The sequence below is a fragment of the Callorhinchus milii genome, unplaced genomic scaffold, assembly GCF_018977255.1.
Source record: "Callorhinchus milii isolate IMCB2004 unplaced genomic scaffold, IMCB_Cmil_1.0 Scaffold27, whole genome shotgun sequence".
Classification (NCBI taxonomy): domain Eukaryota; kingdom Metazoa; phylum Chordata; class Chondrichthyes; order Chimaeriformes; family Callorhinchidae; genus Callorhinchus; species Callorhinchus milii.
In genome coordinates, this window is record NW_024704768.1 from 1,892,054 (window position 1) to 1,962,138 (window position 70,085).

The 70,085-nt window shown below is 49.5% G+C and overlaps 4 protein-coding genes across 6 annotated transcripts in view; 3 read left to right on the forward strand and 1 right to left on the reverse strand.

The window, feature by feature from the left end:
* The first annotated feature begins 19,014 nt into the window (after positions 1–19,014).
* On the forward strand, positions 19,015–23,877 carry atp5mc3a (ATP synthase membrane subunit c locus 3a). 2 transcript variants are annotated; one of them, XM_007909649.2, is made up of 5 exons: positions 19,015–19,076; positions 19,343–19,477; positions 21,605–21,682; positions 22,419–22,600; positions 23,556–23,877. In XM_007909649.2, the coding sequence occupies exons 2-5, from the start codon at positions 19,439–19,441 to the stop codon at positions 23,668–23,670; spliced, it is 414 nt and encodes a 137-aa protein (XP_007907840.1). In that variant the 5' UTR covers positions 19,015–19,076; positions 19,343–19,438; the 3' UTR covers positions 23,671–23,877. The 2 variants fall into 2 exon arrangements, with proteins under 2 accessions (XP_007907840.1, XP_007907841.1); XM_007909650.2 differs by having other exon boundaries at positions 22,422–22,600.
* Positions 23,878–25,203: 1,326 nt separating this feature from the next.
* atf7a (activating transcription factor 7a) lies at positions 25,204–54,656 on the forward strand. Its single transcript, XM_007909647.2, has 12 exons — positions 25,204–25,255; positions 30,796–30,866; positions 31,670–31,763; positions 32,237–32,355; positions 36,069–36,223; positions 39,556–39,670; positions 41,980–42,093; positions 43,198–43,344; positions 44,799–44,882; positions 45,451–45,648; positions 50,402–50,510; positions 53,035–54,656. Exons 2-12 carry the CDS (start codon positions 30,819–30,821, stop codon positions 53,256–53,258), a joined length of 1,407 nt encoding a protein of 468 aa, XP_007907838.1. The 5' UTR covers positions 25,204–25,255; positions 30,796–30,818; the 3' UTR covers positions 53,259–54,656.
* An 8,225-nt stretch (positions 54,657–62,881) lies between these two features.
* On the reverse strand, positions 62,882–67,910 carry asb8 (ankyrin repeat and SOCS box containing 8). Of its 2 annotated transcripts, none has more exons than XM_042344300.1 (4): positions 67,875–67,910; positions 65,917–66,089; positions 64,428–64,532; positions 62,882–63,914 (listed from the first exon to the last, which is right to left on the reverse strand). In XM_042344300.1, the coding sequence occupies exons 2-4, from the start codon at positions 66,040–66,042 to the stop codon at positions 63,282–63,284; spliced, it is 864 nt and encodes a 287-aa protein (XP_042200234.1). In that variant the 5' UTR covers positions 66,043–66,089; positions 67,875–67,910; the 3' UTR covers positions 62,882–63,281. The 2 variants fall into 2 exon arrangements, with proteins under 2 accessions (XP_042200234.1, XP_042200233.1); XM_042344299.1 differs by lacking the exon at positions 67,875–67,910 and adding an exon at positions 67,601–67,621.
* A 1,829-nt stretch (positions 67,911–69,739) lies between these two features.
* Positions 69,740–70,085, forward strand: part of slc48a1b (solute carrier family 48 member 1b) — a 5,909-nt gene continuing 5,563 nt past the window's right edge. The window contains exon 1 of the mRNA XM_007884975.2: positions 69,740–69,959. Within this exon, the coding sequence (XP_007883166.1) occupies positions 69,830–69,959 (130 nt within the window). The 5' untranslated portion in view covers positions 69,740–69,829. The remainder of the gene's footprint in view (positions 69,960–70,085) is intronic.

The window sequence follows — 70,085 nt, forward strand, 5'->3', positions numbered from 1 at the left end:
CTCGAGCAGATTTTTAATGTCATTGCACAGCCTCTCACAGTCTCTCCTGGTACACTCAATCACTTCCTCTCCGTCTCTGACTAATAATAATAATTATAATCCTTATACTTGATATAGCGCCTTATCACGTCGTCAAGACGTCTCAAAGTGCTTCACAGAATAGACTGTAATGCGGATTGACCCTGTATTTTGCAGTCGAAACACAGCAGAGAATTGCACACGTAAGAACCATAACTTAAGCAACAACAACAACAACAACAACAAGATTCCATTTATAGAGCGCCTTTCACGTCAGGAGGACGTCCCAAGGCGCTGCACAGTTGGGTCATGACCCGAGCAGGGGGAAATGGTCAGGGTGAGGGGAGGGAAGGGAGGGAGCGAGGAGGAGGAAGAGAGTCGAGAGGGGAGCTGAAGGCACGGTCAAAGAGAAAGGTTTTGAGACCGGCCTTGAAGGAGGAAAGGGAGGAAGCAAGGCGATGCTGGACAAAAAAATTCAAGGTCCATCTAGTTCGCCTTCCACCTCCCTGGCGGTCGCAGGCACATATGTCCCAAACCACCCATGTGCTGTATCCCATAATGTTATTTCCTAAAAGAAAACTATCTAATCTGTGTTTGAAAGAATCAACACTTCCTGCTGCAACCGTCTCCCCGGGGAGCCTACTCCACAGGTTCACTGTTCGCTCACTGAAATAGCGTTCGCGTAGATTTGTTCTGAATTTAACCCCTTCAACCGCAGGCCGCGTGTCCTGTGGTTTTGCTATCCCGGACGAGTCGAAGCAGCCCGTCGTGATCTACCTTGTTGTTGTTGTTGTTGTTATATGGTTTTGCCCCTTTAGAATCTTAAAGACAGCGATCGTGTCACCTCTCAACCTTCTCCTTTCCAGCGTGAACATGCTCCAATTTACTTAGTCGCTCCTCATAACCAGTCCCTCCATTCCCTCAGTCATTTTGGTTGCCCTCCTCCGTATCCTCTCGATTTCTCAATATCCTTTTTGTACTGCGGCGATCAGAACTGCACACAGTCTCTAAGGGTGGTCTCACCAGTGATTTATACAGTGGCAGGATTACCCCACTATCTTGGCTACTTGATCTCCAGCAGCTAATGAAGGTGGAAGATTGCGAAGCTGAACAAGATAGGTTACAGGATTTGAACATACCTGGGAATTGTGCAGATTGGTGGCAGATGAAATTCAATGTGGAGAAGTGTAAAGAACTTCACACGGGGACAAAAAATCCTGGAAGGGACTATTATTTGAATGGAAGGAAAATAATATATATGGAAAATGAAAGGACCGGGGGTCCCTGATTGACAATGAAGGGAACCTCTCCCATCAATGCTCTGTGTCTGTGTGTGTGTGCGCGAGCGTATGTGCGGGTACGTGCACATGTGTATGTGTGAGCGTGTGTATGGGTGCTCGTGTGTGTGTGGTGCAGGGAGATGGACAGGGTTAGGGTTTGTTAGTGAAGCTGAACAGAGAGCTCAGTCACAGCTCGAATAGAACCGGAGAGTAAAAGAGGGTAACACTATTTGTCCTATTGTTGTTGATGATTTTCAAGCTTGTCATTCATTACACGGAGACAGTGATAGACCCCGGGAACACAAACCCGCTTTAAATTACCCACATAATTGCAGATTGTATAAATATAAAGCAGCTCGGAAACTCCTTTAAATTAAGATGATCTGACGGGAAAGTATTTCAGCCCAGAGAATCCATCATGGGCTTTGACATTCAATTACATTCCCGCGTTGCTCCTGTTCTGTTCCTTTTTATTATCCGACAGAAACAAACAATCGGAATACTTTGGGGGAAAGTAACTCTCTCTCTCTCTCTCCCTCCCCCCCTCCCCCTCCTCCTCCCCCCATGTTCCTCTTCCATTACTCCATTGAACTGTGTCTTTTCAAGGCATTTTCAAGACTGAGATAGATGGATGTTTGTTCGGTCGGGGTGTCGAGGGACACGGGGCAAAAGGTGGGTAATTGGAGTTGAGTTGTGATATTATAGAAGGGCGGAACGGGCTTGAGGGGCTGATTGTCCTCCTCCTGTTTCTATGCTTCCATGTCTCGGCCTCTCACGCTCTCACCTCGGAGTCAGAGGTTTGTGGGTTCGAGCCCCACAATCAGATTGTTGAGGCTGATGCCAAAACAGCACTGGGGGGGATGCACAGTGAGGACAGAGACACTATACTTCGAGTGAGACATTAAACCCATCTCCCTGACTGTGCCTATTTCAAGCGGGTGTTAAATATCCAGCGATGCTATCGGTGTTGGGGGGGGGGTGGGGGGGGGGGAAACAGTGAGGGAGTTACTCCCTCCTGGTGAGTTGCGTATTGGTCAGTGACCCTCGCCTCACAAGTAAGAGGACCAGGGTTTGTTTCCCGAGTGGGGCAAAACCTTAGGCAAGTTTCCTTACTCCACACGCCTCTGTTTACCCAGTAGTAAGTGCGAACCCGGCTGTTAGTCGCTTTACTGGGGGTAACAATCCTCAAAAGAAAACGTGGTCACTCAATCCACAATTGTTTGTGGGTCACTGCTGTGCGCAATGGGCTGCTGCCTTTTGCCCAGAAAATGCACGGTCACTACACTTTACAGTGTATCCTGTGAAGCGCTTTGAGACGTCTCAACGAGGTGATAAGGCGCTGGGTCAAATGCAAGGATTATTATTATTAATAATAATAATAATCCTTGCATTTGATATAGCGCTTTTCACGTCGGGAGGACGTCCCAAAGCGCTTAACAGAACATACTGCAAAGTGAATTGACTGTATATTTGTGGGCGAACGCGGCAGCCAATTGCGCACAGCAATGTCCCACAAACAGTCGTAGATTGAAAATGACCAATTTATTATTGTTTTGTTTTTTTGGAGGGATTATTATTAGGCTCTGTATGGAGTAAGGAAACTTGCCCAAGGTTTCGCCCTCTGCCTGGAATTGAACTCAGGTCTCTCACTTGCAAAGCGAGTGCTCTAACCACTGAGCTACAGGACTCCACATATTATTATCCTGTCTGTGTTTGGCTGTCTCAGAGTTTGGGGAGGGGGATAGAGGGACTGGCGGGCCGGGGGGGAGTGGGGGGGCGGGGGATGAGCAAGAGAAAGAGAGAGCGAGAGAGAGAGAGAGAGAGAGAGGGGCGGAGGAGAGAATTGAGGCCCAACTCTAACTCCCACCAAACGGGTTGCGTTGAGCGAATCGAGAGCGGGGAGGTAGGTGTCGGGAGCTGGTGTGAAGGACAAGAGAAGAGAGGAGTCGGATGCGAATTTGCATCCCGTCGGCTCCACAATCCTCATTACAGCGAGGAAGGCCGTAAAGGAAGGAGCCATAAAGAAGAGTGATGAGCCCAGTGAACAGGCAAATGTAACTTGAGGGAGCTCTAATCATTCTGAACTTTCTCCCTTCGCTTGTCATAATGTGATACAGACTTCAGTCATAAAAGGTATTCTCCAACACTTTAATTGTGAGTCCCAGCCTTCAACATGTCCTGAGATCGGAGAAGATAAATTCTCGCTGACAACTAGGAGATGAATTTCTATCAGCCTCTGTCACTTTCCTCACTTGACGTGTGATGGATGGAGATTATGCTAATGAGCGCCTGGGCAGGGCAAACACGCACATTTCCTGCCTCCCGCGCCCCCAGCACCCCCGCACCCCACCACCTTTCACCCCTCTTCTTCCCCCCCCCAAACCCAGTGGCGGTGGGTGGCGGGCGGGGGGAGAAGAGGGGAGAGGGAGAGTGGGAGATGTCCACATTTACCCATTCTTTCTCCTTCCCCTCACCTTCAACACACGGCCTTGGACACAAGTGAACACCCCACCCACACACGTACCAGGGCATCTAACCCAGTGTTATTGGAACTCTCTACTCTAACCCCATTCCCCTTTTCTCTCTCCCCATCGTGTCTGTGCTGGGGCTCACTCCCCCAATGGAGCCCTCTACTCTAACCCCATTCCCCTATTCTCTCCCCATCGTGTCTGTGCTGGGGCTCACTCCCCCAATGGAGCCCTCTACTCTAACCCCATTCCCCTATTCTCTCCTCATCATGTCTGTGCTGGGGCTCGCTCCCCCACTAGAGCTCACTACTGTAACCCCATTCCCTGGTCTTTCCCCTGGACTCAGCCTGGACTGTGAACACAAAGTCTCGTTGCCTATTCACTTCGTGTCTGTGTATGTGAAGGGATGGACTTTGTTGGGCGCAAATTAGCTGCTGCTTTTGTATGTAGACAGTCACTACACTTGACAGCGATTCCCTGTGAAATACTGATAGACGTGGTGACATTAGAGGCGTCGTATCGAGCATGACTTACTTTTATTGTAATTAATTATTATTATTATTATTCATAATAAATTCTGTCTTTTCCCAGCTCTGCGGCTGCGGACCGGGTGTATTTGTAAGTTGCCGTCCATCATTAGTTTCGACCCACGGAGGAGTTGAAAGATTTCCTTTAGGGGGTTTCGTCACAGTCACTACACTTGACACTACACACGCAAAGCACTATAATGCTTTGAGATGCGAAAGGCGTGATGTCAAATGTAAGGCTATTTATGGGGTGGGGGGGGGGGGTTTACAACAGTTTTTTGTTTAAGATAGAGAGGTAACGAGGGGGGACAATTTTGGGATAAGAGCCAGACTCTTGGGCGGTGAATAGAACTCATTGCGAACAGAAAAAGCGCTATATCAAATGCAAGGATTATTATTATTATTATTATTATTATTATTATTATTATTATTATCATAAGATGGAAGCTCAGTACAGGAGGCTGATGACTGACATGGCGGAAACCCTGTAAACGGGGCCTCTCACGAAACACTAAACCCTAAACACTCACTTTATAGCTGACTGTAAATCCCATCAACGGAGTTGGAGGGGGTGGTGGGCGTAGGGGAGGGGGCGGCAGGGCAGGTGCGGGTGGGGGAGCGCGGGTTAAATTCTGTTCAGTTATGCAATCGAAATTTGTTCCCCGTCTCCGGCGTCCGAACGCACGCCTCTCCCTCCCTCCTACCTCCCTCCTTCCCATCCTGTGATTCAGACTAAGATTTTGGCTATCGTACAAGGCCGAGTAATTAACTACCGACCAGTCCCAAACATAAACCTCTCTCTGTTCCCCGAATAAAGCTGTCAGCTCGCAAGAATGTGCTTTTCTCTCGCTTTCTCTCTGTCTCTATCGCTTTCTCTCTCTTTTCCTTCCTTCCTTCCTTCCTTCCTTCCTTCTCTCTCTCTCTCTCTCTCCTTCCCTCTCCCCTTCTCAACAAGAACAACAAGTCGCATTTGTAATAATAATAATCCTTGCATTTGATACAGCTCCTGATCACGTCTTCGAGACGTCTCAAAGAGTTTCACAGTTACACTGTATAGTGCAGCGACTGTGTATTTTGTGGGCGAAAGGATATATTTTGTGCAGAGCCTTTCACGTCAGCAGGACTTCCCAAATTGCTTCTCCTGCTCTCTCTTTCTCTCTCTCTCTTTCTCTCTCTCTCTTCACCGCTTTTTCTCCCCCACTCTCTCTCTCCCTCCCTCTCTCTCTGTCTCTCTCTCTCTCTCCCCTCCTTTGCTCTTTCCAATAGGCTTCCAACTACTGGAATCACAGACCAAAGTCTAGATTCTTACATTAAGTGGAGCCTTAGAGAGCCTTAGAGTGTATGGTTGGCCAATCAATGAGGGAAAGCCAGAAATTCTGCCTTGTCTCAGCCTTGAGCCCTTTTCGTGTGTGTCTGTGTGTGTGTGTGTGGTTAGGAGATCAACTGTGCCATGTAATAATAATCCCTGCATTTGATGTCGCGTCTTATCACATCGTTGAGACGTCTCAAAGCGCTTCACAGAACATACTATAAAGTGGAGTGACTGTATATTTGCGGGCGAAATGCGGCAGCCGATTGCGTCCCCACAAACAGTCGTGGATTGAGCGAACGAGTTGTTGTTATTTATTTAGATCGGATTTAGAAAGCGATCATTTGCCCAAGGTTTCATCCTGCCCTGGAATCGAACCCGGGTCCTCTCTCTCTTGCCCTAACACTCCGGGATCCCACAATTTCAGCCGGGGTACCCTCTCCACTAAAACTCCCCCCCCACCCCGCCCCCACCCTCGCACGGACACACTTTTGGGGGCGCGGGGAGCTGCTCATCGACCACACCGACAGACTCTGGGCTGGAACCTGCCCCAAAGGTAATTTACAATCAACTAGAAACTTGATCGAAATTCCCCAAGGTGTGGCGGACTGCAACCAATTACTGTGAGCTTTTGGCTCTCTGCAGCCACACACATAACCATAACTCTGTCCTTTATTAAATGCCTCTTTTCCCGTCCTGCTTCACGGTTGCCCAGTGAATGCCCTTCAAGGTTCGTCTTAGAACGACGAAGCCATTTTTATTTAATTTTCTGGCCAGAACAGCGGTAATGACATTCGGAGTTCTGTTCCCGAAGGCAGAGAGAGAGAGAGAGAGAGAGGGAAGGAGGGAGGGAGGGGGAGCGAGAGAGAGAGAGAGAGAGAAAATCTTATTCACTCGCATTCAGTTACACCTCTCTGTCCAGGTTGTCTCTATCAACAACAACAACTTATATTTACACATTGCCTCTCACATAGAGTAGAGTCCCAGAGCACTTGACAGCACGCTGGGGGGAGGGGGAGGGGAACCGTAGGCACTGTTGAAGAGGAAGGCCTTCAGGCCCGACCTGAAGATCATAGAATCATAGAATTACACAGCACAGAAGGAGGCCATTCGGCCCATTGTGTCCGTGTCGGCTCTTTGAAAAGAGCTTCCAAATCAACCCCACTCCCCCGCTCTCTCCCCATAGCCCTGATCAACCCCACTCCCCTTGGCTCTCCCCTTAGCCTTAATCAACCCCATTCCCCCCCACCGCTCTTTCCCCATAGCCCTGATCAACACCAGTCCTCTGCGCTCTCCCCATAGCCCTGATCAACCCCACTCCCCCACTCTCTCCCCATAGCCCTGATCAACCCCACTCCCCCACTCTCTCCCCATAGCCCTGATCAACCCCACTCCCCCGCTCTCTCCCCATAACCCTGATCAACCCCACTCCCCCGCTCCCTCCCCATTGCCCCGCACACTTGCCCTCCCCAAATAATTATCTAAGATGAGGAAGGAGGGGGCAAGGCGGAGGGATAGAAGGAGAGTGGTCCAGAGTTTCGGGGCTCAGTGGCTGATAGCGCGGCCACCGATGGTGGAACGGAGGGCACGAGGGATGAGCCGGAGGTCAGAGTCAGTCGAACGGAGGGTACGCGTGTGCATGTGTGTGTGCGCACGTGTGTGTGGCTCTCTCTCTCTGTCTCTGTCTCTGGATGCACATCGTTTACTGCCCAAGGCTTTGTGACGTCCTCCTGATGTAAAATGCTCTATAGAAATATAATTTCTTGTCTCTCTTGCTAGTCTGTGTGTGTGTGTGTCTGTCTTTGTCTCTCTCCGTCTCTAATCTGGTGTGAGTGTGTATATGTGTATGTGTGTGTGTGTGTCTCTCTCTCTCTCTTTGTCTCTAACCTGGTGTGAGTGTCCCTCAGTCTTTGTCTCTCTGCGCTCGCTTTCCCTCTCTCTAATTGTGTCCCTAAGTATCCTGATCTCAGGTAAACATGTCTTGCTTCCAGCTAAGCTAAGAAGTCAGGTCCCAGGGTATCCTGGGTGACAGTTCTGATTTAAAGGCTTGTAAAACCTTGATAGCCGCCTATTTGTGCGAGATCAGTGACATTTCATGTTTACAATCAGATTTATTTAACATTAACATAAACACTTGTCCCTGACAAGTCCGTACACACTATTGACCCTTTCGAAATGACCTCCATCTATCCTGGGGTCTCACGCTGGGGAGGGTGGGTGGTGGGGAGACTCTGTGACACTCCCCCCAGAGACGTGCCAGTTGTCCTTCAGGCAATCTGACCTCCTCACACAGCGCCGAGGCCCCAAAATACTAACCATTTAGCCACTCAACTCACCACTGTTTGTGGGGACGCTGCTGTGTGCAATTGGCTGCCGCGTTTTGCCCACAAATACACAGTCACTTCACTTTACAACGTATGCTGTGAAGCGCTTTGAGGCTTCTCAACGACGTGACAAGACGCTGTGTCAAACGAAAGGATTGCTATTGTCACAGATCAGAGACCCTGTCTCTGCAAACCTGTAACTCTCTAAAATCCTGTCTCTCTCCCTCTAATGCTGTGTGACTCTCCCCGTCTCCCTCTCACTCTCTCTTAATCCTCCCTCACTCTCTCTATCTCTATCTCTAATACCACGTGACCTTGTCTCTCTCTTTCTCTAATCATGTCTCTTTTTCTTTCTGCGTCTCTCTCTCTCTCTCTCTTTCTCCAGTCTGGTTGTGTGTATGTGAGTCTCTAAGCCTATTTCACTCTCCGATCCTGTCTCCATCTCTCTCTCTCTTTCCAGTCCTGTCCCTCTTTCTAATCCTGTTTCTCTCTCTCTCTAATCCTGTGCGTGTGTATGTGTCTGTCTCTCTCTCTCTCTATTTGTGTTCTGAGAGCTCTGAGATGCCGTCCGGTGTGGAGGTCGCTATATAAATCCAAGTTCATAGAACCATAGAATCGTACAGTACAAAAAGAGGCCATTCGGCCCATCGAGACTTTGCGGCTCTTTGAGAAGAGCAATGTAATGTCAATCCCACTCCCCAGCCCTTTCCCCATAACCCGCAAACCCGTCCTCCTCAAATACCCGTCCACCGCGTTTTTAAAAGTAGTTATCGAATCGGCCTCCACCGCCCTTTCAGGCAATGCGTTCCAGATTCCAACATCTCACTGCGTGAAAAAATGTCTTCTCACCCCTCCTCGGCTTCTTTTAGAGACTATTTTGAATCTGTGATCTCGAGTCACCGACACACCCACCAGTGGAAACAGTTTTTCCCTTTCTAACCTATCAAATCCCCTCATGATGTTGAAGACCTCTATTAGATCTCCTCGTAACCTTCTCTGCTCCAATGAGAATAATCCTAACCTTTCCAGCCTTTCCTCATCATCACGGCCCCTCATTCCTGGTACCATCCTCGTAAATCTCCTCTGTACCCTTTCCAATGCCTTAACATCCTCCCTATAGTGTGGGGCCCAGAACTGGGCGCAATATACTAACTGAGGCCTAACCAGTGTTTATATGGGTTAATCATAACCTCCTGACTCTTTTACTCTATGCCCCTATTCATAAAGCCCAGTATCCCATATGCCCTTTTTACAGCGTTATCTACCTGTCCTGCCACCTTCATTTACCTGAACCCCCAGGTCACTGTTCTTTTACCCCCCCATAAGATTGTATTACCAGCCTATATTGCCTCCCCTCTTTCTTTCGACCAAAATTCAGTTGTTGTTGTAATCCTGTCTCGCTCTAATCCTGTCTCGCTCTCTCTCTCTCTCTGACTCTCTCTGCTTTGCTGAGGAAACAAAATTAAATGAAACAAAAGAACCCAAAGGGCGATGCAGACCTTAAAATCTACTGAAAATAATGGCTCACCTCAGTGTCGCACAATGTGGAGGCTGTAGGACCCTGAGAGGAATGAAACACTCCCCTGGAGAGAGTGCCCCCTGCTGACCTTCCTTAAAGTGTTCCTTTAATAGGCTCAGACATGCTGCAAGGAACGCCGCAAATATCACCCTATATTACTAAAGTGGAGCCCTGTAGTGTAGTGGTTGGAGCCCTCGCCTCACAGGTGAGAGTTTAATTCCCGGGCCGAGCAAAACCTTAGGCAACTTTCTTTACTCCGCACACACGCCTCTGTTTTCCCAGCAGTAAGTAGGAGCCCGCTTGTTAGTCGATTGGCGGATCACTTTCCGGAGATAATAATCCCTTAAAATATAAATAATAATAATTTGGTCACTTAATCCACGACTGTTTGTGGGGACGCTCCTGGGCGCAATTGGCTGCCGCGTTTCGCCCACAAAATATACAGCCAATTCACTCTACAGTGTATTGTGTGAAGCGCTTTGAGACGTCTCAACTACGTGATAAGGCGCTGTATCAAATGAAAGGATTATTATTTTATCATTAAAGCTGGCTGCCCTCCACACAGCGATCCAACTTGACCTGAGGTGAGAAGGTGGACGGTTCAAATTTATTTGAATGCTCAGTGCCTGGAGGAGAGGATGAATGTTTAACCTGCAAGAAACTGAGCCAGACTAAAGGTAATGTGTACACACAAACATATATCCATATACACCTATATACATACACACACACGTACACTAATGCATATAAATATACACGCCATATACATACAGGCACACATATATACAACAATAATAATTGCATTTGATATAGCACCCCATCATCATCTCGTCAAGACATCTCAAAGGGTTTCACAGAATACATTGTAAAGTGTAGTGACTGGGTATTTCGTGGGCGAAATGCGGCAGCCAATTGCGCACAGTGACGTTCCACGAACAGTCATGGGTTGAGTGACCAAATTATTACTATTATTTTTGGGAAGGGTTATTACCCCTGGAATAAACCCCCTCACACACCTGCGGCATTAATTTACAGCAGAAACTGGCGTTTTATATAATAACTCTTTCATTTGATATCGTCCCTACACCAAATATACAGATGCATATACACACACGCATACATACACACACATATATACTCACACAGACATATACACACATACACAAGTGTGAAAATGTACACATGTACACACGTGTATATATATATATACACACACACATACATACACATATACACAGATGTACACACACTCAAATAGACAAACACTCACACACATACATACAAGTATATAAACACACACATACACACACACACACACACTAATGTACACACTCACGAGCAGACATACACACAAAGATAGTTTCTTTTGATGAAATATCCAATAGCCCACGAAGTCTCCTTCTGCAGTGAAGAGCTCTAACTGGGTGAAGTTTGTAGCATTTCAACCCTGTGGCAATAATGATCACCCACTCGGTGGCAGGAACTGGCTCATCTGAAGGACGACGCCTCTGACAATGCCACACAACCCCCAGCACTGAACTGGGGCATGAGAGTGTCAGCCTGGAATGTGAGTTTAACATCCCGGGTGGGGGTGGATGGGGATGGGTGGGATGGAATCAAGAACCCTCTGATCCCAGTGATGAGTGAGCGAGAGGCTGAGCCACAGCCATAGATTTAGGGAAAACCCTTTCCTTTTTTATAATATAAAAATCCTTGCATTTGATACAGCGCCTCATCACATCATTGAGACGTTCCAAAGCCCTTCACCGAATATACTGTAAAGTGAATTGACTGTATATTTTGTGGGCGAGACATGGCAGACAATTGCGCACAGCAGCGTCCCACAAACAGCCGTGGATTGAAGTGACCAAATTGTTATTTTTTTAAATATATATTTACGCCTGCATAGCAAAACACCATGTCTGCTGAGGAGGCGATGGAGAGTGGGGAAGACAGAGCTGCACAGTCTGTAATAATGATAATCCTTGCATTTCAAATAGCGCCTCATCACGTCCTCGAGACATCTCAAAGTGCTTCACGGAATATACTGTAAAGTGAATTGACTGTATGTTTTGTAGCTCTCAAAGAACACAAAGAAACACAGACACACACAAGGACACACATCCAGATCCAGGCGAGATTTTCACGGGAGGCAGAGAGAGAGAGTAAAACGCCTCTCCGACTCTCTGGACTGGGTATAAACTTTTCGTATGAGTGGGTAAGATGAATTGGCCGCATTGAGATTCTGTTGGGGTAATAATTACCATGAAGGTCATTCCATTCTGAATTATCTTTTATTTCTGCAGGAATTGTAAGTAAAGTCTACTTCAACTCTGAGCCCAGGGGCAGTCCTCTCTTTATCACCCATCTGGGTGTTCGTTGGGACAAATTGCCTCCAATCCACCCATAAAAGTGCAACTTGATTTATTCATTTCACCAGAATCCGATTACATGGGGCAGTGTACGTCTCACAAGCCTTTTCTGCCAGAGATATGTGGATCCCTATAGCTTACGAAAATTGCAATTAGGAATGAGGGATTGAGAAATACAATACTGCATGCTGGTTTCCGTGTCCCTGGGATTTACTGCAATGAGGCTGGGGCTCTGCTGCGAAAAAAAATAAATAGTTTTTCACTGAAATGTAGCCTGAGGTTGTCACATTTTAAAGAAACATTATTCCAATGCAAGGGATCTATTTTATAGTAATGAAAAATTTAGGACGCCTCAACGCTAGCTTTGCATACACTGCCCCAGCCCGCAGAAGAAAAAATCCTCCTCCGAGCCACCAAATTCCTCCCCCAGTCCCAGCCCGCGACGCCGGTTTAGCTTCCCGCTCGGAGACTCGGCGCTGGGTTTCACAACGGACAACGTTTCTCCCTCGCAGTTTCTTCGCCGAAAAGCGCCTTCCAAATGCTACGATTACTGGGCTAATGATAATAATAATCCTGGCATTTGACACAGCGCCTCATCACGTTGTTGAGACGTCTCAAAGCGCTTCACGGGATGCACTGTAAAGTGAATTGACTGTGTATTTTATGGGCGAAACGCGGCTGCCAATTGCGCACAGCAGCGTCCCCACAAGCATCGTGGATTGAGCGACCAATTTTATTTTGAGGGATTATTACCCCCAGAAAGTAATCTGCCAATCGACTAACAATCGGGCTCCTACTTACTGCCGGGTAAACAGAGGCTTGTGGAGTAAGGAAACCGGGCTTAGGTTTCGCCCTGACGCGCCCGGGAATCGAACCCGGGTCCTCTCGCTTGTGAGACAAGTGCTTTAACCGCTACACTGAGCATCCTCGCATCTGATGCAGCCAGAGGACGTCTCAAAGCGCTTCACAGGATTTACACGTGTTCATTTACCCTGTTTTGTGCAGCGCTTTACAAAGAATTTGGCAGATTTTTTTTAGTTGAGCCTTAATTTCCTTCAAAGAAACTTAAAAGACCTGCTACATAAACACGGATTTCTCTCCGGCAGAGAGACAGCACAGACACGATGGGCAAAACGACCTCCCGTGTTGTAAAATTCTACAATTCGGAGTTAATCATCGTCATTTCAACAGCAATCCCTGCGTTTGGTGTTGGGAGGACGTCTCAAAGCGCTTTGCAGGATTTGTAGTTAAAGAGTAGTGACTGGGTATTCTGCTGGCCACATCAGCCTGTCTCAGGGACAACCGGGGATTTGATTGGGCTCGGGGAGTCGAGACTTGTGTGTTTTTGTTTAAATTGAAGGCACGACCGAAGAGGAAGGTCTTGAGATGGGCCTTGAACGAGTCAAAGGAGGGGAAGAGGTGCAGGGGCTCCGGGAAGGAGTTCCAAAGGGTGGGGAGTGGGGGCAGGGAGGCTGAAAGCCTGACCCCCAATGGTGGGTTGGGACAGAGGCTGCTGCTGACACCCCCCCCACCCCACACACACACACAGAACTGATAGCGTATTGGTTAGAGCACTCGCCTCGCAAGCGAGAGGACCCGGGTTCGATTCCCGGTCGGGGCAAAACCGTAGGCAAGTTTCCTTACTCCACACACGCCTCTGTTTTCCTCGCAGTAAGTAGGAACCCGATTGATTGGAGCATCGCTTCCCGGGGGTAATGATCACTTCAAAAAAAATATCGATAATAACTTGGTCACTCAATCCACGGCTGATTGTGGGGACCCTGCCGGGCGCAATTGGCTGTCGCGTTTCGCCCACGAAATTTACAGTCATTTCACTTTACAATATATTCCGTGAAGCGCTTTGAGACGTGATAAGGCGCTATATCAAATATTAAATAGCAGCAAGGAAATCCGCAAATGGGGGTGTCCCAGTTTGTGCGGCGAGAGCAGGTATGTGGCTGGAACATAAGGTCCACCCAGTTCGCCTTCCACCATCCTGGCAGTCGCTTGACACGTCGTGTCTCAAACTATACACTGTATCCTCTGTATCTATCTAATTTGTTCTCGAAACAAATTATATTCCGTTAAGTGCTTAAGAGACGTCTCAAAGACTTGATAAGACGTATATATCAAACCCAAGGATTAGTATTGTTATTATTATCACGAACAGACAACAGTTGCCGCCTCCGCTGTTCTCTGCTGAACCACAGTGATACCCTCTGCGCTTGCGAACGTAACGTGTTAACACGTGTTGAAAAGAAGTGGGGTTTAGGAGGAAATCCATCCTTTGATGTGCCAACCGGTTGCTGTTCCAGCTTCATGTGACACTGGAACCAACAGAGAAATTGATCTTCAAAGGGCTTGAATTGCACCGCCACCTGCAGGTCACAAAACTCCCAACACTCTCCTGGTCCACAGAAATGTCTGTCTGTCTGTCTGTCTGTCTGTCTGTCTGTCTGTCTGTCTGTCTGTCTGTCTGTCTGTCTGTCTGTCTGTCTGTCTGTCTGTCTGTCTGTCTGTCTGTCTGTCTGTCTGTCTGTCTGTCTGTCTGTCTGTCCGCCAAGAACGCAATAACCGATTGGCAAAGAGACATGAATCATACCTCATCGGAAAGGTTGTGCGAGGGGGAGTGTCATGGGCATATTTATTTTCGGGGGTCTCCTATCATTGATGGGCTACATTAAAAAATGAATTAACAAATGCTTTAATTAAGCCCCCAAAAAGGTATGCATGGTATTCTGCAACCAAATACCGACAGAGGTCACACACCCTTCTAGAGAGATACATCTATACTAATAAAGACGAAATGTCTGTCTGTATGTGTGTCTAACAGATTGATGTAGAGACATGATTTATACCTCATCAGGAAGATCTTATATGGGGGAGTGTAATGGGCATATTGTTTTTTTTTCAAGGATCTCCTATCTTGACCTAAACAGGCTCATCACACATGTATGGACTCCAACAAGGGGTCCTCCCAACACGAGTTCTCCCAACAGGAGTCCTCCTCCCAACAGGAGTCCACCCACTGAGTCCTCACAACAAGCCTCTTCTCACAGGAGTCCTCTCAAAAGGATATGTGTGCAAATATGTGAATGATGCTCACGAGTTCAATAGCACATTTTCTAAGGGATAAAAATGCCTAAGAAGCGAAGATCAAGCCTTTCAAGGACAAATAAAAATGCCAGACAAAAGAGTGAAGGACGGTTAAATGAAACTGGTTACAGCAACGGGTACAGCTAGTCTGAAATAAAAACAGAAGTCGCTGGGAACACTCAGCGGGTCAGGCAGCATCTACGTAGGGAGGAAAGTAAGTTAACGTTTCGGGTCGATGACCTTTCATCTCTGACATTAACTGAAACGTTAACTCACTTTCCTCTCTCCATAGATGCTGCGTGACCTGTTGAATGTTCACAGAGACCGATAGTGGGTTCTGTTACCAAAGTCCGGCACCACTTAACCCTTTGTTTGCTGACCCCCCCCCCCCACACACCCAACAAAATGTGTAAATGATTCAGTGTTAGAAAGATTCTTAGACACTTTAATAATGATAATCCTTGCATTTGATATAGCGCCTTATCACCTCGTTGAGCAGTTTCAAAGTGCTTCACAGAACATATTGTAAAGTGGATTGATTGTGTATTTTGTGGGTGAAATGCACACAGCAGTGTCCCATGAACAGTCGTGGATTGAGTGACCCAATTTTTTAAAAAAATATTGAGGGATTATTACTCCCGGAAAGTGATCTGTCAATTGACTAACAACTGAGTTCCGACTTACTGCGAGGTAAACAGAGGCCTGTGGAGCAAGGAAACTTGACCTCAGGTTTCACCCTGCCCGGGAATCAAATCTGGGTCCTTTCGCTTGTGAGGCAAGTGCACTAATCACTGTCCTATGAGACTTGAACAAGAGAATGACTTTTCTCACCATCTCCTGGCGACAATCTTCCAGATAATGATTGTTTGCAGTGACTTTGCTCTGTGCAAATTGGCTGCCTACGAAACACACTGTCACTACACTTGACAGCAATTCCCTGCAAAGTGCTTTAATTAATTCCCTGCAAAATGGGAAGATGTCCAAAGCTGCGGATAAAGAGGAAGGTCTTGAGACGGACCTCCAACTTTACAGCGCCTTGGGACGTCCTCCCGACGTGAAAGGCGCTCTATAAATAGAGGGAATAGAGTCCAAGTGTAGGGAGTAGGCGGGTTGGTAGAGTTTTAGAAGCGACAGAGATTGGGTGGGGCAATAACGTGGAGGGATTTAAAAGTCTTGAACGCAATCCTCTGGAGAAATGATCAAATTAAGCCACGTTTCACTGGACATTGGCTAGTATGCCAAAAGAAACACAAAATTTCCTTACTCCACACATCTGTTTACCTAGCAGTAAGTAGGAACACAGCTGTTCGTCAGTTGTTCCTGGGGGTCCCTTGAAAAATAAGAAGAACATAAGAACATAAGAATTAGAAGCAGGAGTAGGCCATGCGGCCCTTCAAGCCTGCCCCGCCATTCAATAAGATCATGACTGATCTATTCTAACTCCACCTACCCGCCTTATCCCCATATCCCTCAATCCCTTTATCCACAAGAAATCTATCAATCTCAGTCTTGAATATGTTCAAGGACTGAGCATCTACAGCCCTTTGGGGCAGGGAATTCCATAAATTCACTACTCTCTGAGTGAAGAAGTTTTTCCTCAACTCAGTGCAAAAGGGCTTACCCCTAATTTTAAGACTGCGACCCCTGGTTATAGTTTCTCCAACCAGAGGAAAAAGTCTCCCACTATCTATTCTGTCGTGCCCCTTAATAATCTTATAGGTTTCTATAAGATCACCTCTCATTCTTCTCTATTCTAGAGAATATAGACTAAATTGCTCAACCTATCCTCATAACTCATCCCCCTCATCCCAGGTACCATCCTAATGAATCTACGTTGTACTCCCTCCAAGGCGGGTACATCCTTTCTTAAATAAGGAGACCAGAACTGCCTACAATACTCTAGGTGCGGTCTCACCAGGGCCCTATACAGTTGCAGCAATACTTCTCCACTCTTATATTCTAACCCTTTTGTAACAAATGCCAACATACCGTTAGCCTTCCTAATTGCTTGCTGTACCTGCAAACTAACTTTTTGTGACTGGTGTACAAGGACACCCAAGTCCCTCTGAACTCTAACAATATATAGGTTCTCCCCTTCTAAAAAATAATCTGCTCTACTATTTTTGCCACCAAGGTGGATGACCTCACACTTCCCTACATTATACTTCATCTGCCACCTATTTGCCCACTCACCTGCCTATCCATATCTTGTTACTTTTTTTAATGTCATCCTCGGTGTTTACTCTCCCTCCTAGTTTAGTGTCATCTGCGAATTTGGATATATTAAGTTCGATGTCCTCATCTAGATTGTTGATATAGATTGTAAATAGTTGAGGTCCAAGTACTGATCCTTGTGGCACTCCACTCGTCACATCTCACCAATCTGAGAAGGACCCGTTTATCCCTACTCTTTGTTTTTTCCCGTTATCCATTCTTCAATCCACGCTAATATATTCCCCTTAATTCCATGGGCCCTAATCTTGTGGATCAACTTTTTATGCGGCACCTTATCAAATGCCTTTTGGAAATCTAAATACACTACATCCACTCTGATTCTCCCCTATCTAATCTACTTGATATGTCCTCAAAAAATCTAAAAGATTTGTTAAACATGACTTCCCTTTGCCATGTTGACTCTGTCTAATCATATTGTGATCCTCTAAGTATCCCACTACGACATCCTTAATTAAGGATTCTAGAATTTTCCCTACCACCGATGTCAGACTAACTGGTCTATAGTTCCCCATCTTTTCTCTCCCACCCTTCTTAAATAGTGGTGGGACGTTTACGATCTTCCAATCAATGGGAACTATTCCAGAATCCAAACAATTTTGGAAGATCAGACACAAGGCCTCCACTATCTCATGAGCTACCTCTTTTAAAACCCTAGGATGCAGACCATCAGGTCCAGGGGACTTGTCAGTTTTTAATGCCAACAATTTCCCCAGCACCAATTCTTTGCTAATGTAAATTTCCCTAAGTTGCTCCCTATCAGTAGCCCCTTGGTTCCTCTCTATTTCTGGTAAACTTCTTGTGTCTTCTAACTTGAAGACAGAAGCAAAGTATTTATTTAGGGACTCTGCCATATCCTTATCCCCCATTATAATTCCTCCCGTCTCTGCCTGTGATGGACCCACTATTACTTTTGCTAGCCTATGCCTTGTAATGTATTTATAAAAACTCTTACAATCCGCCTTAATGTCCCTCGTTAGCTTGCCCTCATAATCCATTTTCTCACTCTTAATGATCTTTTTGGTTTTGCTTTGTTGGTCCCTAAAACACTCCCAGTCCTCAGGTTTGCTACTCTTTTTGGTAGTTTTATAGGCCTTTTCCTTTAGTTTTATACTTTCTCTACCTGCTCTAGTTAGCCACGGATGAACTGCTTTCCCTGTAGTACTCTTATTCCTCAAGGGAATAATAATTTGGTCACGCCACCTACAATTGTTGGTGGGACACTGTTTGCTGTCGTTGATTTGAGCGACCATTTTTTTTAAGGAATTGTTACCCTCGGAAAAGCGATCCGCCAATCAACTAACAACCGGGTTCCTACTTACTGCTCGGGAAACAGAGGCGCGTGGAGTAAGGAAACTTGCCCAACGTTTCGCCCCGACCCGCCCGGGAATCGAACCCCGGATCCTCTCGCTCTGAACACTGAGCTCCAGGGACTCCATTACCTAAAACGAAAACTTTCTAATTTCTTATTATGAACTTTATAACGGACAACAACAACAACAAGATTCCATTTATCGAGCGCCTTTCACGTCGGGAGGACGTCCCAAGGCGCTGAAATTGTGATGACCCCAAGACCTTGGGGTTTTTTTTTTGGGGGGGGAGTTGGGGGATTGTCACCCTGTATTAAATGGCAAGTGTTATTTTTGGGGGGGGGTGGAGTGGGGGGGGGAGAGTTGGGGGGGGGGTTTGTCACCCTGTATTAAATGGCAAGTGTTCCTTGTGGGTGGGAGGTGTGGGTGGGGGGGGAGAGAGTTGGGGGGGGGGGGTTGTCACCCTGTATTGAATGAGCCAGTGTTCCTGGGGGGGGGGGGGCAGGAAAAAAAAAGAGGGGAGTGCGCCTTTAAGAAAGCCCTCCGCAATGACCGGCCCAGTGCGCCTGCGCGGCGCCTCCCTCCCCTCGCCCCGCCCCCCCTCTCCTCTTCCTGCTGTCGGTAGGTGCCCCGATGGCGGCGGCGCGGGAGCGGTGGTGGGGGGGAGGTGGGGGGCAATCCGCCGCCATCCGCCCTCCGAACCTGGGCGACCGGCCCCCAAACACCGGGGGGCGTGTAGCCCGGTTACCCGCCTGTCGGTGGGCGCGGATATTGCGGCGGCGCGGCGCGGTTTTGCGGCGCGGGGGCGGGGCGGGAGGTCTGTGTGGCGCCGGTTTGTGTCTTACCCGCCCCTCCCCCACTGTCCGCCATTTTGTCTTTGGCCGCAGGAGAAGCGCCGTTGTCTCGCAGTGAGAGTCTCCGTCTCCCTTTCCCGGACCTTCGCCTCGGCCTCCGCCTCCGCCTCCAGCCCCACGGTCAGCGCCATGTTCTCCTGCGCCAAGTTCGTCTCAACGTCCGCCCTGGTAAGAGCTGCGGCCGCCCGGCCTGACCTCTAACTCTGCCTCGGGGACTGGGCTGGGCCTGAGCCCCGGGGGGGGGGGACAGCCCCGTCTGACATGGTGTCTGTGTGTGTGTGTGTGTCAGTGTCTGTCTCTGTGTCTCAGTGTCTGTCTCTGTCAGTCTGTGTGTCTGTCTCTGTCTGTGTGTGTCAGTCTGTGTGTGTGTCTCTGTGTGTCTCTCTGTCAGTCTGGGTGTGTGTCTCTGTCTGTGTGTGTCAGTCTGGGTGTGTCTCTGTCTGTGTGTGTCAGTCTGGGTGTGTGTCTCTGTGTGTGTGTGTGTAACCCACTTGCTTTTGTCAAGGCCCTGCAGCACTTGCCCCACATTGCCAATGTTTCTTGAGGCTGCATTGTCTGCCTCCCTCAATCAGAGGGGGAGAGAGGGTGAGGGTGAGGGAGGGGTGGATTGTATTCAATGGATTTGTGCATCTCTCTGTGTCAGGGGAGGGAGGGACGGACACAGAGAGAGAGAGAGAAAGAGAGAGAGGGATAACCTGTTTAATTGCATTATTCATTGTATTGACCCCTTGCTGCTAAAAAGGCCCAAGTCCCTTCCATTGCAACAGATGACAGTGAGTGTCCTTCAGACCTACCTTCAGGGATTAAGTCAATCTCTTTACCTCACCCCCCCCCCCCTCTCTCTCTCTACATCTCTCGCTTACTAGAGGACATTGTACCCACTGACTGACCTCTGGCTGCACTGCCTGTGATGTACTTGGTGAGGCTGTCAAGGTCAGGTGGCTGTCAACCTGTTCTTTCTCATTTTTCTCCTTGTCTTCCCCACCCCGCCCCTCGTTTTGCAAACTCGGTTCATCAAGCCAACTGCATTCTTCAGTGTTTGCACTTCCATTCACTGTTGTCTGTTTGTAGCAATGTGCGCTAACACACCCGAAGCTACGGAGTGAGGCCTTTGAGAGGATGGAAGCTTCTGTGAATAAACTGAGGTGGGGGCTGGGGTTATAATAATAATCCTTTTGATATGGCGGCTTATCACGTCTTCGAGACGACTTAAAGCTCTTCGCAGAATATACTGTGAAGTGAATTGACTGCGTATTTTGTGGGCAAAGTTCTACTGGAACCCGGTGGTATGAGAAGCCGGAGAGAATTCCTCTGCTTTTATGTTGCTCCTGTGCTGTAATTAATATCTTTTTCAGTCCGAAGACAATTGCCTCAGTTGATTCGGAATCGTGTGATTTTTTTTTTACACAGCGTATAAAGAGACTTTTCAGCCAGTGGGGCCTGAACCTTTGATCTAATCAATACCTTTTTAACAGAATACAGTATATTTTAATGGGGATACAGTGTTATAGTTTGGGACATGACATGTCAAGTGACTGTCAGGATGGTGGAAAGTGAACTAGATGGACTTTGGCCTTCCTTCGCCTGGCGAATTCTTATGTTCTAATGAATGACAGATACCGCTTTAACTTCTGCTTGTGTTTGCAGAGAATTCCACATTCCGTCCTCTCTCTGCGTAAAGATCTACTTTACAACCTCCCCTTTAATTCCGTTGGTGATTATCTTACATATATATATATTTCCTCATTATTGACTGCAAAGGAGCTGTCTAGCTTAATGCCTTGCCTTGTCCCCGCACCATTTTGTTCGTTTACCTGCCAATGTAATTTTTAAAGGAGTGCAGTTGAGTCCTGCTCGGTCAGGAAAAATACTGCAGATGCCGGAATTCTGAAATCTAAAAACGGAAGTCGCTAGGAACACTCAGCAGGTCAGGCAGCATTTACGGAGAGGAGAAAGGGCATCATTGACCTGAAACGTTGACTCACTTTCCTCCCTCCATAGACGCTGCCTGACCTGCTGAGGGTTCCCTGTTATAAATGATATTTGGAACCCATAAAATCGCAGCCAGATTCCACATCCTCTATTTGCCCTTGCAGAAAGCCAGCTCATTTCAAAACGTCATCTGGCTTTTCACTGAATGGCTTCTCGAGCTCGACGAGTGAGCAGTTCTGGGTTGCTTAGTTACCTTGAGTGATGAGTGCTGCTTCATATTAACAACCAGTGTTTTTTAAACCAGTGTCGGGCGTGTGGAGCTTTTTCACCCAGTAACTGAGCGGGGCTGTGTCTGTTTTGCAGGTCCGCAGTAGCTCCAGGCTGCTTTACAGACCCGTATCTGCCTCGGTGCTGAACAGGCCTGAGGCCAGGACCGAGCAGGTAAATGCGTGTGTTGATTGGTACCAGTATTTTAGCTTTGTACCCAGGTAACAGATTGGAGATGAGTTGCTAAAAGGTTTCCCCACCCCCCCATCCTTTCAACTGTGGCTTTAGTTAGACTCACTGCACCCTGAGTTACAGGATGTGAGGTACAATCCTCTCCTGTCACTTATCCCAATGGAGCAAAAAGTAAAATGACTCCATTGAAGTTATGATCCTTATTCCATGCATTTCCTTTTGCTCAGCCGGGTGTTTGACACACGTTTAAGAGTCCGATCTAAACTGAGTTCCATATATAACAACTTGCATTTACGCAGCGCCTCCTCACACAGCGTAACATCCCAGAGCCCTTGACATTGGTGGAGCACGACCAGAAGTGGGGAGGGGGGAGGTGACCGTAGCCACTGGTCGAAGAGGAAGGTCTTTAAGCACGACCTGAAGATGGGGAAGGAAGGGGCAAGAGGGGATAGAGGAAGAGCGTTCCAGAGTTTTGGGGCGTAGTGGCTAAAAGAGCGACCCTGTGTTTCATGCTCTTCCTATCTTCCTTGCCTTTGAATCCTTCTAAAAGCCCCGGTCGATCACTGGCCTCCAACCAACCCCCTTATGACCCGTCTTGTTCAGTGATCACAGGCCTCTATGAAGAGCTTTGAGGCATTCCCCAGAGGTGAAATGTAATTGTGTGAATGTGAGAGAGGTGACGTACGGTGTGGTAACCGCGTCTCTAATCTCTGCCCAGAAGCCGTGCGTATCCAGCGCGCTGGTTCAGCTGGCCCGCCGGGAGTTCCAGACGAGCGCACTGAGCCGGGACATCGACACGGCCGCCAAGTTCATCGGGGCTGGAGCTGCCACCGTGGGCGTGGCCGGCTCGGGGGCCGGGATCGGAACCGTGTTCGGGAGCCTCATCATTGGATACGCCAGGTAACGTCTCGCCTGGTCATGGGATCTCACACCGACACCTTTCTGGATAATCTCTGATCCGTGACGGCTTGGTGTCAACCTCTCCGCTCTGGCCTGCACGTGTTCCTGCTCGCGCACCCCACCGTCGACGGTCGGGCTTTCTGCCCCAAACCTATGGAACTTTATCCTACAGTCCCTTCGCCTCACTCCCTCCCTTGCCTCGTTCAAGGCACGTCTCAAAACCCTCCTCTTCAACTGAGCCTTTGGCCACCTTCCTGCCCTCCCCGATCCCGACCCCCAGCTCGGGTCCAAATCTCTAACTGTCCAATGCCTTGGGATATCCTCCTGATGTGAAATGTGCTGTATAAATATTGTATTGTGTTGGAGGGTATTACTCTATTTCCGTGTATTTGTGTGTTTGCGCACGCGCGTGTCCACGGGCACGTGATTGTCGGTGCTCTTTATGAGCTCAAGACGCGAGAGTTCTCATTTCTGACCAAAAAGCTATCGATGAACAATTGATTGAGATGATTACTTACATGGGAAGTAAGTATTAAGGAGAATAGGATTTTAATGTCAATATAATCTTGCATTTGATTGATACAGCTCTTATTACATTGTTAAGACATCTCAAAGCACTTCACAGGACATATTGTAAGCGATTTGAGATACTTGGGAAGTCCACCCGACGTGAAAGGCATTGTAGAAATTTGTTATAAATTAAATTTATTGTTGTAAATAGTCAATTCACTTTACAGTATATTCTGTGAAGGGCTTTGAGACGTCTCGAAGACATGATAAGGCACTGTATCAAATGCCAGGATTATTATTATAACATGGACCTAATCTAATGGTTTCTGTTACAATGTGATTGTGCACTTGAATCTCCCACTTGAGCACAACAGCGCTCCCCCTCATGAAGGGCGCAATCTAAATACAAGTTGCTGTTGTTAAAGCCTCGTTATGTTTTTTACAGGAATCCCTCGCTGAAACAGCAGCTCTTCTCCTACGCCATCCTGGGCTTCGCCCTGTCCGAGGCGATGGGTTTGTTCTGTCTGATGGTCGCCTTCCTCATCTTGTTTGCCATGTGAGGGATTAGTCTGTCAAACCAGTTGAACTGTACAACACTTGTAAATGTCTGACCATGTTTCAGGAGTGCGTGTGTCTGTGTAAGGTGGGGTGAGGGTGAGGGGAAGCACAGAAGGATCTCCGTAGAGGTCTGAGCTCATGTCCAGAAAGCATTGTACATTTCTGAAAAAAAGTGTCATCTGAGAAATCTTAATAAATCTTTAAATAAATGGTGTCTATCTGGCTTGCTGTCGGACAGCTGGTTGTGTTTTCCTTGTAGTTGCTTGTCATATTGGGTTCAGTATTCTGTTGCAGGGAGAACTAAGTGCGTGGGACCATGTTACACAATCTAAGGTGGTCTGAGCTGGGAGCGAGTGTCAAACCTCTCATCCACAACAACAACAATAATACTAATCCTTGCATTTGATATAGCGCCTCGTCACGTCTTCGAGTCATCTCAAAGCACTTCACAGAACATACTGTAAAGTCAATTAACTTGTAAAGTGACCCCACCATCGGACGTTGCGCTTTCAGCCACTGTGCCCCGAAACTCTGGAACACTCTCCCTCAATCTCTCGGCCTCGCCCCCTCCACTCTTTCAATCAAGCCCCGCCCCGAAAACTTTCCTCTTCGACCGTGCTTACGGCCACCTCCCCCTCCTCCTCTCGGCTTGGAGTCGGGCGATTGTAATAAATCTGGCAATTGGTATAAGAGCCTTATCGCGTTGCTGAGACGTCTCAAAGCGCTTCGGTAAACTGAATGGCCTGTGTGTGCTGTGGGGTTGTTTGTAAGAGGTAAAGGAAACCTGACGCGTGATGGGTATTGTCGGTACCTCCGGATGTGGTGAGGGCAGTGGTTGCTGTTTGACGCTGTAAGTGGGTGCAGAGCCGTGTGTTCACACAGTGACCGCCAATAGGAAAGGGAGCCCTGCATTCCTGGGCAAGATGGCGCTGTCCTCCGCCTGACACTGGGTGGCGCTGTCTCCCCTCCCCCTCCTGACACTGGGTGGCGCTGTCTCTCCCCACCCACCCCCGACACTGGGTGGCGCTGTCTCTCCCCACCCACCCCCGACACTGGGTGGCGCTGTCTCCCCTCCCCTCCTGACACTGGGTGGCGCTGTCTCCCCTCCCCCTCCTGACACTGGGTGGCGCTGTCTCTCCCCACCCACCCCCGACACTGGGTGGCGCTGTCTCTCCTCTCCCCCTCCCGACACTGGGTGGCGCTGTCTCTCCTGCCCCCGACACTGGGTGGCGCTGTCTCTCCCCTTCCTGACACTGGGTGGCGCTGTCTCTCCTCTTCCCCCTCCTGACACTGGGTGGCGCTGTCTCTCCCCCTCCTGACACTGGGTGGCGCTGTCTCTCCCCCCTCCTGACACTGGGTGGCGCTGTCTCTCCCCTCTCCTGACACTGGGAGGCGCTGTCTCCCCCCCTCCTGACACTGGGTGGCGCTGTCTCTCCTGCCCCCGACACCGGGTGGCGCTGTCTCCCCCTCCTGACACTGGGTGGCGCTGTCTCCCCCCTCCTGACACTGGGTGGCGCTGTCGCCCCTCTCGCGGCACCTCTTGTTGACGCTCTCGCGGCGGAGTCTCGCTCAGGCGCTGCCTCTCGGGTGAGTTTACCAACAGTTGAGAAGCGGGGGCGGCGCGGGGCCGAGGCCGGGCCGCCGTGGTCAGGCCCGGGCCGGGGTGGCGGCTGAGGCCTCTCCGGGTCCGGGTGAGCCGCGCGCGGGGAGCGGGGGCGGTGCGGCCTGAGCCCAAGTCCTGAGAGGGAAAAAATGGCGAAACTCCCCCGCGGGGGGCGGGACTGTGGCTGGGTCCGAGCGGAAGTGGCGTCCGTCCGTGGTAAACCGGTGACGGGCGGCGGTCTCGGCCAACCAGCGGCCGCGGGCGGTGGATTGGCAGCCGGGCGGTCCAATCAGCGGGCGCCTCGTCCGCCGATTGACGGCCCCGGTCGGCCAATCGGCAGCGCCCGCCCTGAGAGGAGTGACGCGGCTCGGCGCCAATCGCCAGCGCGCGGCGCGCTGATTGACGGCGCGGGGAGCCAATCGCCTGCGGGCCTGCGGGCCGGTGGGGCGCGACCAGCCAATCAGCGAGCAGCGGGGCTGTGTGGGCGGGACCCTGGGCGGTGGGGGCGGGACCCTGGAAGGGACCAGTCTCTGAACTCTTGTTTTTTGGTGAAACATTTATTTTATTGGATTTTTTTTTACCCAATTTTTTTTTCGTTTTTTATATGTATATATATATATTTTAAAAAAGTGAGACACGGAGACACAGAGAGAGAGAGAGAGAGAGAGAGCGACGAGACTCAAAGAGACCGAAATGTGTCTTAAAACAACCGAAGCCGAACAAAGCCGCAGAGAGACGGACGGGAACATTTCGCGGCGTTTTTCTTTTTATGTGCGCGTTCCCCGTCGGATTCTCCCCGTACGCTGTTTGTTGATCTTCTTGCGCCCCTCGAGGAGCCTGTGAGGGGAAGGGTGGGGTTCGCTCAATACCCCGCCCCGCCGAGCGCACCCGCCCACCCCTCCCCGCCCCACCCCGCCCCACCCGAGGAGGGGGAACCGTCTGCCTGAACAATCTGCTCGCGGAAAGTCCGCCGCCAACCGGGGAGTCCCGTCGTGCAGCGGTTCAGACAGCGCTCGCCCGGCAAGCGGGACCGACCCGGGTCCGATTCCCCGGGGCAGCGAGAGACGTGAGGCGAGCTTTCCGCACCGCTCTCTGTTTCCTGAGCTGTAACCGGGAACCTGGTTTTTTTTTAGTCGATTGGCTGATTGCTTTCCGGGGATAATAATCCCCCCCCACCCCCCCCCCCCCCCCCCCCCCCACCCCAAACGTTGGGCGTCTCAATCCCCCGCTGCTGGTGGGATGCGCAATCGACTGCCGCGTTTTGTCCACAAAATACACAGTCAATTCACTTCGAAATGTATTCTTAGAAGCGCTTTGAGACGTTACATCTACGCGATAAGGCGCTATGTCAAATGCAAGGATTATTATTGTAGAATATAGAGCCCAAACTGACGTGGGTCCGTGGGTATCAAGGCTAAGGCACAGACATGGATAGGGAAGAGGGTAAAGTGAAGGAAGTGGCCACTGCTCTTCAGGGATTTGCTGTGGAAGGATTGTTTTGAAGGAGTGGGGAGTGTCAGACAGTGCTGATTCACCTATTGTGCACTTCTGCATAATCTGACCACGCAGAGGAGACAATTAAATTTCACGGGCGATGTCACGTCAGCGTGTAATGTGGAGACAGCGAAGGCCTTACAAAGAGACCTTGACAGGGCTGGGCTGATCAATTACCTGGGCTGATCAACGGCAAATTAATTATTATTATTAAATTTAATGCAGCCAATGTCCCACAAACAACCCATGAGGTGAATGACTGATTTCGCCCACAAAATATACAATTCACTTTGCAGTATATTCTGCGAAGTGCTTTGAAACGTCTCAAAAAGACATAATAAGGAGCTATATCAAATGCAAGGATTATTATTATTATTATTGCAAGTAAACGTATATGTGTGTGGGGGTTATTTGTACTCGTATGACAGAGGTAAAACTTGCCGTTGGGGCGAGGAGTTCAAAGAAACCCGTAGTTTTTAATTGACTTGTCAAAATTGTGGTAGAAAATGTTACCAAATCAGTTGAGTTCATACACCCACAAATCATACTCAACCTCAAGAAATCATATGCGGTATTTTGGTCAGATCAGACTGTGTGACACAGAATAAGGCGACTGCCAAACTCGTGAAGATTAATCCCAAATGCTAGAGGGACCAGCTTTGAACAATGATTAGATAAACTACATCCCTTAAGCAAGATGTAATAAAATAGTTACATCACTTGAGAAGATGTAATTAAATAGTGATTTTTGCATTTTCTGCACCACAATTAGCTGCCATGTTTCACCCACAAAATATACATTCAATTCACTTTGCAGTATATCCTGTGAAGCGCTGTGAGACTTCTAGAAGTAATCTGCTATATCAATTGCAAGGATTATTATTATATTATAGTGCCTGATCGCTTATTTGAAACTAGTCAAAATGCTTCACAGGATTTTACTGTAAAGAGTATTGACTGCAGTTGTAGGGCAACATGGCAGCAAATTCCAGATCTTTTTGAATACTCGTGTCTCTGAGTCTGAAGGTTGTGGGTTCAAGCCCTACATCGAGCCTTTGAGGTCTCAAAGGGTAACACTGCAATGCAGTCCAAGGAGACAGCTGCATTGTCGGAGGTGCCATCCTTCAGATGAGAAGTTAAAACCATCCCCTCTGCCTGTTCACGGGGACATTAAAGATACTAATTAATATAATGCAGAATTTGTAAACGCGCCACACACGTCAAGAGGACGTCTCAAGGCGCTGGACAATCAGGGATTTGGACCCGAGCTCGGGGTTGGGTTTAAGGAGGGTGGAGGGCAGGGAGGGTGGAAGGTAGGAGGGAGGCTGAAGTCGAGGTCGAAGAGGGGGGTCTTGAGACGAGCCTTTAAGGAGGCATGAGAGGAAGTGAGGCAAAGGAAATGTGGCTGGAATTCCAAAGGATGGGGCGCAGAGGTTGTAGGCCCGACCGCCGATGGTGGGTTGAGCCGAGCGGGGGATGTGGAGCAGGCCACAGCCCACTGAGCGGAGGAAGCGAACAGGTCGATAAGGGGATAGCGGGTCACAGAGGTAGGATGGAGCAAGACCGTGGAGGGCTTGAAAGTGAGGATGAGGATTTTGAACCCCTCTGGGGGATGGGGAGCCAGTGGAGCCGGGCACGGGTGGGGGTGATGGAGTCACGGAGCGTGGTGCGGGAGAGGACGCGAGCTGCAGAGTTCTGGATGATCTATAGCTTGTGGAGGGAAGAGTTGGGGAGGCCGACAAGCAGAGAGTTGGCGTAGTCGAGCCTAGATGTGATGAATGCTTGGATGAGGGTTTTGGCGGCCTGAGGGGTGAGGCAGTGGCGATGTTGCGGAGGTGGGGGAAGGCAGAGCGGGTCATGGCACGGAGGTGGGGTAGAAAGGACACTTGAGGGTCAAACAAGACGCCAAGATTCCGGACTGGCTCAGTGAGGTGGAGTGTACATCATTGGATGCTGATGCTGCCGGTGCCTGAGATGTGGAGGTGCTGACGGGAGCCAAACAGCATCCCATGGTATCAGTCAAAGAGAGAAGAAAGTTTCTCCCGGTGTCCTGACTAACAAATCCCCCAAATAAAAATGGGTCATTTACTCCACGGCTGTTTTTTGGGACACTGCTGCGGTTGTCGCATTTGCCCACATAACAGACAGTCGCTACGCTTCACAATAAATCCTGTGAAGTGTTTTGAGCCGCCTCGATTTTGTGATAAGAAGCCTTAATAAAACGCAAGGCTTATTGGAACACAACGCTCGCGGTGCGCACTGGCTGCTGGTTAAACTCTGAGCGGGCTCTTATTCTCCCAAGCGTCGAAACTTGTCACTCTTTGGGATACAGTAAGACTCGCATCAGTCTGATCAGTATAAATCGTATGATCGCCTAAGTCGTCCATCTGCCCAAGTTCGGTTCAAAAGTTTATAGTCTCTGCAAGTTTGGCGTAACGCCTACTTTGTATAAGTCATATTTAAATGTATGGTCCCAACTGAGACGACTTGTGTGAGGTTTACTGTATTTTAATTGATTGTGGTCTGACCAAGGGGAACATAACTTGGTACTCAGTGTTAGGATGTTGGAGGTCGAGGCCATTCGAGACAGACCGGTCGGTCACAGAATCTCTCTTTAGTCTTTTCAGTTTATTTGATTTGCCATTCTTCAGAGCTCTGGGAAATCCAAAATAGCTCTCTCTGCAATTTGATCCAAATTCTCAGGGGTCAGATACACTTCTCCAGGAGTGTCACAGCTGACAGACTGTCTGCAGCCCCCACCCATGCAGCGGCCCCAAACTGTCCCACATCAAAGGGCTACAATCTGAAGAGAATCGGGGGCTCCACTGCGTTCATTAATATCACCCGTGTGTCGCAGAGAATCCCGAGACCAGGTTAGCCGAAGCTTTTAAGTGTTGGTTTTCAAAGGAGCGTAGAATTTTGTGGGTTTAAAGAGATCCGTTGTGCTTGTGCTAACGACTCGATAGAGCTCTCCAATTACTCCTACACCCTGTTCACATTCCTCTTTTCCAACCTTATAATCACGTTCCCTTTTAAAAGCTATTACCATTCTGCTCCAACCAGCATTTGTTCGTCGGGAATTCATTCCCATGTCCTAATAAAATCCTGGCATGTCTTTGTTCAGTTATTAACGAGGATGGTTGGAGAAGGAATAGCTTAGTTTAATTGTTCACTACCAGGTTTCTTGATGTCTTAATTTCTCGTGAAGACACTTTCAGGACAGACTCCGGGAAGTATTTCTCTACAAGGAGAGTAATTAATGGCTGGAGTGGGGTTACCGAGGGCCAGGACACCGGGAATCATTTATAATAATAATCCTTGCATTGATACAGCGCCTTATCATGTCTTCGAGATGTCTCAAAGCACTTCACAGCATATATTGTAAAGTGAATTGACTATATTTTATGGGTGAAACACAGCAGCCAATTGCGGACAGCAGGGTCCCACAAACAATTGTGCATTCAGTGGCCAAATCATTATTTTTAACAAATTTTTTGAAGGGACTATTACCCCCGGAGAAGTGATCCGCCAATCGGGTTCCTACTTACTGCTGGGTAAATAGAGGCATGTGGAGTAAGGAAACTTGCCTAAGGTTTCGTCCTGCCCGGGAATCGAACCCGGTCCTCTCAGTTGCGAGATGAGTGTGTTACCCAGTACCCTACAGGACACCACAAATATCAGGATTCAGTTCCCAAATTGCTTGTGAGGAGACTTTCAGAACAGAGTCCGGGAAGTATTTCTTTACACAGAGGGTAACTAACAACATGATGAGGCGCTATATCAAATGCAAGGATTATTATTATTATTATTATTAACGGCTGGAGTGAGGTTGTCGAGGGCCAGGACGGCGGGAATCATTTGAGAAACTACGAGTTGCTGCAACGGGAAGATGATGGAGCGACTTGTTGCAGAAAAGCTGAGACAGAATGGGCTGAGGGGCTGTGTCCGCCCGAAACGCTCTTGCGTGATGTGAACTCTTGTCTTCGTGCAATGGTTTGAGTCTCTTATCACTGAACCCTCTTTTTTCCAGTTCGGGCCTAAATTATTTGGAAGATGGGGGACGACAGGCCATTTGTGTGCAATGCGCCAGGATGTGGGCAAGTAAGTATTATTAGTAGTAGTATTGTTACTAATTATTAAGTAAGTGTGGTCTGTGTAATCGGGGGGGGGGGGGGGGAGAGAGGAATTCCATTAACACTGGTGGAACCGGATGAAAGGGATTGAGGTGCAAATCTGGGCATAGGAACAGGAGTAGGCCATTCAGCCCCTCGAGCCTGTTCCGCCACGGCTTATCTCTACCTCAAATCCCAATTATTTAAAAAAAAGTCATTTGATTTTTTTTTAAACGCATCGGCTTCCTGCCTCTGCCTGATTTTTCTCTTCTTTTCAGTTACTCCATCAGCAGCTTTTACAGATGGAAATTGTGCTCATCAAGTCACACTCTTGCCTCTGGGGCAGAAGTCAGAAGAAGGTTGTGGGTTCAAGCCCCACATCAGGGCTTTCAGCTCACAGTCTTAAGTCATTCGCCCACAAAATACACAGTCAATTCACTTTGCAGTATACCCATTGAAGCGCTTTGAGACGTCTCAACGACGTGATAACGCACTATATCAAATACAAGGATTATTATTGTTACTTAATAATTATTTAAGTTGACGCTCCAATGCAATACAGCAGAGGATCTCGGAGTCTACATGAATGACTCTTACAAATGGCCCCAAATTAGACCCCTTCTCCCCTTCTCCCCTCCCCCCGATTGCGTGAAGCACTTTGAGAGGTTTCAACTTGAAATGGCACAATACCAAATGGAAGAATATCTCGAAAACACGATAAGACGCTATACCAGATGCAAGTATTATTATTATTATTATGAACAAAACTGATTTTGTCTCTCATTTCGACAGCGATTCACAAACGAGGATCACTTGGCTGTGCACAAACATAAGCACGAAATGACCCTGAAGTTCGGCCCAGCCAGGGATGGAGTCATCGTAGCTGGTAAGTTTTGCTGTTGAGAGTGAGATGAGGTCCATCCACTCTGTCTGTCTTTAAATCCCGCCTAAAACCCTCTATCTCTTAGGCTGTCACTCCCCCTCGCCGCATTCCTCTGATCGGCATCCAATAATAATCCAATAAGGGTAACAATCCCTTCATAACAAGTAAATAAGTATTAATCATTTGGTCACTCAATCCACGACTGTTTGTGGGACGCTGCTGTGTGCAATTGGCTGCCACATTTCGCCCACAAAATACACAGTCATTGCACTTTGCAGTGTGTCCTGTGAAGCACTTTGAGACAACAACAACAAAATTACATTTATAGAGATGTCTCGAAGTTGTGATAAGGCTCTGTATCAAATGCAAAGATTATTATTGTTATATTATAACCCCATCCCTGCAAAGCACTCCGAGTGGTTACCCTGTGTGATGTGAAGAGCGCGATGTAAATTGCAAGTTGTTACTGTCTCCAGATCAGACGCCGACTCCCACTCGATTCCTGAAGAACTGCGAGGAGGTGGGACTCTTCAACGAGCTGGCGAATCCCTTCGAGCAGGAGTTCAAGAAAGCGGATGAAGACGACAGTAAAAAGGTTAGGAACAGAGGAGCCAGAGGCCATTCAACCCGTCAAGCCTCTGCACTGGTTCACAATATCACGGCAGATCTTTCCAACAGCAGCAACAAATGACATTTACGCAGCACCTTTCACGTCGGGAGGACGTCCCAAGGCGCTGGACAGTCAGGGATTTGGACCTGAGCGTGGGATTGGGATCAGGGTGGGGTGGAAGGCAGGGAGGATAGGGGTGGGATGATGGCCGAAGGCGCGGTCGAAGAGGAGCGTCTTGAGACGTGCCTTGAAGGAGGCAAGGGAGGGAGGGAGCGAGGCAGTGGAATTGTGGGGTGGAGTTCTAATGAGTGGGGACAGAGGGGCTGAAGGCCCGACCTCAAACTATGGGGACGTGGAGCAGGCCGGAGCCGGCTGAGCAGACAGGTTGATCTGGGTTTAGAAGGTCACAAAGGTAGGAAGGAGCAAGGCGTGGAGAGCTTTGAAGTCAAGGATCCCATTGAATCCCATTTCCCTTTGTCTCCACATCCTTTAATACCCTTGCTGCCTCAGTATCTTTACACACATAGAAATATACAGCAGAGAAAGAGGCCACTCTGGAGGTTTTGGCCTTGCTACTTCTGTTACTAAATCACCCAAAGTTCCACCTTATCTCGATGTGTAAGAATTTTTTATTTTTAAGGATAACTGGAGGCAGGATTGCAGAATATTCTCAATTCGGTCTTTCATTTAGAAGCTGGTTTTCTGCAGTATCTTTTTAAGAAGAGGCTTCGAGATGTTTCTTTCAGGAGAAAAATAAGCTGCGTGAATGTTTTGTGGAGCCCTGTAGCGCAGTGGTTATCACGTTCACCTCGTAAGCGAGAGGACCCGGGTTTGTTTCCCGTGCGGGGTGAAACGCTAGGCAAATTTCCTTACTCCACACACAGGTCTCTGTTTACCTAGCAGAAAGTCGAAACGCAGTTGTTGCTCGATTGGCGGATCACTTTCCGGGGTAATAGTCCCTTCAAAAACAAAATAAATTTTTTAAAATTTAGTCGCTCAATCCACAACTGTTTGTGCACTATTGGCTGCTGTGTTTCGTCCACAAAATTTACAGTCAATTCACTTTACAGTATATCCCGTGAAGCGCTTTGAGACGTCTCGAAGATGTGATAAGGCGCTGTATCAAATGCAAGGATTATTATTGTTCAGTGCCTCACTTCTTTCTCCATCCTCTGTGGGAACATTGCGTGTTTTGAAGACAGAACGTTAATCCTCGGGGGGGAGGAAAGGGAAAGTCTTCATGGAGAAAGATATATTCCGACCTTTAACATTGATTCTAAGAGTTGTTTGCTTAGCACAAGCCAAGTGGCCGTTACCACGTTCAGTAGTTTGGCTCGGAGGCTCTTAAAGCATTGCGATGGGTTTCCCTGTGTGTCAGACAACGGTTGGTAAAAGATACTTGTCTACCTGCTGTTTTGGGCAGCGTTTGATCAAATAGAGAATCAGGATGGACATCCTGCTTGTGGGAAATGTTCTGGCTGTATTATAGATACCACAGAGATCAAATCAATCACATTTCCAATACTGGCTGAGATGCGGGGGTGAAGGGATCACAGCCTACTTCCCTCTTGATGTTCACGGTTGACGAGTACATTGGAGCAATGGCAGAGGAGATCTTGTGTAGCCTTGCTCTCCGATGCAATGCTAAAGGCAGCACCTCATTGTCAGAGGCGCCGTTCATTGGAGGAGTCTGCCTGCGCCTGATCAGGTGAACGTTAAAGATCCCGTGACACTTGGAAAAGAAAAGGGAGCTAGCTTCTCCCACCTAAAGACCTTCCTTTTGGCTCATGCTTATGGTCACTTCCCTCCCCTCCCGCTCTCCCTGACTCGGCATCAGACTCCGCCACTGTCAAGCGCTTCAGGACGCTACCCCACGTGAAGGGCTCTGTGTAAATACAAATTGTTGTTGTTGGTGTCTTGGCTAAAAATCCTCCAGATAAATAGGTCATTCAATTGGCTGCCACTTTGGCCCACAAAATTACACAGTCAATCCACATTACAGCATATTCTGTGAAGCGCTTTGAGATGTCTCAACGATGTGATAAGGCGTTATATCAAATGCACGGATTATTATTATTATTATTCACTTGGTGTCTGGGATCTTGCCGTGATTAAACCGGGAAGCCACATTCCCCTACAGATACACAGTCACTACACTCATGAGTAATTAGTTTCAGTATAATTGAATATAAAGCTTTGAGATGTTTGGGCATTCTAGGTGCTGTGTCACATGCAAGTATTAAGCTCTCCCTCTGTATCTCTCTCTCTCTCTCTCTCTCTCTCTCTCTCTCATTCCCCATCTCATTCAACAACAACAACTTGCATTTATATAGCACCCTTCTTGCTTGGCTTCGATTCAGATCACTTAACAGTGGTGGAGCACGACTCTGAGCCGGGGGAGGGAGAAGGCAAGGCACGGTCAACGTGAAAGGTCTTCAGTGGTGAACTGAACGAGGGGAAGGAGGGGGCATGGCGGAGGGATTGGGGGAGAGAGTTCCAAAGCTTCGGGGGTTAGTGACTGAAAGTGAGGCCGTTGATGATAGAACGGAGGGGACGAAAGACTAGCAGGAGGTCAGAGCAAGATGAGCGGAGGCAGCGGGTAGTGGAGTGGGGAGAAAGGTGGTCAGAAAGGTAGAGAGTCGCCAGGGTGCGAAGGGATTTGCAGAAGAGAGAGGATCATGAAATCGATTCCCCCTTTCACGTTCCCCCTTTCACACCTTCTCTCATTCCTCCTCTCTCTTTCCCTTTCTCTTTCATTCTTTCTCTCTGTGGTTCCATTTTACCCCAATGTTTGGTTCTTTCGCCTTGATTCCCTCATCGTAGATTCCTCCCCCCCCCCCCCTCCCCAACTCCACTCACTTTTAGCCCGGGGACAACATTTTGCCTTGAAATTTAAGTTGGCGCTGAATTATGGAACATTCTTCAACCCAGTCGTAACTTGGACGCGGGTTTTCCTTGGTTTGAAAGGAAAAAGAAAACTGAATTCAGGCAATTGCCGCAATTAAACATTTGCAGGGAAAACGATCTGTCACAGGATGAAGGACATGAGTTGTTTCCAAGAGACTGAACGGCAGAGAACTGTGGTGCGGAGTAGACAAGAGACTCAAACCCAGTTCCAAACATCTATTGTCTTTCGTTTCGATGGCTCACCACTCCAGTCTGGAAGAGAGACACAGACAAACTGGCTTAGTTAATGAGATCCCTTTATTTTCCTTATCAGTCCCCTCTGGATATGTCCTTACCATCCAGCCCAGAGGTTAAAATTAAAGAGGAGGATTGTGTTTCACAAGAGACGTCAGCCTGTGGTTACCCATTGCCCCTCGTACAGTCCAGAGCTCAGGAGGGAAGGTGAGAATTACTGCTCCTAAATCGGTTCATACCAACTCTCCTGACAGCTGCGAGTTTGGTGTCTGACTGACATTAACCCCCTGAGGTCTGTCCCCCTTTCCAGGCCTTGCATCTGACACAGCGCTTTATACAACCATACACACAGTAGGAGGCCATTCAGCCCCACTTTCTAGTCTCAAAACGCTCCACGGGGTAAACTGCTGCCAAGTGTAGTGACTGTGTATTTGTAGGCAGACGTGGCAGTTTTTTTTTACAGCCAGGAGAAAGAAAAAGGTCCTATAAATAAATGCAAATTCCTTCTTGCTGTTACTACTTGTTACTGAAGTGCTTTCTGTGCTTTATGTGTTCAGGGCATCCCTCCAAAACACACGGGGAACACAACGCCTACCATTGTGCGTCCTGGAACCCTTCTCTTGGCGTATGACAACAGTCCTTCTCTGCAGCCCACCTTGCCTTCTCCGACCTCCGTTATCACACCGACGCCCCCATCCAACAGGACATTAGCGTGAGTAACCGGCCGGCAATTTTGCCTTATCTTTGTAACTTATCTTTCTTTTCAAAGATCCTAGTCGCACAGAGTAGTGGTTAGTGCGCTCGCCTCGCAAGCAAGAGGACCCGGGTTCGATTCCCGTGCGAATCAGGGCGAAACCTTAGGCAAGTTTCCTTAGTCCACACACATGTCTTTGTTTACCTAATAGTAAGTAGGAACCCGGTTGTTAGGTATATTATATAAGAATGGAGCAAATAAACAACTCCATTCAGAATCTCAAGGCAATTGCTCGCTCTGTAATAATAATAATCTTTGCATTTGATACAGCACCTTACCAAATTGTTGAGACGTCTCAAAGCGCTTCATAGAATACATTGTAAAGTGGATTAACTCTATTTTGGGGGCAAAACGCGGCGGCCAATTGCACACAGCAGTGTCCCACAAACAGTCGTGGATTGAGTGACCCAATTTTTTTTTGAGGGATTATTACCACCGGAAAGGGATCCGCCAATCGACTGACAACCAGGTTCCTACTTACTGCTGGTAAACAGAGGCGTGTGGGATAAAGGAAACTTGCCTAATGTTTCGCTTTGCCTGGGAATAGAACGCCTCGCTTGGGAGGCGAGTGCCCTAACCACTGTGCTACTGGACTCTGAACCACGTACAAGCATGGATCAGCTTGGCTCAGTTTGCAGCACGAGTCCCAGCAAGTTTGGGACTCGAGCTGACAGCCCGGGCTGACATTCCAGTGCAGTACTGGGGGGTAGCACTGCGTTGTCCGAGGCGCTGTCCTTCGGTTGAGATGTTAACCTAAGGTCCCACCTGCATGTCCAGGTGGATATTATAAAGATCTCGCTAAACCCTAAGAAAAGAAAAGGAGTTTCTCCCGGTGTCTTGGCCAACAATCGTCTAAATAAATCGGTCATTCACTTCATCGCTGTTTGTGGGTCTTTGATGTGCACAAAGAACATAAGAACGTGAGAATTGCTAGAGGAGGGATGACCAGGGTCTAGTTTGCCTCCCGCCATCCTGCATATGTCATGTCCCAAACTATATACTGTATCCCAAGATATTATTTCCTAAAAGAAATCTATCTGAATTGCTTTAGAAAGAATCAACACCGTCTGCTTCCTTCGTCTCCCTAGGGAGTTTTTCCCATACATTTGCTGCTCGATGACTGAAATATGTGTGTCCACAGATTTGTTTTGAATTTACCGCCCTTCAATCGCAGGTCGTGTCCTCTGGTTCAATCCACTGCTCTGGACAACACAAACCTTGCTGCCGCATTTCCCTTCAAAACACACAGCCACTAGATTTGAGAACAATCTCTGTGAAGCACTTTGAGATGTTTCAACATTAAGGGCAGTGTAGCAAATGCAAGGATTATTACGATGATGTGGTTTGGTTTCTGTGTGTCCAATGGTTTCCCAAAGGGATGCGAGTTAGTGTCAGATTGATTTGTTTTGCCCGCTCCATGTCCCTCGCCCGCCCTGCCCGCCTCACCATCAACGGTCGGGCCTTCAGCCTCTCTGCCCCCACTCTTTCGAATGCCATCCCATAGTCCCTTCATCTCACTCCCTCCCTCGCCTCCTTCGAGGCCCGTCTCAAGACCCTCCTCTTCGACCGCACCTTCAGTCACACTCCTCCCCTCCACCCTCCCTGCCCTCTATCACTCCTGATCTTAGGCAGGTTTCCTTACTCTACACACCCCTGTTTACCCAGCAGTAAGTAGGAACCCAGTTGTTAGTCAATTGGCGGATCATTTTTCCGGGGAAAATAATCCCTTCACAAAAAAAATTAATTAAAAATCTAACAATAATTTGGTCATTCAATCCACGACTGTTTGTGGGACTGTGCTGTGCGCAATTGGCTGCCACGTTTGACCCACAAAATATACAGTCAATTCACTTTATAGTATATTCTGTGAAGCGCTTTGAGACGTCTCGACGACGTGATAAGGCGCGATATCAAATGCAAGGATCATTATTATTAGTAGTAGTAGCTTCCTTGACATGGAATGGCATCTTCACAAGAAACCTGATAGGTTTGTGCTTCAGGTGAGCCAGACACACAATCAGGTGCATTCATAATTAACATCAGTCAGGCAGACGGTTCTCATAAATAAAACGTTGCCCAACCCCCCCCCAAATGCTTTGTGCATGAATCCCACCGTCTTGTGTGGCACAAAGAAATACAAAAAATAATTTAAAATGATAATAATTTGGTCAATCAATCCGCGACTGTTTGTGCACAATTGGCTGCCGCATTTCGCCCACCAAATACACAATCAATTCACTTTACAGTATATTCTGTGAAGCGCTTTGAGACGTCTCAGTGATGTGATAAGGAGCTACATCAAATGCAAGGATTATTATTCATCATTGTTCATCACACAAAGAGGCCAATTGGCTCATCGTGTTTGAACATTCCTAGAAACAGGATAAGGCCATTCAGCTCCTCGAGTCTGTTCCGCCTTTCTATAAGATCATAGCTGATCTACACCTCAAGTATCCCTTGATACCCTGACCTAACAAATATCTATCCACCTCAGTCTTGTGATGTGAATGGATCCAGTATCCACAGCCTTTTAGGGCAGGGAGTTCCAGATTTCCACTCCCTTTTGGGTGAAAATCCTGTAATAAAGTTACTCTTTATTATCAATCCCACTTTCCAGCTCTCTCCCCACATCCCTCAATACTTTTACTGCTCAATGCTTACTTCCCTCTTGAACAATTCTACTGACCCAGCAAAAAACTTGGAGGAATGAATGAATAATAATATTAATAATCTTTGCATTTGATTTAGCGCCTTATCACGTCGTTGAGACGTCTCAAAGTGCTCCACAGAATATACTGTAAAGTGAATTGACTGTATATTTTGTGGACGAAACATGGCAGCCAATTGCACGCAGTGAATTAGACGTCACCACAAACAGTCGTGGATTGAGTGACCAATTATTTTCTTTTTGGGGTTGAAAGCAATCTGCCAATCAACTAACAACTGGGTTCCTCCTTATTGTTAGGTAAAGAGAGGTGTGTGGAGTAAGGAAACTTGCCCAACGTTTCGCCCTGCCTGGGAATCGAACCTGGGTCCTCTCGCTTCCGGGGCGAGTGCTCTCACCAGTGCTCTGCAGGACTCCACACCTCAGTAATAATCCTTGCGTTTGGTATAGCACCTTATCACATCTTTGAGATGTCTGAAAGCTCATCGCAGAATATACTGTAAATCTAATTCACTGTATATTGTGTGGGCGAGTAAGGAAATGTGCCTAACGTTTAACAAATGTATTTTGCGGCGGTGAGTATTGTCACTGGAGTCAGACTGATTCCGGCTGTTTCTATTCTCAGGTCACCCACTGGCCCAGTGCCTGTGTTGTTGCATCTTCCCAATGGACAGACGATGCCTGTCAACATCCCCAGCAACCTCAGCAGCCCCACTGTTCAGATGCCCACCGTTATATCTGTAAGTTTGTTACCGGTGATTTAGGTATCTGTGTGTCTGTATCTGTCCCCCTCCCTCGCCTCAAGATCTTCCTCCTCAACCGCACCTTCGGTCACCCTCCTACCCCCACCCTCCACCCCTCCACCCCCAGCAAATCCTTGACTGTCCAGTGCCTTGGGATGTCCTCTTGATGTGAAAGGCTTTCAGTAAATGTTATTTGTTATTGTTGTTGCATGTCTGTCTGTCTTGTCTACCTGTCTGTCTATCTCTCCCTTTGTCTCTTGGTCCCTCGCTTTCTCTGTCTTTCTTTGCGTGCTCTCAGTCTCTCTGTGTCTCTCGCCCTCTTCCCTCTCTCTGTCTCTCTGTATCTATGCCACTCTTTCTCTCTTGCTCTCTGTGTCTCTCACTCTCTGCTTATGCATTTCTTTCTCCCTCTGTCTCTCTCTCTTTGCCTCTCGGTCCCTCTCTCTTTCTTTGTGCGCTCTCAGTCTCTCTGTATCTCCCTTCCAATTCTCTCTCTCAGTTTCTCTGTGTTTCTCTCTCCGTCGCTCTCTCTATGTAAGTCAACAACCACAACAACAACAACATTTATATGTTGTATATATGTCGTATTTATATTCAAATTCAAGATCCTCATCCTCACCTACAAGGCCATTCACGGCCTCGCTCCCTCCTACCTCTCCAACCTACTATCCCCCTACTTACCTGCCCGTACCCTCCGTTCCTCTGGCTCCGGTCTGCTCCACATCCCCCGCCCCAACCGCCCTACCATCGGTGGCCTTCAGCCTCTCAGCCCCGAGGCTTTGGAACTCCATCCCCCAGTGCCTTCGCCGCTTCCTCCCTTTTCTCCTTCAAGGCCGGTCTCAAGACCTTTCTCTTTGACCGTGCCTTCAGCTCCCCTCTCGACTCTACCCCCTCTTCGCTCCCTCCCTTCCCTCCCCCTGACCATTTCCCCCCAATGCTCGGGTCCTGACCCAACTGTACAGCGCCTTGGGACGTCCTCCAGACGTGAAAGGCGCTCTATAAATGAAATCTTGTAGTTGTTGTTGTGTATAATGCCCATCACGTGGCGTAGTGTCCGGGAGTGCTTAACTCCCTCTGGCTATCTGTTTCTCTCCCTATGTCTCTCTTTCTCTCTGTTTGTCTCTGCTTATGTGTTTCTTCCTCCCTCTCTCTCTCTCTCTCTGTCTCTCTCTATCTCTCTCTATCACTCTCTCACTTTCTCTCTGATTGCCTGAGGAGATGATGTGGCCGAATGCCATGTAGACCGGCTAATCAATCGCCCTGATTATTGTGTTTGTTGTCGCGATGTTTTAATGGTGTTCATGCATGAATATTGATATTAACGGGCGCAAAACCAGAAAATACCTGTGTGGAGTGCCTGGGATTCTGTATATAGTAAACTGAAGTGTTGCAGTGTCACTGTCATGTAAGACGGAGATTTAGTATTTACACGGTTCTCTTGAGGGCTTATCACTGCGCAGAACTGCAACGTTACACCATGGGAAATGGCCAAGTCTGTGTATTAGCCTCTGGGACTTGGCGTTCAATAAACCCAGCCTGCTGCCTCCAAAATCCTCTCTTTGTGTATGTTTCTCTCTTGCACTTTCTCTATGTGCATGTCTCTCTCACTTACTCTCCTCTCTCTCCCCGTCCCACTATGGCTGTGTCTCCCTCTTTATGTCTCTCTTTCGCGCTCCCTTTGTCAAGCTGACTCCTGTAGATTGGGCACAGATCAGAAAATCTGGGCTGAAAACAATTGTTAATGGATCACATCCAACGATGCTGCAGTACGGCCCAAATAGTTAATTTTTTGATTAACTCCACACAGATCCCAACTGGAACGATCCTCTCTATGTCTGTGTGGACATATGTATGTGTGCGTGAGTGTATGTGTGTGTGTCTGTCTGTCAGTGTATTTTGGTCTGCGTGTCTGTAATTGTGAGCGTGAGTATGTGTGTGTGAGTGTGCGTGAGTGAATCTTTGTATGTGTGTCTATTTATCTGTATATGTGTGTGTGTGTGCGCGTGTGAGAGTGTGTGTGTCTCTGTATTTGTCTGGGTGTGTCTGTATGTGTGAGCGTGATTATATCTGTGCATGTGCATGAATGTGTGTCTGTCTGTATTTGCCTGTGTGTGAATGTGTGTGTCTGTATGTGTGAGCATGATATGTCAGGGGTTGTATGTGTGTGTGTGGGGATGTCTTATCTGGCATCATTTAAGCTGATCTAAACAGTGTTCCAAGATTAACTGTGCAGCGATTGTTTGTGAGGGAATGTTCTTTTTCAGGTTATTTATGCCTCCTCTTTCCTCCCTCGCTTCCGTATTTAGATCGCTCGGCCTGCCTCCATGGTGCCAAATATTCCTGGAATTCCAGGACCTCCAGTAAACAGCAGTGGGCCTCCATCACCCTCTCCCCAACTGGTTCAGTCAGAAGCCAAACTGGTGAGATTTCAGAGCATCGTGTTATTGCCCAGCTGGATTAGCAGCAAGCAGTCTTCTTGTTCATAATATATAGGATAATCTAGAACTCTGCAGCCTATGTCCTCTCCCGCACCAAACTCCGTGACCCCATCTCCCCCACTCTCGCCCGACTCCACTGGCTCCCTATCCTTCAGAGGATCCAGTTCAAGAACCTGGTCCTCACATACAAAGCCCTTCATGGCCTCGCCCCTCTATGACCTCCTAACCCCCTACCAACCCACCCATTCCCTCCACTCAGCCGGCTCTGGCTTGCTCCACGTCCCCCGCCCCACCATTGGCGGGAGAGCCTTCAGCCACTCGGCCCCCGACCTCTGGAATTCTATCCCGCAGTCACTCCACCTCACCCCCTCCTTAGCCTCCTTCAAGTCCCACCTCAAGACCCTCCTCTTCGACCAGGTCATCAGCCACCCCCCTTCCTCTCCCCACCCTTACCCCCCCAACCCCAGCTCAGGTGTGAAGTGTTGTTCTCTGTCCAGCGCCTTGGGACGTCCTCCCGATGTGAAAGGTGCTATACAAATGTAATCTTCTTCTTGTTATTGTTCAAAAGAAGCTGACTGTCTAAACTAAACGGCCACCAAACTCCACACAGAGAACAAATCTGTCTGCACATTTAAAAGGGGTTAAGGTGTGGAGTCCCGTAGCTCAGTGATTAGAGTGCTCACCTCGCAAGCGAGAGGACCCAGGTTTGATTCCCAGGCAGGGCGAAACATTAGGCAAGTTTCCTTACTCCACACAGCTCCGTTTGCCAAGTAGTAAGTTGGAACTGTTGGTCGATTGACGGATCGCTTTTCCGGGGCTAATAATCCCTTGAAAAAAAAATTGGTCACTCCATCCACGCTGCTCTGCATAATTGTCTGCCACGTTTCGCCCGCAAAATACACAGTCACTACACTTTACAATATATTCTGTGAAGTGTTTTGAAAAAGGCGCGATATCAAAGGAAAGGATTATTATTATTACAATATATTCTGTGAAGTGCTTTGAGATGTCCCGACGATGTGATAACATATCAAATGTAAGGATTATTATTATTATATGTAGTGTTTGATCTTTTCTTTCCCGCAGAGGTTGAAAGCTGTGCTATCACATCAGGGCCAGTCTGTGCTGAACGGTGGTATGATTGTTGGGCCGCTCAGTATGGTGACCTCCCAGCACGAACCAAGCCAGGTTTGCACACTGTCCCCGGCAGCACCATCCCCTTCTCAGCCACAGGTAAGGGACCCAGCTCGGGTCCAAATCCCTGACCGTCCAGCGCCTTCGAACGTCCTCCCCACATGAAAGGCACATGTAAATGTCATGTGTTGTTGTTGAGGGCTGATCTGATTGAGCTGTTGAAAATAATAAAGGGATTCGATAGAGTAGCCACAGAGAAACTATTTTCTCTGGTGGGTGATGGGGGGGGTGGGGGGGGGGAGTCCAGAACAAGGTGGGCATCATCTTAAAATCAGAGCCAGGCCATTTAGGAGTGAAATCAAGGGGCAGTTTTTCACCCAAAGGGGAGTGGGAAACTGGAACCCTCTCTCTCTCCCCCAAAAGTGAATGGCTGGATCCATTCACATTTATGGATAGATATTTGTTGGGTCAGGAGATCAAGGGATACGGGGGCAAAGGCAGGCAACAACAACAACAAGATTCCATTTATTGAGCGCCTTTCACGTCGGGAGGACGTCCCAAGGCGCTGTACAGTTGGGTCAGGACCCGAGCATTGGGGGGAAATGGTCAGGGTGAGGGAGGGAAGGGAGGGAGCGAGGAGGGGGTAGAGAGTCGAGAGGGGAGCTGAAGGCACGGCTGAAGAGAAAGGTCTTGAGACCGGCCTTGAAGGAGGAAAGGGAGGAGGCGGCGAAGGCACTGGGGGATAGAGTTCCAGAGCCTAGGGGCTGAGAGGCTGAAGGCCCGGCCACCGATGGTAGGGCGGTTGGGGCGGGGGATGCGGAGCAGACCGGAGCCGGAGGAACGGAGGGTACGGGCAGGTAGGGAGGGGGATAGTAGGTTGGAGAGGTAGGAGGGAGCAAGGCCGTGAATGGCCTTGTAGGTGAGGATGAGGATCTTGGCCTCTGGGGGATGGGGAGCCAGTGGAGGCGAGCGAGGGTGAGGGCGAGGGTGAGGGTGAGGGTGGGAGTGATGTGGTCGCGGTGTCTGGTGCGGGACAGTATACGAGCTGCAGAGTTCTGAATGACCTGCAGTGTGGAGGGAGGGCCGGGAAGGCCGGCGAGGAGAGAGTTCCCATAGTCCAGCCTTGAGGTGATAAAGGCGTGGACCAGAGTTTCAGCCGCGTGACGGGTGAGGTAGTGCCGTAGTCTGGCGACATTCCGGAGGTGATGGAAGGCGGTGCCAGTTGTGGTGCGGATATGAGGGAGAAAGGACAGCTCAGGGTCGAACAGAACCCCGAGGTTCCTGACTGGCTTTGAGAGGTGGAGAGTGCGGCCTTGGATGCTGATGTTGTCAGCGATTAGAGTTGAGGTACTGATCAGCCACGATCTAATAGAATGGTGAAACAGGCTTGAGGGGCTGAATGGCCTCCTCCTGTTCCTACGAACGCGATGCTTAATTCTGCCCTGTCTGTAACGTGTAGAGACAGTGGCTGAGTCCGTTGCTGAGCCAATATGTTATTTGTGCGCAAATGAGAGAAACCAGTAACCGGGCGAGTGTTTCTGTTCCTCCTCCAGGTGTCTTGTTCTTCTCTGCTCCTCGGGCACAAGGACGTGGACTCGGAGAGCTGTACATGGAAAACAGACGAAGAAGGAGACATGGTAAGGAGGGTGTTTGTTAGCGGTATAGGGGTGCAGCATCCAAAGAAGCCTTCTCCCCGTTTATATCCCCCCTCCCAACTCTCCACCTAGCTCGGGGTCAGACTCCGCCGCTGTCAAGTGCTCTGGGACCCTACCCTGCGTGACGGGCGCTATTAAATGCAAGTTATTGCTGTCGTACCATGGAAATATATGACACCGTGTTTGTTCCCTGATTTTTTTTCTGTCGCCGTTTGCTCCTCCACAAGAAGCCATCCCTCCTAATGCCAAACCCCTCCCTGCCCTTTGCCCCCACACCTCGAATCCCGTTCCTCTGTAATAGTCCCTCAAAAAAAAAGATTTGGTCGCCCAGTTGGCTGGCGTGCATCTCCCACAAAATATACAGCCACTCCGCTTTACAATATATCCTGCAAAGCGCTTTGAGAGGTCTCGAAGACGTGATAAGGCTCCGTATCAAATGCGAGGATTATTATTATTCTCTATTATTATATGAATGTTTTGGTGCTATTGTGCGTCTCCTTCACTCGAAGCAAAAAAGCTGCTGAAGTGTAATTGTGGGGTGTGTTTTGAGGACTCTCCCTCGCAGCCCACCCCGAGCCTGGCCGGACGACGCAGGCGTTTGACGGAGGAGGATCCCGACGAGCGGCGCAGGAGGTTTCTGGAGCGAAACCGAGCTGCAGCCTCCCGCTGCCGTCAGAAGAGGAAAGTCTGGGTCCTGTCGCTGGAGAAGAAAGCCGAGGAGCTCACACACATGAACGTGCAATTGCAGGTAGGGGCCACGGCTGCCTTCGGCGATCGTCTGATGATAATAATAATTATTTGATCACTCAATCCACCACTGTTCGTGAGACGCCGCTGTGCGCAATTGGCTGCCGCGTTTCGCTCACAAAATATACAGTCGCACCACTTTACACTGTGTAATGTGAAGCGCTTTGAAACGTCTCAAAGACGTGGTAAGGAGCTCTATCAAAATGAAGACGTGACCACATTTTTTTCTTCATTGGAGGCTTTATTACCCCGGGAAAAGCCATTCGCCAAACACTAACAACCGGGTTCCTACTCACTGCTGGGTAAACAGAGCTGTTTGGGGTAAGGAAACCTGCCTAAGGTTTCACCTAAGATCCCCAGCAATTTGCCCTGACCTTGGTGCAGTCCTGACGGGGAGAATTCCTCCTCCCAACACTTCCCTGTGGCCGTCCGGCGACCATTTTATATCATTTATATTAAAATAAAATGCAACATCCTGCACTGAGGGGACTTATCACGTGACTGACTGCGGATTCGCCAGGTTAGGCTGGAAGCCTGGTCGGTGACTGATAGCCAGGTGAACTGAGGCCTTTTGCTGCAGTGAAATAAGAGCGCGGAGGGGGGAATGAGCTGCGTAATTGGTTCTGGAAGGTAGAGAAGCAAATGGCTTTCAGCTGGGAGGGAGTTACAGCTTCCTGAGGAACTGCACGCTTCTGCCTTTCAAACCTGTATGACTAAGGAAAGGTTAAATGCGAACACTTTGTGTGCAGACAAGCTGCGGAGGGGTTTGGAGGGTGGTGAGGGCATCCTACTTACTGCTCTGGGACCCTACCAAGCGTGAGGGGCTCTATATAAATGCAAGTTGTTGTTGTTGAGATCATAAGAATTTGCTGGCGAAAGAAGACCAAGGTCTATCCAGTTCGCCTTCCAGCATCCTGGCAGTCACTTGCACAGGTCGTGTCCTAAACTATATATTGCTACGAATCCAGGGATATTATTTCCTAGCAGACACCCATCTAATTTGGTCTCGAAAAGAATCAACATTTTCTGCTTCCACCGTTTGCGTGTCTGTCTGTCTGTCTCCCTGGTCTGTCTGTGAAGCGCTTTGAGATGTCTCGAAGACATCATGAGGCGCTATATCAAATGCAAGGATTATTATTATTATTATATGATAAGAGGGAGCCTGTTCCATACGTTTACTACTCACTCACGGAATGAAGTAGTGTTTCGGTAGATTTATTCTGAATGTAGCAAACACAGGGAGAGAGAGATACAGACAGAGAGAGATAGAGAGAGGGGGGGTAGACAGAGAGAGACACAGAGAGAAAGAGAGAGAGAGAGACACAGAGAGAGAGACAGAGAGAGAGAGAGAGAGAGAGACAGGGAGGTTTGCCTCTGATTCTCCTCTGCTCCTCACCCATGAATTCCAAGTTAATTAAAATAACGCTAAGTGTCTCCGTAAGGTGCACAGACCCATTCTGATTTCCATTTGCAATCGAGTGACAGCTCCCCCGAGCTGCCGTGGGGGCCGGGGAGGGAAGCGAATGTGGCAAGCGGCTGCCTGAGACCATCCCTCATCCGCGCACTTGCTGTCTCAGCACGGGCGTGCGCGCAGGCTGGGCAGCCGGGGCATTCTTAATTGATGAGGCTCTGGTGTGACTAATCGCCTCCCCGAAAATGCGGAATAATTGCTTCTTTGACATTCACTTTTCAGGAAGCAGCATAATGCAGCACATCATTCATTCAGATTTACAGCCAGCTGACACTTTCCTCCGATGTGTGAAAAGCAGAGTGGAATTAAAGGACTCCCGGCACATTGTGTGTGTGTGTGTGTGAGTGAGGGAGAGAGTATGTGCGCGTGCTTTTGAGCGAGGGAGTGGGTGTGGGTGTCAGGGAGAGAGAGTGTGCGCGTGCTTGTGAGCGAAGGAGTGTGTCAGGGAGAGAGAGAGAGTGCACGTGCTTGTGAGCGAAGGAGTGGGTGTGTGTGTCGGAGAGAGAGAGTGTGCGCATGCTTGTGAGCGAGGGAGTGTGTGGGTGTGTGTGTCAGGGAGAGAGAGAGTGCGCGTGCTTGTGAGCGAGGGAGTGTGTGGGTGTGTGTGTCGGAGAGAGAGAGTGTGCGCATGCTTGTGAGCGAGGGAGTGTGTGTGGGTGTGTGTGTCAGGGAGAGAGTGTGTGCGCGTGCTTGTGAGCGAGGGAGTGTGTGGGTGTGTGTGTGAGGGAGAGACTGTGTGTGAGTAAAATTTTAAGTGGGATTGTAAAAAGGAGCAATACTTTTGGGACTCACTGAGACAGTAGAATAAGAGGGCGCAGGGTTAGAGTTGCTAAGGCAACTTCACACAGACACCAGGAAGGTTTTCTTACCCAGAGGTAAAGTGTGGTTGAGGTCGGGAAACTGGGAGCTCATTTGAAAAAGTGAGTCCCTTAGTATAGTGGTTAGAGCACTTGCCCTCCATCCCCCAGTGCCTTCGCCGCTTCCTCCCTTTCCTCCTTCAAGGCCGGTCTCAAGACCTTTCTCTTCAACCTCTCGACTCTCTGCCCCCTCCTCGCTCCCTCCCTTCCCTCACCCTGACCATTTCCCCCCTCCTCGCTCCCTCCCTCCCTCCCCTCACGCTGACCATTTCCCCCCAATGCTCGGGTCCCGACCCAACTGTCCAGTGCCTTGGGACGTCCTCCCGACGTGAAAGGCGCTCTATAAATGCAATCTTGTTGTTGTTGTTGTTGTTGCCTCAAAAGCGAGAGGATCTGGGTTTGATTCCCGGGCAGGGCGAAATCTTACTTCAAACGCCTCTACTTCCCTACCGGTAAGTAGGAACCCGGTTGTTAGTCGATTGGTGGATCGATCGCTTTCCACGGGTAATAAGCCCACCAAAAAAGCAGAAAATGCGGTCCCTCAATCTACGGCTGTTTGTGAGACACTCCAGTGGCTGTTTGGCTGCCGGGTTTCACCCACAAAATACACAGTCACTCCACTTTACAATGTGTTCTGTGAAGCGCTTTGAGACGTCTCAACAACGTGATGAGGCGCTGTATCAAATGCAGGGATTACTGTCGTTATAAAAGCAACTTGAGGCTGTGTTGGGAGCCGGGGATTCTGGAAAAATGAGATTAAATGGTCTCCTTCATCCAAACCAATCCTGTGTCCTTTTATCAATCAAATTCCAACCAGATGGAAGGTGGGGAGCGACGGGTGGGGGTAGGGGAGGGAGTGAGGTGGGGGGAGTCAAGAGCCCTGATCTCTCCTAGTCCCTGCACCAGGTTTACATTGCAATCGCTCGCTGTTGAGAAGAGAGATTTGCGTGCCTGTTGTGGAGATCTCTCCCGTAAACGACAGTCTCTTCACCTAATGGTAAAGAAGAAGGGAGTTTCTCTCTCTACCCCGGTGTCCTGGCCAACAATCACCCGAATAAAAAAAAATCGGTCACTCTTCTCCACGACTGTTTGTGGGGACACTGCTGTGCGCAACTGGTTGCCGCGCTTCGCCCACAAAATATTCAGTCAATCCAGTTTTACAGTGAAGCGCTCCGAGACATCTCGACAATGTGAGCAGGCTCAATATCAAATGCAAGGATGCTGATTAATATTAATATCATCTCTGCTCTCGCTTCCTCCCTTGGCCGTGCTGATTTTTTAATAGAGAAAGAAAATTAAATTGCTAGTAATGAACGTAGCTTCTGCAGGCGCCCGGTTACCTTGGGAAGTTAATAAGCTGCCTCCCTCTATTAATATATTAATGCAAATAGACCATCCGTCTTGCACTGGGGAGGGTTTCAATTTCACCTGGAGCTGTTAATGGCGACTTTATGTGGCCTTCCGGCTACTTGCTGGGCTGCGGCTTCAACCAAACAACGGAATAAAAAGTGAAATATCTTCTGGTTGGTAATTAGCGCACATTAGGAGCTGTTTCAGGCCGTTAAAGTCTTCGGTCTTGAACGGAACGAGTTGCCGGTTTCCTGCCCCCACACCCCACCCCCCCTCTCCCACCCCACCTCCACCTCGCTCACCCGCTCGCTGTACACTCATGACATTGACCTAATGAAAAATGCTGAACTCCTTAATATGCAGTGTCTATGAACAATGTCTCGGGGTCAGGAGTTGTGGGTTCGAGCCCCGCGACAGGGGACCTTGAGCCCACAGTCCAGGTCGACGTTCCAACCCAGTGTGGGGCGAGGGGAAGGCTGCATTGTGGAAGGTGCCATCTTTTGGATGAGACATTAAAAACTGTATCTGTTCAGTTGGACGTTAAATGTTTTGCCATTGGAAAGAGAACAGAGTCTCACCTGGAGGATGGCACCTCAAGAAGCACAACGTTCTCCGTCCCCCAGTACCTCACTGGAGCGACAGGCTAGACCATGAGCTCAAAGTCCTTGAGGTTGGGGGGGGTTGGAGGGACTTGAAAAAATAATAATAAGAAATTGGTCACTCAATCCACGACTGTTTGTGGGGACGCTGCTGTGCGCCTTTGGCTGCCCCGTTTCGCCCACAAAATATGCAGTCACTCCCACCTTACAGCATATTCCGTGAAGCGCTTTGAGACGTCTCGAAGACGTGATAAGTCGTTGTGTCATATGCAAGGATTATTATTATTATTAACCTCCTGACCTGGAGTAAAGCGTGCTCCTGGCTGAGCCAGGCTGAGAGAGACAGAGTTGGTCATGTTTCTCAGCGTGTGTGTTGCTGGCGAGTGATGGTGGGCGGGTGGGTGGGTGGGTGTCGGTGGGTGGGGGATGGAAATACGGGGAGTGGGATTGTAATGAGTCTCTCTCCGTCCTCTGCAGAACGAGGTGACAATCTTGCGGAATGAAGTGGCCCAGCTGAAGCAGCTCCTGCTCGCACACAAGGACTGTCCCGTCACGACCCTGCAAAAGAAAACACACGAATACATCAGTAAGTGCACAGCCCTCTCCTCGTCCGGATCAACCTATCCGCTCCCTCCGCTCGGCAGACCCCGGCCTTTTCCACGTCAAGACCCTCCTCAACCGCCCCTTCGGCTACCCTCCTTGCCCTCCACCCTCCCTTATCCCCCCCACCCCGACCCCACCACACCCCCACTCGGGTCCAAGCCCTGACTATCCAGGGCTATACAAATGTCATTTTGTATTGTATTGCGTTCGCTGCAATACACAGCGCCTTTCTCTCATCCTGGGACGACGTCTCAAAGCGCCTTACACAGCTGGCTGGGCATCTGAGAGCCACGGTGGGGGCAGCGGGAGCTGAAGCTGGGGGGTCGGAGATGAGATATTAAACCGTGCTCCCCGTCTGGCTGTTCAGGTGGATGTTAAAGATCCCGCGGCGCTATTCAAAAAGAGAAGAGACTTTCTCTCCTGGCATCCTGGCCAATAAATCCGAAATAAATTAATAGGATTATTCATTATTATTATCGAGGGAAGGGGACAAAAAAGGGGAGCGGAGGTGTGGATAAAACTTAACCTTAATTAATTGTTGATCGAGCAGTTCTTTCGACTGGGAGATGATGAGAACACAGGAGGGAGGGAATTTAAGATTATAACTGGAAAACGGTTTCCCCAGAGTATGGAATGAGTTGCCCAGGGTTGTGGCTGTTGGAGGGATAAGGCTGCGTGGAGGAAAGGCATTGGAGGCAATGGAAAAACAACAGGGAACTGGGATTAGAATAGATAACAACAACTTGTATTTATACAGCACCCCTCATGTGGGGTAGAGTCCCAGAGCACTTGACAGTAGCGGAGCATGATGCGGATTCAGTGACTAGGCACAGTTGAAGAGGAATTTATGGCTTTATAAATAGAGGCATAGAGTATGAGAGTGAGGAAGTTATGTTGAACACTAATTTGATATTAGCTTTAAAAGGGAGTTGGACAGGTACTTAAAAAGGAAGAAATTGCAGGGCTATGGGATAAGAGTGGGGGAATGAGACTAGTTGGTAGGTCTTTCAAAGAGTCGACACAGGGACGATGGGCCGAATGGCCTCTTTCTGTGCTTCAAGGCTCTATACTTCTAAGAAGAAATTTAAGAAGAAATAGATGGTTTCTGTAGAGTTCTCCCTAAATCCTGTGTCTCCCGTTTCTGTCTCTGTTAATTAAGCGCTTTGAGCCGTTTCCCCCCCCCAATGGAAGTGCTAACTGTTGGTGTGTGCTGACTTGGCAATGTGGGATTGGATCGGGTCGAGGGGAATTTTGCTCTGCGTCCAATCTGTGCGCAAACGTGACACGATAGGCTGGGTGGAAAGATCCCCTGAGTAAGAGATTGATTTCTTTGGCTTTGATGTTAACAGTCCTGGGGAAAAAAACGTGTGCTTTTAGTGCCGACTAATGGCAGAAAGCAGCATAGCACCAGCGTGGGGAAACCTTTGCCCTTCAGTTAGTACCTAATAGATAATATAGAGCTGATGTTTTCAGGGCTTGTTAATCCCAATTTAAGTAGAATTTTATCTCCCGTCATAGAATCTCTCCCCCTCCCCACCAATCCACCTTCTTTCGCCTACCCCTCTCCCAGCCAGCTGTATAAAGCGCTTTGAGGAACCCTCCCGATGTGAAAGGTGCTGTGTCACTGGATAACTGATTAGTTGTGTGTTGCATTTGACACAGCGCCTTATCACGTCGTTGAAACGTCTCAAAGCGCTTCTCAGACTACAGCATCGAGTGAAATTGACTGTACATTTGGTGGGGAACGTTAGGATTATGCTGTTGCTTTTAGTAACTGGTTAAAGGTTGGTCAAAGGACAAGCCTTGGTGTGGTGAGAACCCGAAGTTTTTATGATGTAGTTGAGCACCGTGGGACGTCCTCCCGACACGAAAGCCGCGCTGTAAATTTAGATGTGGACGCGCCATTTTTTCCTCAGTGGTCCTTGCGAAGAGAAACCGGCTTCCAAAGGCGGATTGGATGGAATCATTTGCTGCGATTCGAAGACAAACGGGTGGGGTTTCTGGGCCTCCGATAAGGCTGCAGTTTGCGAAAAAAGATTTTCACCAAATCAAAATCAAAAGGGAGCCTCTAATTCCCTTGCACCTCTTATCCAGTCCTGTAGCCTAGTGGTTTGAGCTTTCGCTTCTCAAGTGAGAGGACCTGGGTTCGATTCCCGGGCAGGGCGAAACCTTAGGCAAGCTTCCTCACTCCACGCGCACGCCTGTGTTTACCGAGCAGTAGTTAGTCGTTTCCCGGGGTAATGATCCCTTCAAAAAAATAATAATAATAATTTGCTCGCTCAGTCCACGAGCATTTGTGGGGACGCTGCTGTGCACAATTGGCTGCCGCGTTTCACCCACAAAACACACAGTCACTACACTTTACGGTGTATCCTTGTGAAGCGCTTTGAGACGTCTCGAAGCCGTGATAAGGCGCTGCATCGAATGCGAGGGTTATTATTATTCCCCGGCATCTGGGGCTAAAGCAGCTACCGGCGTGTTCACGTCTTTCCCTCCTTTGCCAACAGCCGACGAGAGCCCGAAGGAAAGCTCCGAAGCCACGGGTTCCCCGGCTCCCGTCATCCAGCACAGCTCGCACGGCGTCGCCACCAACGGCCTGAGCTCCAGGGCCGCAGCCGAGGCCGTGGCCACCTCCGTCCTCACCCAGATGGCCAACCAAAGGACAGAGCTGAACTTGCCTCTCCACCCCCACGTCATCATGTCCACACAGTCCCAGTCTGCCGGCAGATGATGACCAACACTCCCTTCCTTCCTTCCCTCCTCCTCCTCCTCCTCCACCTCCTCCTCCATCTCCTCGTCCTCATCCCAGCACAAAACCGCTTCGAAACAAGAGCTTAGCAGGTTTAAGCCCAATTGCTTGAGGGACTGGGCTGGAGGCTGGTGCCTGTCAGTATCCCCAGGGCCCTCATCATAGGCCCTAGGAGCAAGGTATGGACCTTCGTATCTTCTATATATTATCTCCAAACAAATTCAAAGCCGAACATTTCTCAACGTTGTTCCTTACTAACCAACAGGGGCTCCTTTCTGGGTTGATACAAGACCTGAACTGTGTGGTATTCAATGTTGAAATAGCCTCAGCCACAGACTGTTCCACAGGCCTTATGGTGCTCAGCTGGGATAGGGAGTTTGGCTCAGGTTATATCTCCTCGTCGTGAGAAGCGATCGCTTTACTCTGCAGTGAACCCCTGCGAGTTCTGAATGGGATAGTGTCGAGGGAGCTTTTCCTCTGTATGTAACCCACGTGAAGCTGAGCTGGGAGTGCTGGACAGAGACTGTTAGAGGAAGCTTTACTCTGTATCCAATGCGTGCTGGGTGTATTCGGGGTGGGGGCAGCAGAGGGGTGGTCGTTTACCCCCCAGCGGGTCGGCGAGGCTGCATTCATGCGGTTGCGTTTTGCATTTCAATTGTTCCACTGCAAACCTGTGCTAAACCAAAGATGTGTGCGGTGCAAAACAAATAGAGTTCCTTTGCAGTCTGGAGCATGGTACGTGAGGGCAGCCAGCCTTGTGCCCGTGTCTGTGCCAGCCTGGATCGGGAGACGCCCTGGTTTGTGTAGCAGGTCCCACGACCGAGTGGGGAAACACACGGGTCCAGACTGGCCCTACAGATAGTCAGTTACCGATCTCGTCCACCGCAGTGGTTGGCGATGCGTTGAGCTCAGTGACGTTTGGTGAGGGAGGGTGGACCTGTGGATGAAAAGATCAGAGCGTGCTTGCTCTGATCGCTGTCGAGAGACCCTCAGCTGGGAGATGTGTTTGTGTGTGTGTGGAGGGGAGGGGTGGGGGATGTCCGCTGAGGATGAAAATGGGGGTGCGATGCCCCACAGGTCTTTTCCCCAACTCATACTCACTGTCCAGAGTCACACATAAATCCTGGGTGCTCAGTGAGAGCGTGAGTGCCTTCAGAAGAGGAGAAAGTTACCGGAGGTCTGAGAACCTCCTCATCATCTGAAAGATACAGCCTTTTCCCGTCTACTCCATATTACAATACAATACAAAGTTACATTCGTATAGCGCCTTTCACGTCAGGAGGACATCCCAAGGCGCTGCATTTACAGATTGTTTCGTAAATGTACTTAACGTAAAAACGGGATTACGTGGAGTCCTGCAGCACATTGGTTAGAACGAGAGGACCCAGGTTCGATTCCCGGGCGGACAGGGCAAAACCTTGGGCAAGCTTCCTTACTCCACACACCTCTGTTTTAAGTAGGAACCAGTTGTTAGTCGATTGGCGGATCGCTTTTCGAGGGTGCCAATCCCTTTTTAAAAAAAATGTGGCCACTCAATCCACGGCTGTTTGAGGGGACGCTGCTGCGCGCAACTGGCCGCTGCGTTTCGCCCACAAAATACACGGTCAATTCACTTTACAGTGCATTCCGTGAAGCGCTTTGAGACGCCTCAGCGACGTGATGAGGCGCTGTGTCAAATGCGAGGATTATTTTTATTATAATTACCAAACAAATAGGAGGCTCCAGCATTTCCATGTATTGTTTTGTTACCCATATGTAAATATGAACTAACTCGCGTTACATAGATTAGAAACGTTCCCATTGTTATCCCGCTGAACAGAAGTGAGAGGAGAGACAAACCACTCGGGAAAATCATGAGGGTTCCTGAATCTCAAATTCCCCCCAGTCTCAGCCTGAGAGACCGTTTTGTCTTCAAAAATTTATCGCAATGCAGAATTGGGTCGAATGCTTCACTCCTTTCTGAATTTGGAAGCTGTTTTTTTTTCACCCCTTACAAATTCCTTCCCTCACAAGAAAATTCAGACGGGATTTAAGAATATTCTACATTTCGGCTCTGCACTGCCTTAAAATTTACGATAAATGGTCTTCTATTTTTGGACAGCCGAGTATCTTGAGGGATGGAGAAAGCCATCGCCTTACTTAAGTGTCTCCAAACTTCCACATACGTACAGCGCCATTACATGAAAATTTCCCCATGTCTGGAATGGAATGTGCACACGCGCTCTCTCACTCTCCCTGAAGGAACGCACCCTGATTGCCTAATTCTAGAGAGCGCAGTAAACTCCTGATAACTCGTCACTACCAGGGAAAAGGGCTCAGTGACGAGGCCCCTAACATAGTGGTTAGAGCCCTCGCCTCGCAAGCGAGAGGACCCAGGTTTGATTCCCCCGGTGGGCTGAAACCTTAGGGAAGTTTCCTTGCTCCACACGCCTCTGTTTACCTCGTGGTAAGTAGGAACCTGGTTGTTAGTCGATTGGTGGATCGCTTTCCCGGGGGAAATAATCCCTCTCCCCCCAAAAAAAATTGGTTACTGAATCCCCGACTGTTTGTGGGATGCTGCTGTGCGCAATTGGCTACTCCGTTTCGCCCACAAAATACACAGTCACTTCACAGTATATTCTGCGAAGCGCTTTGAGACGTCTCGAAGACATGTTGAGGCGCTGTATGAAATGCAAGGATAATTATTATTATCGCTAGCAGCAAGTTAGGCATTCGTAGACATGCAGAAATAAATATGTCCGAGATACTGACAGCACGAGGAGTTAAATGGTAGTGACAAGTTAAATCTGTTGTTGAGTTATCAGCAGTTTATTGTATTAGCTGTAGGTTGGCCAAATGATCTCGCAGGCCGAGACCAGGGGGAATTTCAAGGCTCGGTCCGTTGCATAGAAGCTGAGAGCTGCAAGTCTCTGTGAGGTTCACTGTTGTTGAGCTGTGTCCCTGGTTTGGTTGAAGGGCAGCAGAGAGGGGGGGGAGGATGCAAGAAGTCCACCTTCCGTGCGAAGCAGTGGGACATTTTCAAACTTAAATTATTTTTTTTTCTTAAATTTTATACCATCTGCACATTAAAAGAATTAACTTTGCTTTTAACATTAACATTAGACTTATGCACTAACCTCAATGCAAAGCTACATTTTGCACACATCTAGACGTTTTAAAATTGTTCCTGCTGCAAACCTGTGGCGAAAAGGGCTTTTGTGTTTTCTCTCTTTCTATATCTATTATATATATTATATATAAAATATTTTTGTAACTGAAGTTTTGTATATGGAGTTTGATTTCAGATTTTAAAAACGCAAATCACGGTGAATATCTTTATCGACAAAGATCTGACAAAACAAGAACGAACTTGATTTGAAAAGGTTTTGTTAAAAGATCCATAGCTGGCTGTTTGTCTCTCCCCCCCCCCCCCACCCCCCCCACCACCCCCCACAACAATAAAATCATGTTCATCCTTTCTGTCCAGCGCAGGAGGTGAAGTCCTGAAACCACTTGCAAACACAGCGACCTTATAGGCTTGATCGTCGTGTGATGTGAAGCTCAAATACCGGTTTAAACATAGTTTGCTACGTCAAGGTGAAATTTGTGGTGTTTCATAACGCATTCCTTTTGATCGTGTGTCTAGGTGTGTGTGTGTGTGTGTGTGTAGGTCGGGAGATCACTAGATCAGTGTGTGATCAGTAGATCAGGGCATTGAATTTGCAAGCGAGAGGACCCGGGTTTGATTCCCGGGCAGGGTGAAACCCTTGGCAAGTTTCCTTACTTCACACGCCTCTGTTTACCCCACAGTAAGTAGGAACCCATTTGTTAGTCAATTGGCGGATCGCTTTCCGGGGGGTAATAATCCCTCCCAGAAAACAAAACATCAGTCACTCAATCCACGACTGTTTGTGGGACACTGCTGTGCGCAATTGACTGCCGCATTTCGCCCATAAAATACACAGTCAATTCTTGCTGTACAGTATATTCTGTGAAGCGCTTTGAGATGTCTCAACTCCGTGATAATAATAATAATCATTGCATTTGATATAACGTCTTATCACATCTTCTGGGCACCTCAAAGTGCTTCACAGAATATACTGTAAAGTCTATATTTTGTGGGCGAAACGCAGCAGCCAATTTTTTTTTAATTTGATAAGGCGCTACATCAAATGCAAGGATTATTATTATTATTATTTGTTTCCCAATTCCACCCAGTTTGATTTAAGGAAAGAATTATAAAAATGATCACAAGGAACGCGTTCTGTGTGGCTGCAAATTTCACCCCGAGTGTTCTCTTTGTTTGAATATATTTTAACGTTAATATATCGCACGAGAGTCAGGAGATTACAGATAGTCACAAGTGAATTAATAAATTTTCGAGTTGGGAGATTTATTTTTTCTCAGTGCCGGAGAGGGGGAGAACCAAGTGTCTTGGCTTTTCTCTGTGTGTTTGCCACCTGACTGGAATATATATATATTATATATATATAAATGAGTTCTGGGATGTGACATGTAACAGTCGGTTGATCAGTTGCTTCTGTCTATTGTGTGTGTGTTTGTGTGTGTGAAAAATTTCTTATTTCTGGTCTGAAAAGTCAGGCACTCAGTTGTCCTCCACTTCGCTGTTCAGAACAGTGAATAACAGCAGTTGAGCATTTTTCACCCAATCAATAAAATCACTGAGGTGCTCGGATTTCGCCCCACTTTACCATTTGTATTTCACAGCAACAGTGCAAATTAAACCAGTTGATAAACGGCGCTGGTTACACTCCAGCTGAGAGTCTTACACACGTTTCTCCGTGTGGCTGAAATCCAGTCATCGCTCAGTCTTGTCAGTCGGTGTGCTCCTCTAACGTGTTCCTCCTCTACGGCTTTGAGATGTCCTCCTGACATGAAAGGCACTGTATCAAACGTATGGATTTTTTCGGTTGATTCATCCAAATCTTCTCCTGTGGGTCTAACGAGACACATTGTCCCGAGGAATCTCTCAGATTAACTCAGGGACCAGTTCTGGTTTGGAGACCGGAAAATTAAATGATCATTTTGGGGGAGTGGTTAGAGAGCTCACCTCGCAAGCGAGAGGACCTGGGTGCGATTCCCGGCCGGGCAGGGCGAAACCTTAGGCAAGTTTCCTTGCTCCACACACACACACACACGCCGCCGTTTACCAGCAGTAAGTAGGAACCCGGTTGTTAGTCGATTGGCAGATCACTTTCTGGGGTTAATAATTGCTGCAAAAAAAATGGTCACTCAATCCACGGCTGTGTGTGTGTGGGCGACACTGCTGTGCGCGATTGTGCTGCCGCGTTTCGCCCACCAGAGGCACAGTCAGTTCACTTCACAGTATATTCTATGAAGCGCTTCGAGACGTCTCGGCGACGTGATTAAAACGCTCAATCAAATGCAAGGATTATTATTGTTATTCCCACAAAGTGTATTTTGTTCTTATGCGTGCGAGTGTTTCGTTGTGGGCATATTTGGTTGTGTGCGTGGGTGCGCGCGCGTGGGTGTGTGTACGCAGATGTAGAGAGAACTAAGTTCCTGCATCTGTGGCACACTGTAGGTAATAGGTTATAGACTGTAGTATTTTTATTCTCAATGTTCACCAAGTCTCCTTTGAAGCACCAAGCTCCCTGCTGCACCTTAACCTGTGGCCAAATGCAATTCACCTTCGAATCCAGACAATCAGAACAATCCTGAGTATTGTTTCGCAAACGCCAGCGAGCGGCGTGTGAATTCGACCAAGTATCAAGTTTGCGACCATTGTTTTTTTCTTTTGAAGTCAAACATTTAAATCTGTGCTTTAATTTTCGCTCCTTCTCAAAACGTGGCTTATTTTTTGTTTTGCGAAATCGTGAATTTACCGGAGTTGCCTAATAAAACCCTGCACTTTGTTTGTTTGCCATCCGAGAGCTCTTCCTGCTTTGCAGACGCGTGTCGTGAGGCTGATGCAGACGCACAGACATCTTGCCTGCTGCGCTAGACAGGTGCTAGTCAGTCGTTTTGGTAGTGGGGGGGTGGGGGGGTGGTGGTGGGATTCAGCCGGGTGTCTGACACGCACAGAAACCCATCACCATGTTAAGAGTATCCAAGCCAATGCATCCCACCTACACATGGAGTCCCATAGCATCGTGGTTAGCGCCTTCGTAAGCGAGAGGACCCGGGTTCGATTCCTGGCGGGGCAAAACCTTAGGCAAGTTTCCTTACTTCACACACACACGCGCGCCTGTGTTTAAAGCAGTGAGTAGGAACCCGGTTGTCATTCGATTGGCAGATCGCTTTCCGTGGGGAATAATCCCTTTAAACACAAGAAAATGTGGTTACTGAATCCATGACTGTTTGTGGGACACTGCCGTGTGTGCAATTGGCTGCCGCGTTTCGCCCACAAAATACAGCAGTCACTCCACTTTACACTATATTGTGTGAAGCGCTTTTGAGACGTCTCAATGACGTGACGAGGCGCTTATATCAAATGCAAGGATGATTATTATTTATTATACACGGAGATTCCGAGTCCGACACCCGGCTGAGGAAAAAAAAAGTACAGCGTAATTTACTACAAGTATGAAAGAGAGAATAGGTGTATGTGTAACACATTATTGTAGATTTGTTTTGCCAATTTTTTATATATATATATATATAAATGTTTCCAGGGATGGAATGGATTTGTGCGTATGTAAGGTTTGAAAAATATCACGTGTCGGAAACAACGGGATTAACCCTTCGAGCACCAGCGGCATAGTGGTTTGCTGTTCTACATGCGTCATGAGAGCAAAACCGATTTTAATTGTAAAATGATGTAAATTCCTAAAGATGAACTGTAGATTCCGAGTACAAATGTACAGAGCCATCACACACGTTTTTTTTTTCTTCCTGAATTCACAGTATTCTCAGAATAAACTTTTAAAAAAAAAAGCGTTCATCTCTCTCTTTTTTTTTCCTTTTTTAAAACCTCCCGGAACACACGGTCGTTGAAAACCGTAAAAAAAAATAAGACGGCTGATAAAGAGGAGTATTAGCGAACGCGTGTGCGTGTTGGGGTTGGGGAGAAGGGAAGCAAGTAGGAGTCCTGTAGTGTACTCGTTAGCTCACTCGCCTCGCAAGCGAGAGGACCTGGGTTTGATTTCCGGGCCATGTTTCCTTACTCCGCACACACGCCTCTCGTTTCTAGCGGCAAGTAGGAACCCGGTTGTTGGTCGATTTGCGGATCGCTTTCTGGGGGTAATAACACCCTCCAGAAATACATATGCTCACTCAATCCACGACTGTTTTTGGGACACTGCTGCCGCGTTTCGCCCACAAAATATCGTCAATTCACTCGACAGTGTGAAGCGCTTTTGAGACGTCTCGACGATGTGATAAGGCACAATATCAAATGCAAGGATTATTATTGCTATTAACTCGGGCGGCTGACATAAGAGAAATCCACCGGTAGAGAGTTGAGGGGCCGAATGGGCCCGTTTCTGTGCAGTGCTATTCTGGGACAGATGATTGAGGGTCTTCGATGCTGAAGTCTCGGATTTAAGGCTGATGCTCACGGTTACAGGTCTCGTGTGATAACCCCCAGGTTCGAGACCTGTTCCCTGCTGAGTTACTAATTTCAGCTGAAGTACAATTAGGCACTCGCTATTCCTGCGTCAGGGAGGGGAATACATCGGAGGAACACAATCCAGGATCCCTCACTTACCCGAGCCGCAAATGTGAAGACAGAAAATAACTGATGGACAAAGATCACAGCCATAGAAACCTGCATTTATACAGCACCTTTCACACCGAGGACCATCCCAATGCGCTTTTCAGGTCTGGGTTAGGAACTGATTGGGGGGATGGGGAGGACGTTGACCCACAATGTGGTCCTGAGATAGGTCTTGAGATGGACCTTGGAGCAGATTAACAACTGGTTTCTATTGGAATGCTCGTCTCTCGTTCCCTCCGCTCCACCATCGGTGGCCGTGCCTTCAGCCACAACCACCCCCTCCCCACCCGAAATTCTCTCAATCCCTCCGCCTTGGCCCCTCCATCCCTCCCTCCCTCTCTCTCTCCCCTTTCAAATCCCGCCGAAAGACCTTCCTGTCTTGATCGTGCTTAAGGTCATTTCCCTCCTCCCTCTCCCCCGTGGCTCGGTGTCAGACTCCGCCACTGTCGAGCGCTCCTGGACGCTACCTCGCGTGAAGGGGCGCGACATATAAACGCAAGTTGTTGTTGACTTCTCACCAGCAACTGAAAGTGACGAGATCTTCTCACGTTCAGCGTCGCAGCCCACCCTCGGAAATAAAGAATTGCCCCCAAATAAATGCAGACTGACCACATCGGTTCGTTCACCTTTTTGCGGTATTCAATCAGTTTATTTAACCGCCAAAGACATTTTGCTGTTGCGTTCCTCGAGAGGGCAGTACATTGAGTGCAGTCACAATGCAGTAAAACACACACACACGCGCGCACGTACACCCACCCCAGAAGCAGCCAGCGTCAACCCCACAGGAACAAAGCCACGGTTTAACACGGAGGAAGACGGTTATAGTTGCGACGCAGCAGATTTGGGGGAAACTTCATTCCCAGGCAGAATTCTCCCCCCTTTTTCTTTTTGATTTAAGGAAGAATAATCCATCTGTCCTGTTCCTCCACCCACCCACCCACCCACCCACACCCAGATACATACACACACCCCCGCCTTTGGTTCCAGATCTCAGGTATCTGACATGTCCCCACGTACCATAGAGCAAACACCGGAAACTGATCTTTACAAGAAGCGGTCAGCCCAGGCGAGGCAGTCTCTGTTCGCTCATACTCAGTCTGTAGGACACGAGTGCACTTTCACTACACAAAGCACTTTCTCTCTCTCTCTCACTCTTCCTCTCGTCCTGCTTGCCTCTTCCTTTCGTCCTTCGAAAAATAAATCATATTCTCTTAAAAAGTAAAGCAATTTCCTCGCGTATTTGACATCCAAAAACCGACCGCTGGGAGCCAAGGAAAGACAGACGCAGCCCTCGACGGCTAAATGACTGTGAAAGAACCTTGCGATGTCGAGACGCAATAAGTCGACAGAAAAACACAAGTCCTGCGGGTCAGGCGTTGAGAGAAATGGGTGACAAAGATGCACAGAGCATCAGGATTGTCAACGATAAGGACAGAGTTTACAAGACTTAGAAGACTGCGGAATTCTTTGCTGTGATTGGCAATCGATCAATAGAAACCCTGGATGAGCATCTTAGCCCCTTAGTTCCACCCAGTCTCAGCCTGTTTCGGTCCCTGGGTATAAGCAGGAAGAATATTAGGCCTCTGAGCAGCGAAAGCATTAAGGGAACCGTGGCAAGGGCTGAAAGAAGTGGGATTAATTAAAATGAGATGGTTTGGGAAAAACATTAACAGTGATACAGACACGATCTCCAGTGAGGGAGCAGGACATTCTGCCTTGGGAGATTCAGGGGAAATAGACACACAAAGATATACACCAGACACACACACGCGTACACAAAGACTCATACAAAGACACGCATACACACAGACAAAGACACACATGTGCAGACAAAAAGACATAGACACGCACTCACAAAGACACACAGACGAAGACACACACAGATAGACAAAGACACACACACACACACACCAAGGCACCACATACAAAGACACACACACACATATAAAAACAACTACTTGCATTTACATAGCACCCCTTAGGCACGGTAGCATCTCAGATTAACTTAAATCGTAACGCTTAAACACACACACACACACACATGGATCATCTCTCCATGAAGTCACACAAGCAGACCGTTCTTTCCTGACTCGAGTTGAGCCGCAGTTACAAGCAGAATCTCGACTATAATTTCGTATCGAATTTATCGGTGACTTTGCGACACTAAAACTGGCACTCAGTGGCTGATCAGCGGTGGGCGTGCGAGATGCCGATGACCCCCCCCATCCCCATCCCCACCCCCCGAAGCGTTCTCCGTCCCGCACTGCACGGTTCGGGGAGAAACCGGACAGTTCCTGTCCTGTCCTGTGCTGCGCTGCCGGACGGATTCATTCCACCAGGAGCAGATAGTCTTTGACGGACTCGGGCAGGGGGAGCTCCTTCACGGCCGCTGGGAGGTGCCGGATGCCCAGACTGTGCCGGACGCGGTACCTGGTGAGGCTCTTGAGCGAGCCGGGTGTGGAGCAGACGTGGGTCAGCCTCACGCACAGCTCCTGGTCCTTGGTCACCTCCTGCGGCATGGCGCCGGCTTTCCGCAGCTCAAAGTGCCCGACCGCCCGGTGCAGCAGCTCGAAGCAAGCCTCTTCCTTCTCGGTGCCTAGACCCCGGGCCAGCAGGGCCACCAGCCTGGACAGTGGGGTCTGTCCCTTCAGGTTGGTGACCTTGACCTCGGCCCCATACTCCAGCAGCACCCTGACACTGTCCAGGTTGCCCTTCATGGCCGCCCAGCTCACGGGGGTGTCGTTGTTATAGTCCAAGGCGTTGACCCTGGCCCCGTTCTCCAGCAGGGTCCGCACACACTCGTGGTTGTTCTTGAAGGCCGCCCAGTGCAGGGGGGTGTCCATGTTGCCGTCGGGGGCGTTGGGGTCAGCGCCGTACTCTAGCAGGATCTCGACACACGAGGCGTCCTTTTCCGCCGCGTAGTGCAAGGCCGCTCGGTTATAGCCGTCCACAGCGTTGATCTGCCGGCCAACAGAGAGAGCTCAAGGTTCACCACAAACACACAAACACACACACACACACACGAGGCAGCGCGAGGCTTTTGAAGGGTTAATTACCCTCGGGAATGCGATCCGCCAATTGACGAACAACCGGGTTCCTGCTCACTCCTCGGTGTGTGTGGAGCAAGGAAACTTGCCTAATGTTTCGCTCTGCCCGGGAATACCGTGCAGAAGATTCTCCCGCACAGGAGGAGGCCATTCAGCCCCTCAAGCCTGCTCCGCCATTCTATTAGATCACGGGTGACCTGTACCTCAATTCCAAATGTAGACAGATATTTGTTAGGTCGGGGTATTAAGGGATCAGGTTAATTGGAGTTGGGGTACAGATCAGCCAATGATCTAATTGAGTGGCGGAACAGGCTCGAGGGGCTGAATGGCCTCCTCCTGACCCTATATTCCCACAACCTTCTGAACTCAAGAGGTGACGATTGCTACAGCACAAGAGGTTTAGTAAAGGTTTTCCTCTGGACACACCTCGGCTCCTTTCTCTAGTAGCAGCTCCACACAGTCCATGTCGGCCATCATACACGCGCAATGCAGAGGCTTCAGAGTGCCGTGCATACAGTTAATGTCCGCCCCCTGCAGAACAACACAAACAGCAACCATTAATATCGCTCAAGTTACCGTGGGAATCCAACACCGTTTAAACAAACTCAGGGCTTTGAGACGGCCATAGGGCACCTTATCAAATGCAAGGATTATTATTATTATTTATTCCAAGGATAATTGCCAAAAGAACCAGAGGGGAGGAGGGGAGGAGACGTATTTTTTTCCCCCCAGCGAGTCGTTCGGATCTGGAATGCGCTGCCTGAACGGGTGGTGGAAGTAGATTTGATTGTAGCTTTCAAAAGGAATTGGATATGTACTTGAAAAGAAAAACTTTGCGAAGCTTTGGGGTACGAGCGGGGGGAGTGGGCCCAGTTGGTAGCTCTTCCAAAGAGCCAGCATAGGCACGATGGGCCGAATGGCCTCCTTCTGCGCCCTAAGGTTCTATGATTCTATGACTGTCGGGCAAGACACTGGGAGAAACTCCCTTTTTTTTTAATGCCCCATCTCTTTAACGTCCACCTCAACAATCGCAGGGAGGTTTAATAATATCCCTTGTATTCAATCCAGCGTCTTAGCACATCGATGAGACGTCTCAAAGCGCTTCACGGAATATACTGTAATTTTGTGGGACTGTGTATTTTGTGGGCGAAACGCAGCATCCGATTGCGCACAGCAGCGTCCCACAAACAGTCATGGATTGAGTGATCCCATTTTTTTTTAAGGAATTATTATTATTCCCGGAAAAGCCATCCGCTAATCCACTGACAACCGGGTTCCTACTTACTGTTGGGTAAACAGAGGCGTGTCTGTGTGTGGAGTAAGGAAACTTGCCCAATGTTTGGTCCCGCCCGGGAATCGAACCGGGGTCCTCTCGCTTGCGAGGCGAGGGCTCGCACCACTGAACTACGGGACCCCACAAAGGACAGCGCCTCTGACTTCGCAGCGCAAGACTGGAGTGTTGTCAGTCAAACTGAGCTGTGAGCTCGAGCCCTGAGAGTGTGGCTTGAACCTACAATCCTAATAAAAATAATAATAATAATAATAAATTGGTCGCTCAGTCCACGACCGTTTGCGGGACACATTTTCAGGTCTCTGCTCTGAGACGCCGTCCGGCATGGAGGGCGCTATATAAATCCAAGTTGTTGTTGTTGTAGTTGTTGACACTCCTGTGCGCAACTGGATGCCGGTTTCGCCGACAAAATACAGTCGCTACACTTTACAGTGCATCCTGTGAAGCGCTTTGAGACGTCTCGAAGGCGTGATCAGGCGCTACATCAAACGCAAGGATTATTATTATTATTATTATTATTATTATTATTATTATTATTATTATCTTCGTTCACCAGCGAGAGAGAGAGTGAGAGAGTGAGCGAGCGGACGAACGTGGGGGGGTGGGGGAGGTCTGCGTACGAACCCTTCTGATGAGGTCCTCCACGCTGTCGTGCGGGAAGGAGCGGATGGCGATGCTGCGGATGAGCCGCTCGGACAGAGAGTATTTGCTCTGAACGCTCTCCATCACGTACCACACCCTGGAACTCATCCGCTCGGCAGCGCTGTGACCCCCCACAGGGCCCGAGTCACACACACCTCAGAGAGGGATAAACACAACACACGGCCACAGTCAGCACCGCCGGCAATATCCACCTTCGGGTCACGGAGAGAGAGACGCCGGGGACACGGCGAGCCCCGGGCCACTCGCTCCCACCCCCCGGGGCTCTCTCTGCCTCCCCCCCACCCCACCCCACCCCCCGGGGCACTCTCTGCCTCCCCCCCACCCCACCCCATCCCACCCCACCCCCCGGGGCTCTCTCTGTCTCCCCCCCACCCCACCCCCCGGGGCTCTCTCTGTCTCTCCCCCTCCCCACCCCATCCCACTCCCTGGGGCTCTCTCTGTCTCCCCCCCCACCCCACTCCCTGGGGCTCTCTCTGCCTCCCCCCCACCCCACCCCCCGGGGCTCTCTCTGCCTCCCCCCCACCCCACCCCCTGGGCTCTCTCTGCTCCCCCCACCCCAAACCCTGGGGCTCTCTCTGTCTCCCCCACCCCCCAACCCACCCCCGGGGCTCTCTCTGTCTCCCCCCTCCCCACTCCCTGGGGCTCTCTCTGTCTCCCCCCCATCCCACTCCCTGGGGCTCTCTCTGTCTCCACCCCACCCCCCGGGGCTCTCTCTGTCTCCCCCCCTCCCCACTCCCTGGGGCTCTCTCTGTCTCCCCCCATCCCACTCCCTGGGGCTCTCTCTGTCTCCCCCCCACCCCACTCCCTGGGGCTCTCTCTGCCTCCCCCCCACCCCACCCCCCGGGGCTCTCTCTGCCTCCCCCCCACCCCACCCCCTGGGGCTCTCTCTGTCTCCCCCACCCCCACCCCACCCCTTGGGGCTCTCTCTGCCTCCCCTCCACCCCACCCCCTGGGGCTCTCTCTGTCTCCCCCCCACCCCACGCCCTGGGGCTCTCTGTCTCCCCCCACCCCAAACCCTGGGGCTCTCTCTGTCTCCCCCCAACCCACCCCACCCCCTGGGGTCTCTCTGTCTCCCCCCCACCCCAACCCCCGGGGCTCTCTCTGTCTCCCCCCACCCCACCCCCTGGGGGTCTCTCTGTCTCCCCCCACGCCAACCCCCGGGGCTCTCTCTGCCTCCCCCCACCCCAACCCCTAGGGTTCTCTCCCCCTCCCACACCTCATGGGGTCTCTCTCTGCTCTGTCTCCCACCCCCTGGGGCTCTCTCTGTCTCCCGCTCACCCCCTGGGGCTCTCTGTCTCCCCCCCTCCCCACTCCCTGGGGCTCTCTCTGTCTCCCCCCCACCCACTCCCTGGAGCTCTCTCTGTCTCCCCCCACCCCACCGCCTGGGGCTCTCTCTGTCTCCCCCCCACCCCACCCCCCGGGGCTCTCTCTGTGTCCCCCCCACCCCCTGGGGCTCTCTCTGTCTCCCCCCACCCCACCCCCTGGGGCTCTCTCTCTCTCTGTGTCCCTCTCCCCGGGTTCTATCCACAGGAAACACCGAGGCTGTGAGGCGGTCTGGGCCCGGCGGAGCCGCGAGTCCGGGACCCGCGTCAGGACCGCGGCCTCGGGAGCGAAGAGACGCCGGGAGCCGCCTCCAGACACTCACCTTCCCCCAAACACAGGCCCCGGCCCCAAACACAGCCCCAAACACAGGCCCCGGCCCCAAACACAGGCCCCAAACACAGGCCCCAAACACAGGCCCCAAACGCAGGCCCCAAACACAGCCCCCAAACACAGGCCCCGGCCCCAAACACACCCCCAAACACAGGCCCCGGCCCCAAACACACCCTCAAACGCAGGCCCCGGCCCCAAACACACCCTCAAACGCAGGCCCCGGCCCCAAACACACCCCCAAACACAGGCCCCGGCCCCAAACACACCCTCAAACACAGGCCCCGGCCCCAAACATAGGCCTTCCCCAAACACAGGCCCCGGCGACAAACATAGGCCTTCCCCAAACACAGGCCCAAAACACACCCCCTAAACACAGGCCTCGGCCCTAAACACACCCTCTAAACACAGGCCTCCCCCAAACACACCCCCAAACACAAACCCCCCCGTCCAACAAGGTCCAGCTCTTAAACACAATCCTGAAACCCTACAAAGGGGGGGGGAGGGGGAGAGGGGCCGCAACGACCACAACAACTTGCAGTTACACAGCCCCCTCCGCGCAGGGCAGCGTCTCAGAGCTGAACAGTGGCGGAGCTCCGACCCCGAGCCGGAGGGGGGTGGGTGGGGGGCGATGGCCGTAACACGGCCGAAGAGGAAGGGTTTTCAGTCGGGCCTTGAAAGAGGGGACGAGGCGGAGGGGCTGAGGGAGAGCGTTCCAGAATTTCGGGGCGTAGCGGCTGAACGCGCGGCCTCTGACGGTGAGGGCACGAGGGCCGAGCAGGAGGCCGGTCAGCGCCGGTCAGTGCCGCTGATACCGGGTGGTGGGTTGGGGGGGGGGGAGCGAGGAGGCCGGAGAGGGAAGGAGTGGGGGGGGAGGAGGTGCCGGGGAGTGAAGGGGTTTGAACACGAGTGGGAGAGGATCCTGAGGTCGATCCCGTTGGGTGATGGGGAGCCAAGCGGAGCCCGGGCCGGAGCTGGTGAGGTGTGGGGACGGAGTCTGGTCCAGGCGGCGGAGTTCTGAACGAGCTCCTCCACGTCCCCAAGGCCGCGTGTGGGGGGGGCGGGTGGGGGTCGGTGGAGGTGTGGGGCCGGGGGTTCAAACCCACCAAACCTTCTGGTCAGAGAGCCCCGACTGTAAATAATTATTAACAATATGATGATCATAATAATCCTCGCACAGCACCTTATCACGTCGTGTGACGTCTCAAAAGTGTTTCACCTCATGTACTGTGAGGTGAGTTGACTGTATATTTTGTGGTGTATTATATATTATATTATATTCACGGAATCATTGAATCATACAGCACAGAAAGAGGCCATTTGACCCATCGCCTCTGCGCCGGCTCCGAAAGGAGCAATCCAACTCAATCCCACTGCCCCGCTGTCTCTCCATAGCCCTGCAATCCTGTCCTCCCCAAAATAGCATCATAGAATGATATTTTATTATTATATATATATATTATATATATTATATATTATATATCTTGGATATATGCTTTATATCGTGGAGTCCTGTAGCTCAGTGGTGAGAGCACTCGCTTTGCCAGTGAGAGACCTGAGTTCAATTCCAGGCAGAGGGCGAAACCTTGGGCAAGTTTCCTTACTCCACACAGAGCCTAATAATAATCCCTCCAAAACCAAAAACAATAATAAATTGGTCATTTTCAATCCACGACTGTTTGTGGGACATTGCTGTGCGCAATTGGCTGCCGCGTTCGCCCACAAATGTACAGTCAATTCACTTTACAATGTGTTCTGTGAAGCGCTTTGAGACGTCGAGAAGACGTGAAAAGCGCTATATCAAATGCAAAGGATCATTATTATTATATTATTATATCATTTTATTGTTAATATTATATATTATTATATTATTATCAGATTAGATTACTATTGTGTAGCATTATTAGATCATTGTATTGTTTTATTATAATTATATATTATTATATATCATTAGATGATACATCATTGACGCCCTGTGCTGAGGCTGCGGTGTAATTGACCTCCACACCGGAGGCGGCGCTGTGCTGAGACTGCGGTGTAATTGACCTCCACACCGGAGGCGGCGCTGTGCTGAGGCTGTGGTGTAATTGACCTCCACACCGGGGGCGGCGCTGTGCTGTGCTGTGCTGTGTGGGGCTGATCACGGGGTGGAGGCGCGCGCGAGTCAGTCACTCGGCGGGTCCGGGGCTCAGGGGTTCAGGTCGGGTGCGGAGGCGGTGCAGCGATGGGGGGCGGTAGGATGTGGCTGAAGATGGGCTACTCGGGCCTGGGGCTGGTGCTCGGGCTCTCGGCCTTCCTGTGCTGGAGCCTGGCCTTCAGGCAGCCGGGGACCGCGGCCTTCGGGGGCCTGTCAGGTAATCACTGGGGCTTGTACCCCAATAACTGTCAGCTCATCACTGGGGTTTGTACCCCAATAACTGTCAGCTCATCACTGGGGTTTGTACCCCAATAACTGTCAGCTCATCACTGGGGTTTGTACC

Bases quoted from the DNA above. Each gene is read 5' to 3' on its own strand.
- atp5mc3a (XM_007909649.2), top strand. From the start codon at position 19,439: ATGTTCTCCTGCGCCAAGTTCGTCTCAACGTCCGCCCTG. The intron at 21,683-22,418 runs GTAAATGCGTGT...ATCTCTGCCCAG, and splicing joins CTGAGGCCAGGACCGAGCAG to AAGCCGTGCGTATCCAGCGC. The intron at 22,601-23,555 runs GTAACGTCTCGC...TGTTTTTTACAG, and splicing joins CTCATCATTGGATACGCCAG to GAATCCCTCGCTGAAACAGC.
- atf7a (XM_007909647.2), top strand. From the start codon at position 30,819: ATGGGGGACGACAGGCCATTTGTGTGCAATGCGCCAGGATGTGGGCAA. The intron at 30,867-31,669 runs GTAAGTATTATT...TCATTTCGACAG, and splicing joins ATGCGCCAGGATGTGGGCAA to CGATTCACAAACGAGGATCA. The intron at 43,345-44,798 runs GTAAGGGACCCA...TTCCTCCTCCAG, and splicing joins CATCCCCTTCTCAGCCACAG to GTGTCTTGTTCTTCTCTGCT.
- asb8 (XM_042344300.1), bottom strand. From the start codon at position 66,042: ATGAGTTCCAGGGTGTGGTACGTGATGGAGAGCGTTCAGAGCAAATAC. The intron at 64,533-65,916 runs GTTCGTACGCAG...GTTGTTCTGCAG, and splicing joins TGGAGGACCTCATCAGAAGG to GGGGCGGACATTAACTGTAT. The intron at 63,915-64,427 runs GTGTGTCCAGAG...GTTGGCCGGCAG, and splicing joins TACTAGAGAAAGGAGCCGAG to ATCAACGCTGTGGACGGCTA.